The sequence below is a fragment of the Sturnira hondurensis genome, unplaced genomic scaffold, assembly GCF_014824575.4.
Source record: "Sturnira hondurensis isolate 20B ecotype Veracruz unplaced genomic scaffold, ASM1482457v3 Scaffold0011880, whole genome shotgun sequence".
Taxonomy (NCBI): domain Eukaryota; kingdom Metazoa; phylum Chordata; class Mammalia; order Chiroptera; family Phyllostomidae; genus Sturnira; species Sturnira hondurensis.
Window position 1 is genome coordinate 1,961,020 of NW_028084511.1, and position 67,155 is coordinate 2,028,174.

At 49.4% G+C, this 67,155-nt stretch overlaps 1 protein-coding gene, 1 long non-coding RNA gene and 1 pseudogene across 4 annotated transcripts; 2 read left to right on the plus strand and 1 right to left on the minus strand.

The window, feature by feature from the left end:
- Positions 1 to 24,372: 24,372 nt before the first annotated feature.
- INCENP (inner centromere protein) lies at positions 24,373 to 48,934 on the plus strand. Of its 3 annotated transcripts, XM_037060588.1 has the most exons (20): positions 24,373 to 24,521; positions 24,928 to 24,931; positions 27,474 to 27,624; positions 28,048 to 28,161; positions 29,276 to 30,072; positions 32,659 to 32,710; positions 33,479 to 33,533; positions 33,637 to 33,754; positions 34,868 to 34,919; positions 35,335 to 35,455; positions 35,527 to 35,661; positions 36,156 to 36,167; positions 39,507 to 39,616; positions 39,691 to 39,811; positions 40,170 to 40,292; positions 41,026 to 41,189; positions 42,720 to 42,798; positions 42,957 to 43,049; positions 44,214 to 44,364; positions 45,849 to 48,934. In XM_037060588.1, the coding sequence occupies exons 3-20, from the start codon at positions 27,485 to 27,487 to the stop codon at positions 46,061 to 46,063; spliced, it is 2,652 nt and encodes an 883-aa protein (XP_036916483.1). In that variant the 5' UTR covers positions 24,373 to 24,521; positions 24,928 to 24,931; positions 27,474 to 27,484; the 3' UTR covers positions 46,064 to 48,934. The 3 variants fall into 3 exon arrangements, with proteins under 3 accessions (XP_036916483.1, XP_036916482.1, XP_036916484.1); XM_037060587.1 differs by lacking the exon at positions 24,928 to 24,931 and having other exon boundaries at positions 24,373 to 24,534; XM_037060589.1 differs by lacking the exons at positions 24,928 to 24,931; positions 36,156 to 36,167 and having other exon boundaries at positions 24,374 to 24,534.
- An 8,213-nt stretch (positions 48,935 to 57,147) lies between these two features.
- LOC118996864 (uncharacterized) lies at positions 57,148 to 60,441 on the plus strand. The gene is made up of 3 exons (XR_005068568.1): positions 57,148 to 57,202; positions 57,597 to 57,734; positions 59,793 to 60,441. It is a non-coding gene; the product is annotated as an uncharacterized LOC118996864 (long non-coding RNA).
- A 1,137-nt stretch (positions 60,442 to 61,578) lies between these two features.
- LOC118996941 (catenin alpha-1-like) lies at positions 61,579 to 63,978 on the minus strand (annotated as a pseudogene).
- Positions 63,979 to 67,155: the final 3,177 nt, after the last annotated feature.

The following is a 67,155-nucleotide window of genomic DNA, read 5'->3' on the forward strand; positions in this document are numbered from 1 at the left end:
CTACCCCAGTGGGTGCATGGTGAGGGCCAGGAGCTGCAGCCAGAGTTCCAGCAGAATCCGGGAACCTCTTTTCCTCCTACTCTCCCTTCTAGGCTGTTCTGTAGTTCTTTGGGGTGCAACAGAGATAGGGTTGCATTTCAAGGGGAAACGGTAACTTAGCATAACTGAGAAGGCAGGAGAGGAAGCCAAATTTGAGTTCTACCTGCCAGAGTTACGGGGCTGACAGTAATTGTCGAATCCTTTGGGGCTCTCCTCTCCAGAGAAAACTTCTTGATAGCTGAGACTAAAGGTAACAGTAAGCACTTCTTTTTTTTAAGTTGTGGTAAAAAATGTATAACATAAAATTTACAATTTTCAACATTTTCCCTGTACAACGAAATGGCATTAAGTACCTTCCCATTGTCCTGCTACCCCCACCCCCATCCACCTCCAGAACTTTTCCCATCTTCCAAAATGCAAACTCTGAAAAATAAAATAAAATAAAGTAAAATAGAAATGCGGTCCCCATTGCACAATGAGTCCCCAGCCCTAGCAGACAGCCACCGTTCTACTTCCCGTCTCTATGATGTGACTTCTCTAGGACCCTCAGGTAAGTGGTAATCACGCAGTCTTCGTTTTTTCATGTCTGGCTCGTCTCACTGAGCACCCTGAAGTCTGTCTGAAGTGTCTGAAGTCCGTCCATGTTGTAGCACGCATCAGAATTCCTTGCTTTTTGAAGGCTGGGCTGTGTTCCTTTGTATGTACAGACTATATTTTGTTGATTCAGTCACCCAGGGCAGACAGCTGGGTCCTTTCTACCATTTGGCTCGGACAGAACTGAGCCTTTCTGAGCACCCTGTGTGTGCCGGATGTTCGGAGCACTTCACCTGCCCTTACTCATTTAGTCTTTCCAGCAGTCCATGGGGTAGGTTCAGTTATGACCGCTGTTTTTCAGAGGGGGAAACCGAGGCACAGAGAGGTGAAGTAGCTCGCCCGGTTACTCAGCCAGCGTGGAGTCAGGACTCCAACCCTGCACCTGGTGTCCAGGGCTACCGGTCTGGGGCTGTCACAGCAGGAGTGGACTCAGCCACCACGTGTCCAAGTCGTTTTACAGATAGGAAACTGAGGACTTACCGTATTAGATGACTTGCCCCATAGCTATGGAGACCATATTATCTGAACCTCCCAATCAAGATGTGTAGTTTGATATTTTGAATATTTCTTGGTAAAAACAACGACAAAAACTCAAGCTGAGAGGAGCAATTTAAAAGGACCCCCCAAAGGCCAGTGAAACTGGCTCATCTTGAGGGTTTGGAATGGGGTCCCCAGACAGAGCATTCTGGGTGAGCACTGTTTTCCCCGAGAACCTACGTCTATCCCTCGAGCTGGCATGCAAGTCTCATTTAGAGATCACCAACCTTGGCCAAGTGAGCCTCTCAGAGTGACGACTCCTGGCAAAAGTGGGTCACAGCAGGAAGACAGGCAGATTTCTGCTTCTTCATGACCTGGGGCACAGCTTCCAGCCCCCAGGTCACAGCTCTGGACCCAGACTAGTCACATTGTTATCTTCTACCTTTGCACACAAGGAGACTGGGGAGGCCAGGAGAGGTAAAATTAGCCCAGCCCATTCCCCTCCAGAGAAAGGAGAGCACTTTCCCCTTCCCGGTGAGGACAAGGACATGCTCATTTGGAGGACTCCCTAGCCAAACCTCCCACCTGCAGGTTTTACTGTGTTTCACAGTTTGCAAAGAGCTTCCATTCCCATAGCAACCACCCCCTGATAATTCCTCCTTGGGTTCCTGACAGCTAGTTCATTTTGCACCGTGTTGCCAGATATCTTCTAAAATGGAGTTTGGTCGTGCCACCCTCATCCTCAAACGCCTACGGTGGCTCCCCACTGCCTGCAGAGTCGAAGCACAGACACCCCCAGCATTACGTGTCCCCCGTTACGGAGCCCCACATTGCCTCTCAGCCCCAATGGCCACCTTCTCCCTACACACTGAGTAAGTCACTCCATGCACTGCCGGCCCCCATTCGATGCCTCCCCTCTTGGCTCTCCAGCTAAGTTAAACCCACTCCCTTGAGGCCTCTTCCTTGGTACCCCTGCCCTTCCCTGCATCTTCTGCTCAGAGTTAGCCGCTCCTTCCTCAGTGTCATCACTGCAAATGGCTGCTGAGTTGGCTCAGCCCTGACGATGCCCTGCCTTGCTTTCCCGGCAGGTCTCTGCAGCCACTGGGTAGGTTCCTCAGGGGCACTGGCCGTGAATTCACCTTTGTGAATGGCAGAAACCCAAACTCTTCTATTTATGGGCAACACAATATCCTCCCTGGGTATAGCATCCTTTCCTAGCCACCTCCTCTCTGTCCTTTTAAAAAAATATATATCAATGTCTGTTAAAAGGAGATGGGAGGAAGCTGATGTCAGCTGAAAGTCACCCCAGGGTGAACACTGCAGCTGCTCTCAGGGTGAGGCACTAACCTGGCGGAGAATGGCGAAGCGAGGAAAATGGCCGAGAACCACCACTGGGCAGCCACACTGGTAGAAAGAACGGGCCTGTTTTGTCTCAGCCCATAATATGGGCATGTAAGACATCCTGCACTAGGGATTAAGTAAGGCGGCTTGGGGACTTCAAAGGCTCATTGCAGAATGACAAGAGCAGGTGTTTAGTAAATAGAGATGGTCAGAGAGGCCATCTCTCATTATAGGAAAGGCATAATATGGGCTCAGCCCATTGCAGATGGGATGTGGGCCCTACAGAGTTGCCAAATGCCTTTCTCTGAGGTGACCCCCCACCCCCCAAAGCAAAACCCAGCACAGTTTTCACACTCAACACTGCTGGCAGCATTGGCCTTGTTGGGTTTCAAAGTCTCTCCTTCCTTGCCCTCTCCTCCATCCCCCCTGCTGGTCCCTGTCTAAATCCCCTGTACTCGATTATCTTTTTTAGTCCAAATCACATTAATGATATTCCAGATCCAGCTGGGGACGCTGTCCCTAGATAACTCACTGTGGGGCATCAGTTGCTACCTAAATGCAGAAGCGCCAAGCTCTGGTCTGTGTCTGCGATCTTTTTGGGCTCTGGATTAGAATTTCTCGCTCCTAGCAGGACACCCCTGCGATGGAGGGAGAAACATTCCTCTACCCTGAAGCTTCTGTCAGCTGGTCTAATAATTAGAAACGAGACAGGTTAGCAAGAGAAAAGAAACATATGTATAGGGACCCCATACATGAGAGAGACCGACCTTCACATGCACGAGAGGTTCAGAGACAGGAGGACGTGTGTATAGAAGACATTCTGAGCTGGGGTTAAGTAAGGTGGCTCGGGTTTCAAAGGGTCACTGCAGAATGATGAGAGGGGTTGTTAGTAACTAGATAGGTCGAAAGAGGCCATCTTCTGTTATGGGCAGCACCCCTAATTCAAGTTCTTCTAGGTGGTTGAGGGAGGGGCATACGTTTCTCTTGAGTTCACAGCTGAAGTTGCCTTTAGCTCAAAACTATCCGCATACCACAAAGGCACATCTTAGGGTAATGCATTCTGAACCCTGACACCCCAAAGTCACCTCAATTTTCTTCCTAACTAACACTGTAAAAAATTCTCACCTAAGGACGTTTTTTTTTCATTGCTTTTAGAGAAAGAGGAAGGGAGAAACATCAATGTGAGAGAGAAGCATCGGTCAGCTGCCTCCCACAGGTGCTGGGACCAGGGGTCGTACGTGTCCCAACTGGGGGCTGAACCTGCAACCCAGGTATGTGCCCTGACCGGGAATTGAACCCACAGTCCTTCAGTTACGGGAGGACACTCCGACCAACTAAGGCACGCCAGCCAGGGCCTAACTGATACTTTTATTGGGAGAAATAGGCTTGCATTATTGGCTCCACTGTCTTCACCCCTCCTCCTCACTGTGGCAGAGTATACACCCCCTCCCCTGATGTGGGTTTGGCCATGTGACTTTCTTGGGCCCATGAGGGAGAAGTGATAGTGTGCCCAGGTTGAGCCTCTGGTGTTGCCATGGGAGCAGCTTCCCCTAGGTGGCTGCAGCCTCCTGAGTCTGGGTGGAAACGAACACCCAAACACCCTAGCCAACGTGCAGCCCAAGGTAAGAACCACAGCGGTGGAGCAGAGCCACGGGCCCTGCTGACCCCGTGAACTGTGAGAACACAGGCTTGTGGTTTTATGTCACTGAATGTTGGGGTGGTTGGTTACACAGCATTGTTGCAGCTATAGCTAACCCAAATAGTCTTACACGGAGATGACATGTATAAAATATAGATGTACAGGTTACGATGAGTTATTCTGGGAAAACCAACATGAGCATCACCAAGGTCAGGAAGTAAACACTGCTGGACACCTCAGAGACCTCCACGCATCTCTCCCTGGTCACCGCCGCTGCCCGCAGCCCTGCAGGTGATCACAGCTTTCATGGTTAGAACATTTTTCTACTTCTCTTCGTAGCTTACCATCCACATATGCCTCCCCAAAGTAGATGTGTGTTTGTTTTTGATCTTGATGGGACTGGAATCTTCCTATTTGCATTTTGCGTTTGTGTGTGTGCGTGCTGCGTTATCTGCTCAGCATGGTACATGAGAATCATCCAAATTAGTACATGCAGCTACAGTTCGTTCACTTCCATTGCTGTGTAATACTCATGATATGAACACACTATTAATGGATAGTTCACGTTTCCAGCTTTCTGGTAAACAATCCTGTGTAATCAATCATTCCTACCCAGCCGGGGCCGACAGACTTTTTCCACAAACAAGCAGATAGTTAAAATTGTAGGCTTTGTGGCCATCTATGGTCTCTGTTGCAGTCTTCTTTATTTACAAATAAATTTCTAAATGCCTTTAAAAATGGAAAAGCCATTAAAAAATGGAAAACTAGTTCCGAGCTCCAAGGCCTTACAAAGAGGGATTGCGGGCGGGACTTGGCAGGTGGGCTGTGGTTGGCTGAGGGCTGCTGCCTGAGCTCCCTGGCGCATGCGCACAAGTGCTTCTGCGGAAGCATCCTGGCTGGGCGTGGGGTTTGCTCATCTTGAGCCTCCTTAGGCGACCATGGGCAATCTTAAAGGAAGCACGTAGAAAAGGGAAATTTCATCTTCTCAGACAAATGAGTCTGTGGGCTCAGGCTTCACAGACAGCGTGACCTTCCTGTGGTCCCCGTGGGACCGGAGCGCTCTGCCACTCCAACCTTTCCCCCCTCTCATTCCAGAAGGGGTGGTGAATGGTGCCATTGTCAGGGTGGGAGCCCACCGGGGTGAGCCAGGGAGGTGGGGCCGGGCAACCCAGAGCAGGGAGTCACACTGGGCCTTGAGTTTGGATTTCATTCTTACTGGAATCAAATACCAGTGGAGGCAGGGTGTGAAGCGGGGTGCTGACAGGCCTGAGCTCTGTTTTAAAAGGATGCTTTGGCTGCTGAGAGTGGATTTTTAGGGAACAGGAGAGGAGGTGGGGAGACCGGAAGGTGGAGAAGGCCACTGCAGGAGTCGCATGCGAGTGGTGGGGGCCGTGGCCAAGCCGCCTAAGCCAGGCCTTGGCCTCTGCCGGCTTCGGCCACCTGGAACTTCCACGCTCATCCCCTTGCGCATCCTGTACCCCATTCCTGCCCCAGGAATTCTCGCAATTATGGGTGTTGCCCACAATTATGGGTGTTGCCCATAATTGCGAGAATTCCTCTCCCCTAACCTAGTGAGCACGGTTCAGACAGCCTGCCCACTGTCAGTCCTTCCCTGGCCAGTGTCACCCCCACGCTCCCCCAACAGGCACCTGAGTGGCCCCACTTCATACGAGTTCATAACCAATGTGATGCACACCCTAAGTCTGCTTCCTCAGTGAATTTCAGGCGGCTCTCACCTGTGGGTTTTATCTCTGTGGTAGTCCCATCACAGGCCATTGAGTGGTCATTGGGGGAAGAAGGAGGAGGTGCACGCATGGCCAGGCACCTCCGGAGGGAGAGCAGCAGGGTGGATTCCTTCCTCACTGTGGTGACAAGGCAACCCAGGGCCCCGCCAACGAGCCCACAGGCAGGACACTGAGAAAGAGACAGTTAATCAAGTGGCTGAGCCGGACCGGATGGGGTGGAGAGTAACTGGCACCCAGGCTGTGCCAAAGGGAGCGAAGCAAGAGGCTCCCAGGCTTGGGCCCTCCCTAGAATGGAAGCCCAGGACACACCTTACTGTTGCTTAACAGAGAATAAGCCTCTGGTATCTCTCCTCCTGCCACATTAGTGGTTGTTACAGCCACCTGTGCCCCAAGATAGGGCTGGAGGCACGGCTCCTGCTCCACGTGAGTTCTTGGCACGTCTCCTCCCTGTTCTCTAGATAAGTTGCAACACCCAGAGATAATTAACTGATAAAAAAAGGTCGAACCGTCCAATCAGTTGGCTATTGAGATTCTGGAGAAGGAAAAAGGGAGGCTAGAAAGGCTGAGCTGGGTTAGAAGGCTGGTAGAAGTTTAACCAAGTTGTTTGTGTTGCTTTTTGGCTAGAAGGTAAGGGAAAGTATGCAACAGCGTAGGACTGGCCGGAGTGACTGAGGGCTTTTTAGGTAATGAATGCAGCTTCAGTGATTCGGCCCTAAATCGCAGAGTTTTTTTATCCTCCTAAGGCTTATAAAATCAGAGACTCCGAGAGCACCCTTGGTGTTGCCCATAATTTCCAGAATTGCAATAAGGAAGTCACTTTAGAATCATCAGGATTAGCCGACCAGGGTGATAACATCGCTGGTTACAACCAGAGGAGAAGCAGGAACTCTGCGTACTCAAGGAGAACAGTTAATGCCACCCTGACATAAAAAGAGACAGACATTCCCTGTCTGGGAATGAGGAGGAGCCTGCTCCCCAGCCCCATCTACAGCTCAGCCTGACCTTCAGGGCACATTCCTGGTGTATTCGCAGCAGAGGAAGAATGTGGGCAGCTGCAAGGTACAGCTGGGTTCCGAGCTCCCAGAAGAGACCCTGGGTGGCTCAGTGGGTTGGGCGTCGTCCTGCGAAGGTCGCCAGTTTGATTCCTGGTCAGGGCACGTGCCTGCGTTGTTGGCTCTGTGCTCCGCCCCCATCAGAGCTCCTGCAGAAGGCAGAAGGCAACCAATTGATGTTTCTCCCTCACATTATTGTTTCTCTCCCTTTCTTTCTCCCTCCCTTCTCCTCTCTCTAAAATAAAATTTAAATTTAAAAAATTATTTAAAAAAGAAGAGACCCCTAGGATCGAACCTGGGCAGCTACCTGCAAGGTGGAACTGAGCCTTGTTGTATCATCTGATTTCTTTCTAGAACACTCTCTTGCTTCCTTCCTTCTTTTTCTGGGAAAAAGTCTAAGTGGTTATTTTTCATTTTCAGAAACCCTCAAGGAGCAAAACGAGCATGTAAGGCCTAGTGGGGAAACAAACCAGATGCTCCACTGGCTCCCTCAGGCTGGACTGGTCCTGCAGGAGGCTCAGAGAGCACTTGCGTGCTCTGCTTCTTCGTTTAGTAGATGTCAGCGAGGTATCAGCACAGCCTGACGCTCCAGTGAGCCTCTGCTCACCCAGCTCATCATCCTCCTCCAGGCTGGCCTGACTTCCTACATTCTCTACTCCACCCAGCCCGGAGGCCCAGGGTCGTTCTGGATTCCGTCCTCCTCTTTCGCTGTCCTCCCCTCATCACCATCCTAGCTCCCCTACCACCTGATCAGTCACCAAGGCCTCTCAGTCTCATCTTCCACAGCCTCCGGGGTAGGAGGTCGGTAACGGGTGGCGACCGGGTGTCATCATACGATCCTCTCTACTTTTGTGCCAGTCTGAGTGTTTCGAAAGCAGAACGTGAAACTTCACAAAAGAGAAATCAAGTTGCTCGAGGTGGTCCCTCTGCCAGGATGGCTCCTTTGCCATCGCTGTGCCTCCTGGCGGTGCCCTGCTGAGCTCTGAGTCTCCACCTGCTCCATCTCCCCCAGCCACCCTCGGCTCCACAGACGTTCTTCCCTCACTGCTGAATGGAGGTGGCGGCAGGGTTTCCTCTCGCCAGACAATAGTTTCAATGGCTTTTAATGAAAGGAGTTACCAGACATGAGACATGGATGGGCAGTCTTCCGGGCATGCTCTTCACCCCAGCACTGGGGGATCATGCCCGGGTTCTAGGCCTAGCACAGCTCCCAGCCAGGCAGGAGGACAGGTCCGGTGAGGAAGAAATGCAGGAAACAGCCCCAGCCCTGGGCCAGTGCTTCCACTTTCAAAGAGATTTGAAGAGGTTATCATCTCCTTTGGATCTCAAAACAGACCCATGGGGAAGGGAGGGTACCCTTTAAAGTTACTTCAGCCAGTGCTTGGCGAGATCCCAAATGAGCACCTTCCCCCACCCGCTCCCCTGAGGAAGACTGACACAGGTCTGGCTCCAGCAATTTCCCGGCCCCGCCTCAGCTGACTCACTGGTCTGAAACGTGGTCAAGTGCCGAAGCCAACGGAGAAGAGGAGAAGCTTTGTAGGAAGAACAGCAGACACATATGTCAACTTATTAAGATGTATTTTTAAAGGCATGTGTTTTTAACCATGCCACAGGAAAGGGCTGATTCTTTGGAAAGACCAACCTGACATGCACAGAGGCGAACTGATGTGCCCAAAGTGATTCCTAGTAATAGCAGGGAGAGTGAATGGTCATAATAGCAGCAGAGAATGCTTATTCTCAACAGGAGCAGCAAAAGGGGCTTTCCTCGTGGAACCCCTACAATAACCCTGTGACAGGAGTGTGTCCTGTGTAAATGACCGAGTCCTTTATATAGAGGAGGAAACAGGAATGGGTCGCTGCTCCAATGGACTCCATGGCCCCTGGCCCTGTGACCACTGCATTGGACATCCCCCAGCTGAGCCAGATCCTTTCCCAGTGACAGCTGGAGCTGGGAAAACACTCAGATTCCTGCACAGGAATCTTTTCCATTATGCATTCCCACCTTCCTCTCAAATGGTTGCAGGGGCCTTTCCCAGTCCTGGGAGAGTGTGACCAGCAAATCCAGCCTGTGGGAGACTCTGCAGGTATGCCGTAGAGAAACTGGAGGGAAGGGAAAGCTCCAGGGGAAGTCCAGACAGGAAGGAGGCCTGAAAGACGCACCCAGTTAAACACGAACAAGACTAAATAAACCGGAGTGTCTGGTGAACTGTAAAAGGCTCAAGTGTGTAACTCCTGTAGAAGTCAGGGGTCACTACTATTTGGGGAGGGAGGGGCTTGAATGGGGTGGGAGGGGTGAACCCAGAAGGGACTTCGGGGAAGGGTTCTACTCTTCGATCTGGGAAGTGGCTACAGAGGTGCTCACCCTACAGGAATTTATGAAAGCCATACATGTGTTTTGCATGATGTTCTCTAACTGTGCTGTATTTTATTTTTACATTCATTTTATTTGGGAGGTGGGTACTTGTGTTTTATTTGACAACACAATGATTTTAAGAAGCCCTGGCTGGTGTAGCTCAGTGGATTGAGCTGTGGGCCTGCAAACCAACAGATTGGGGTTCGATTCCCAGTCAGGGCACATGCCTGGGTTGCAGGCCAGTTCCCAGCAGGGGACGCATGAGAGGCAACTATACATTGATATTCCTCTCCCTCTCTCCTTCCCTTTCCCTCTAAAGATGAGTGAATAAAATCTTTAAAAAATGATTTTAAGAATTTCCCCAAGGCCAGTCCAGTTCCACCACATAAAGGCCGTCCCTTCCAGTGTCCCTTGCCCATCCTGTCTTCGACCCCATCAGGATCCACTCAGAACCCTCCCGAGATAAGCCAAGGCCCAGGTAGAGTCATTCCAAGGCAAAGCATGTGCACAGGCAGGCCTGTGTGTGTGTGCAGGTGCGAGACCCAGTCACGCGTGTACCCTCTCCCTCGATTCTTAGATTATAATTTACGAAATATGACTCTCCTTTCAAGTTCAAGTCCATTGCTCTCGGTGGCCACTTTCAATCTTCAGCGCCTGCAGTTGAGGAAATCCACCCTTAGTCTTAACTGTTCAGAAGGTGCTCACACCCCTAATTTGCTTACTGATTGATCTTCCTTACATGCCTTGGAGAGAACTTCTCTCTCTATTGCTCGTGTAGACTTTGTTACCTGATCCTTTTGTAAGCCTGGTGTTTTTACCATAGGTGTGCCCCCTTCCTATCTCTTTTGGCTCTTTGCCTTTCTTTATCCTTACTTCTTGCTTCACATACATTTTCGCTCCTTCACATAAATGTGCACCTTTGGCATTTGGAAAGAAAGTAGGGAAAAATCGTTAAAAGACAGCAGAGAAAAATGGCAACAGAGAGACCTCCCACCCTCTCTGTCCTGGGCACATGGGCCCCCCACTGGCCCAGTTCAGGAAGGCCAACGGTCCCTGCCCTCTGCCACCAACAGGCACAGGTGGGAGCAGAGGCAGTATCCTGTTGCCTTCTCTGGTCTCGTGTACCTTGTGGAGCATTTGCAGAGTCCCTTCCCTTCAACAGGTGAGAAGAGCCTTGTTGAGAAGGAGCACAGAGCTTCTCAGTGAAGTCTGGGCAGGAAAAATAAAGTGGAAAAACCCGCAGTCGAAAAAGGAAAGAAAAGCAGAGGGGTGGCCTTAGAAAAAGGCAAAGAAGTGCCTGTTATCCCCTAACACAGCCACTGGCTCCACCTACGTGCTAAGGGGTTCTCTCTTCCACTGGTGCCCCAAAAGGACAGCACAATCTTCTTTGTCCAGAATCAGTTTTTACAGACTAAGCAACCGTGAGGTCATTGCTTTCCCCGTGAGCCTGATGTTTCTCTTGCTTTCTCGTGGGCTGTTTTCCCCCCTTGACTTTTCTCTTTCACCCTCCCTCCCTCCTCTGTGTGGGAAGGCCCCGGTGAACACCACCGGACTGGGTGTGCACCGACAGGTGGAGCACAGGAGGAAGTGAGAGCAGAGCCTGTTGGTTCCGCCATCTTGGCAGTCCCCCTCCGAGCACTTGGTCATTTTGACAATGGTACAAGGACCAGTCAGAGCACAAGGCTTGCAGACCCTTTCCACAGTTGTCAAGCTCAGGGGGGACTGAGGTGATAGGAGCTCCAGACTGGGATCGATGGACTGAGGATAGGTGTGGACAGGGCCACGATTATGTCCCAGGCTGTATCACCTCAGGGCTTTCACAGGCGGCAAAGTCCCCTGGATCCCCTCAAATGCCCCTGTTGCTGCTTTGTGACCTCTGTCTGAGCAGTAAGCCTATCATTGTTCCCCACTGTTCAGTGTGTGTGGGGGGAGGAAACTTCTGTTTTCAAGGTTCTGCTGGCTGGTCTAATAATCAAATAGACAGGAGAGAGGATGGCCTGAGAAAACAAACAAATTGAACATGAACACATGTATGGGAACCCTGCCTACGTGAGAGTTACAGACTCTACCTACCCAAGAGGTGCAGAGATAGAAATGGGAATTGAGACATGTAAGACATCCTCAGCCAGGGATGAGGTAATGCATTTTGGGGGCTTCAAAGGGTCATTGCAGGATGATGAGAAGAACAGAGGTGAGTTTGTCTTGCCCTGTAAATAGGTCAAAAGAAATGATCTGATAATCTCTCACTATGGGCAAGGTCCTTAATTCAAGTTGTTTGAGGTAGTTAAAGGGAGGGGTAGAAGTTTCTCTTGAGCCTAAAAGCTAAAATACCTTTAGGTCAAAGTAATCTGCATACCACACACAGAATACGTCTTGGGATGACTTATTCTGAGGCCCCTCAAATGCCTATTTGCTGAGTGCCTGACTTCAACACTACAAACTGCTGTGGGTGATGCCAAGAAGTACAACAATGCATTCCTTCCCCTAGCTCTCAGGTGGTGAAATATGACAAACACGTGGGAGGTAAGCACATCCTGGTTTATGTGGCTAATTTAGTACCGAAGAAAGCACACGATTAATGCATGCCAGCAAAGTTCAAAAGGATCTGGGGGGGTGTATTATTGTCCCAGGGCTGTTGTAGCAAATACCAAAAACTGGGTTGCTTCCAACAACAGGAATGTGTCGTCTCACAGTTCTGGAGGCCATAAATCTGAAATCAAGGTGCTGGCAGAGCCCGGCTGCTAAGGCTCCACGTGGGAGGATCCTTCTTTGCTTCTCCCAGATTCTGGTGGCTCCAGGCATTCCTTGGTTTGTGGCAGCACACTCCAGCTTCTGCCTCTGCCTTCACACGTGCCCGTGTGTTCTCCCTTTCTGTGTTCTTATTCGGGATGATATCGTCTCAAAATCCTTAACTTAATTCTATCTGTAAAGACTGTTTTTCCAAATAAGGTCACAATCCCAGGTTCTGGGCCCCGACATCTCCTTTGAGGAGGGCAACTTTCAACTCACTGCCAGTGAGGTTCCTGAGGTTTCAGAAATGCACTTTAATTTTTCATTCATTCACTCAAGTCATTCTTGTTCTTCACCTACTATGTGTCAGGCATCATTCCAGGTGCTGGGATTGCACAGCAGTGCAATCTCTGCTCTTCGTGGAGTTTCCATTCTAGGGGTGATAGGGTGACTAAAGAGTTAAAGATTTTACCTCCAGTTAGAGTGGATAGGCTTCAGTGATCGATGCATGTGGAAAGCTGTTTTTCCAGGAAGAGGAATACATGACTTGAGTGACTCAAGAGGTCAACAAGCAACTCAACCTTTGTGTCCCAGAGGGTCTGAGCCATTGTGTTTCAGGGAGGGAATGTCCAGTGATGAAGATAAAGAATTGTTGAGCCCTGACTGGTGTGGCTCAGTGTGTGAAGCATCATCCCATGAACTGAAGGTCACCGGTTCACTTCCTGGTGTGGGCACATACCTGGGTTGCAGACCAGGTCCCTGGTTGCAGGCGTGCAAGAGGCAACCAATAGATGTTTCCCTTGCACATTGATGTTTCTCTTTCTCTCCTTCTCCCTCCCTTCTTCTCTCTCTAAAAATAAATAAAATCTTTTTAAAAATTGCTGGTCAGGAGATAAAGAAATAATAGGAAAAATCACTGTTGGACTGCAACTCTTATCTGATTAACCTTTTCCCCAAACTCCTTACCCACTGTTTCCTTCTTCTTATGGAAAGGTTGGCTTGAGATGAGATGTTCAGATGACTTTTAGGCTACATAACCCACTGTCTTCTCAGATTGCTGGTATCTGAATAAAGTACCCATTAAGATTCATCCAATCCTTGTCCCTACTTATTGGTTCTGGTAGTGACAGGCAGCATGAACGCTGACTTTCCCGATTTTAGGGGGAGGAGATAGATAATACTCTATTAGACAAATAAACAAGAAAATATTAAAGAATGATAAGGGCTATACGGAAAGTGCAAGGGGGCCTGTGATGGAGTGACACCTTTCTGCAGGGGTGAAATGAGGCTGTGGTCTGAACGGCAGGAAGGAGCCAGCATGCAGGGGCCTCGCAGAGGAAACAGCAAGAGCAAAGGCTGTGAGGTGGGAACAAGCTTAGCATGTTCAAGGAGCAGAAAGGTGGTCAGACTGGCTGGATCATGGACAGCAAGTAAGAAAGTAGCAGGAGATGAGGCTGAAAAAGCAGACTGAAGTGGACCTAGGGTCCAGGTAGGAAGCTTGGCTTGTATCCCAAGAGTCAGAAGAAGCCACTAGGTGTCAAACAATGCTTTCGACGTGAGCTAACCATCATCTGTCTTCTGAGAGGGAAATGCAGAAAGAGGAGGGCCTGTCAAAGAGATGAGTCAGGAGTGAGGAGGTGAGGTCATCAAAGGGGACCCTGGTGGCCTGGAACAGGGTGTGGCTTTGGAGATGGTTCCAGAAGTCCTCTGCAGGAGGAGATGATGAGACTTCCTGACAGATTGCTCTAGTAAGGTAAGTAAAGGAGAGACTCAAGAATGGATCTTAGGTTTTAGAAGCAAGCCAACTGAGTTTCTTCCTTTAAAAAAATTGTGATGAAATTCACATAAAACTTAGCATTGAAAACATTGTTTGGTGTACAATTTGGCGGCATTAAGTACACCCACAATATCGTGCGACCGTCACCACTACCCACTTCCGGAACGTTCCTGGGTTTGTGTTTTGTGCGTCATGCTGTGGGACTAGCCCTCAGATTCCGTGGAAAGCAGAAAGCACAGGGGCTGTCTTGGCAGTCTGCCCCGCGGCACAGAAAGCCCACCTCTGATGGGGGGACTCCAATACCTCCGATTCTTTCCCGTGGGCTTCCCGGCATGGGGAATGTGACAGCATATTGCCTTTTTCTTTTGATTTTGCCTCAGCAAAGCCTAGGAAAAGTCCTGGGCACAGTGCTAATGAAGAACTTCCCTTTGACCTTGATTAGGACACAGGCCCTGATACCTTATACTTCCTGACTCCTCTGGGCACAGGTACAGGAGGGTTCTGAGTGGAGCAGGGATTACAGTCCTTTTGACATTAACCTGAAGCTTTGCTCCCACTGGTCCACAGGGAGAAATCAGTTACAGAAAGGTCAACTGAAGGACTGCAGGCCAGAGTGTTCTGATATCTCCAACGGAAACCCTAGAGGGGGTGGGAAGGGACTTCGGAGCCCAGCAGACCAGGAGGGAAGAGCGGGGAGCTGAGGGGCGGAGGTGGTCTGGTTTGCAAAGGGACCTTGGCCTTTAACCGCTGGCTTTAGAGACGTCGCTAATGACTTGAAACAACAACAGGGAGCAGCAAAGGCCACCTAAGAGGAGCTCAGGATGTGTAATGTTAAACATGTATTAAACTATGATGGTAGAACTAGAAACTCAAAAGAAGCGTTGGGATAAAAACTGGGGTTGACTCTCAGAAAGTAGAGACAAAGATAAAAGAGCCTTGGAGCTTTGGAAAAAAAGAAATCTGATCCTTCTCCCAAAACTGAACTCTTAATCTTTGGGGGGTGGAGCTGAGACATCTGGATTAAAAAGACCCAGTCCTCCAGGTGGCTCTAACAGGCAGCCAGGGCTGAGGAAGTCTCTGCTAAGGTTAAACCAAGCTGAGGTTACACCAGGAGTAGGACATCATCAGCTACACTGGCTGTTGGCAGTGTTCTGTAAAGTGAAGGTGACAAGTTAGGGAGTTCCTGCTTCTCATCTTTGAAAACACAGGGCATCATTACACCAATTCAGTGATGAGGAAACCCCTCAGGTTGGATGACCAGGAGATGTGCCTACAGCTCAAACAGTGGGGTTCCTCCCCACCGTCTCTGACCTCCTGCCTCCCCCTTTACATACGTTACTTCTGTCGAATGTGCTTCACTCCCTAGCATCACTGGACAAGGACCCTGGCAATGTTTACGGGCCTGGACACCCCATCTGGCTCCTATCTGGACCCTAAGCTCACCCTCAGCTTAAAGAGAGAGATTCACCATTCACTTGACTTCTCCTAAAACTCCAGGATCCACCACACTCATAAGCCCAGGCTTTCAAAGTATACCCCAAATGAAGCGGGGGGGGGGTGTGGGGAGTTGAATATTGACCAATGAGTTAGTCCTCAAACATCGATTGACCACCAGGAATTTGTCAAGTTTATAAAGATGTATGTGTTCTTACCTCTGCGCCAAAGAGCAGCTAAGATGTTCTAAGAGTTTCAGAAGTATAAGGCAGGGTTCCTGCTCATTGGAGATACTGAGTTAATGTCAATGAGGCAAGGCTTGTGCAACTCAGTTGTCAGTTATCATTAGAGATTATTAAAAGGCAATTTTAAAGAAGTGATTCATTTGGGTTAGCCCCTCAGCTAGAGGTGGGGCATTTTTAACAGTAGTAGAAAAGCTTCTGAGATTACACTTTGGAATCTTGGAATGTGTGAATTTTTATTTCAAGGGGCCCTCAATGAATAACCTCACATGGAGCAGCTTTCTCGCCCTCGCTGACCACAGGAGGAAGCGGACAAAGAACTAACCAGCTGAAGGTCACACAGAAGTGCTGAACCAGGTTAAAACTGCACTGCGGATGGATGGGGGCGGGGGAAGAGTCCTAGTCTTCCCTTTTAAAACAACATTGAATCCCTCTCTAATTGCATTTCAAATGGTGCGTTTGATAATCACAGTCAGGTCCTGCGGCCTCTCCCTCGCCTTCTCTGTGGAACGGTCCCCTTGAACTGCCGGTCTCTAAATGGTCATCGACGGGAAGTGTCACTGCAGTTGGTTCTGCCTAAAAGACTTAACCAGGATGTCCCCAAAGTACAAGGTACAAACAAAAGAATATAGAAGAGTGTTCAGCTTCGCTGGGGATCAAAGAAATGTATACTAGACACAAGCTACTCTTCGGATCTGCTCAACTAATAAAGACCTTGAAGCATGACGCTGGCCACATAGGCACTGTAACAGCGAATTCGCAGTGTCACAGATTCCCAGTGGGTAACAGCAACGACGACAAAACCCTTCCCGTCCTCACACCCTGGGGTGTACTGAACTGCAGGGGCCCCCCGCCAGAAGGAAGTTCGTGGCCAGGGGAAGTGAGACTCGTGGAGTGGTGACGTGCGCACACACAAGCGTGACCAGAGAACGCAAGGCTGTGGGGACGCCATGCGGGCACCTGCCTCCGGACAATGGCACAGGAGGGGTCAGTCACGGGAAGACACAGGTGGCAGTGCAGTCAGGGGCCGAGGGCCTGGTGATCAACTTCTACCTCTGTTGGCCCCCACGTTCTGTAACGGGGAAGTCCTACTTTAGTATGTTCTCTGACTTTCTATTTTATGTTAAAAAGTGTTTGAATTACGTAAAAGTCTGGCGGTCAAACATCTCATCTCTTGCTTAAGGTCACGAGAGTCTGAGTTGCAGGGACAGTAGAACTGTCCACGATGGACTCCCGGAGGGTTCTAGAACATCCCAAATTGCCTCACAGCCTACCCTCGTGAACAGGGCTAAACTTACCCTTGGGGAAAACTGGACTAAGCTACCAGAGCTTTAATAGCAAAAAGAGCTAAAAAGTTGTTTAGGATTAGATTTTATAATCCTAAATGACTTTTCTTCTTATTTCAACGTCTTCCTCCTTGGGGGCATAATTTCAAGTCTGGGAGAGAGGTTGTGGCAAGAACCTCTCTCCATTGCCAGCAGCCGTGGTTTCCTGTTTCTCTGTAGGTTAGGAGCACACAGTGCTGGAGCTGGGGGATGCCCTGAATGCCCCTACTATCCAGGAAGCGTGCTAGATTGATTTTACCTGACTGGTAGAAGAGAGAGTATTATAAGAGACAGCAAAATGCAACAGTATCAATCAAACAGAACACAGGAACAGCCTTATGACCAAAAATATCATAGGACTCATACCCTACGTTGTATCAACCCAGTAAATCCCACCAAGGGCTAAGGTGGGGTGTTGGCCTTTTTTTTTTTAAGTATCTTTTCTCAGACAATATGATGTAAGACACAGATAAAGTGAAGTGCGCCAATTGCTATGACAGTTTTAAAGAACTGGTGGTTCTTTAAAACTGGAATGCTGTTTAAAAAGAAGTCACAGCATTGTCTGAGTGGATAACGCCAAGAACCGTATGGTGTCCTGTTAAAACTACAGAGGGGAGTAGGCTGTTTGCCAAAAAGCCACTGAGTAAATGAAAGCAGGGACTCTGGTTTCTCAGCTTCTCTTTGGGGGGTTTTCCCCTCTCCCTTCAGCATTTGCTCCCGGGCCCACATGGCTGCAGGCTCCGACCATCTGCCTCTGACTTCACTTCCTCTTCCCCGGCTGAGCGGGTTTTCGTCCACAGAGGGCAACAGTCTCTACACCTTCCCCACCCCTTTCTATTGCCAGTGCATTTTAGGCCTGAAGAGTGCTTTACTGTACAGGGACAGGAGTCACACATCTTCTCCTAGGAAGTGCCTTGGAGGTTCGGCTTGAAAAGACGTTCCTTTCCTTCTCTCGCTGTTTTCCTACCCAGCTTGGAAATCTTCAGCCTCCACCATTTCTTGAAGGGAGCCCTTCACGAGCAGAAGAGGTCTTTGGTGAAGGACCTTGTGTTGCTTTGGCTAGTTCCTCATAGCAGTGGTTCCCAGGATGATCTGTGGGCTGGATTCCGTGGGCGGCAAAGATTTTACTGATTTGTACAAAGTGAGAGACCTAAGAACAATGTAAGAGTTTTTCAAAAAGGAATTTTTTGAAATTATCTCACTGTGACATATTCTGAGATTGTGCGCTCTCTACTTTTGAATTGTAATGTCTCTTCTTTTAAAATAGTAGCATCATAAAAAGTGATCGGTTTAAAATAAAAGTGTACAAAAAATTTAAGAAAACCCACTAACATTAACCTAATACAGATGCCCAAACATTTATGTTAATTTTCCTGTTTTGTGAAATCCCAAAGTCCAGAAAACCACCATTACAGAGGATTTAGCCAGAGATTTAATTTGAGATAATTGATTTAATGATGTAGGGTTCAGAATGACTCACCCCAAGATGTACCACTTTCGCCTGTGAAATACCTCAAACTGAAGACAACCAAGACTCTGCAGGCTCATGAGAAAAATGTCTCTCCCATAAAGAATTTAAATTAGGGGGCCTTGCCCACAATAAGAGCTATCGCCAGACATAACTTTCATGACCAGTCTACAGGGCAGGGCAAACGTCTAATTATTGAAATGGACTCTTCTTATTGTCCTTTAGTGACCTTCCTCCCCTCTGAAGCCCCAGGGCAGCCTCTTTCTTCTGTAGCCCATGGGGTCACATGTCCCTCCTTTTCCCTTTCTGTCTTTGACTCTCTCCTGTTTGGAGACTCTGGCCGTCTCCTGCCTGTGGCGTTCCCATACAGATTGGTGCGCATATGTAACTGAATTCAGTCCTTTTCTTGGGCTAATCTGCCTCGTATCTATTTGACTGTTAGACTGGCCAGAAGAACCTTGAAGGTAGAGGAAAGTTTCTTCCTCTTTTACAAGGAGATTTAATTGCATCTCTCTCTGAGGAGGAAGGTTTTTAATAACGTATCTCTGCACGTTTGGAAAGTCAACCCCCTTGGAAGCAGCCAAGCCGTCCTTCAGTAGGTGAATGGATATATAAACTGTGGTCCATCCAGACTGGGGAATATTACTCAACACTAAAAAGAAAGGAGCTATCAAGCTGCGAAAGACATGAAGGGAACTTAAATGCATCTACAAGGTGAAAGAAGCTGATCTGAAGAGTCTATATACTATATGAATCCAACTATATGACATTCTGGAATAGGTAAAACTTCAGAGACAGTAAAAAGATCACTAGTTGTCAGATGCTGGGGGGTGGGAGGGGTGAATAGGTAGAGCACAGAGGATTCTTAGGGCAGTGAAACTCGTCCTCTGTGTGATGCTATTGTGGTAGATACATATCATTGTACATTTATCTAAATTATAGAGTGTACCATGCCACGAGTGAACCCTACTGCGAGCTGTGGACTCTGGGTGATAACGAGGTGTCAGCATGAGTCCATCAGTTGTAACAAATGTACCACTCTGGTGATCGATGTTGATAACAGGGAAGGCTATGCATGCATGGGGGTGTGGGGTATATGGGAAATCTCTGTACCTTCCATTTAATTTTGCTGTGTACCTAAAAATGCTCTAAACCATGGAGTCTACTTAAAAAAAGAAAGCTGACCCACTAAGCATGATGTTGGTCTCTGGCCTGAGAGAATTGAGACCAGAACAGCAGACCTATAGGAACTTCAGAGACCGCCTCTCATTCCTGCACGGAGAAACTGACTTTGGTTATTTCTGGTCCTCGTGCGGCCTTGCACTTGAGCTGGCCACTCACCACTCCGGTCTGTTTCCTCAACTGCAAAGAGCCCTTCTAGGTCTGAAATTCTGTGACTTAAGTCAGTGATCTCCAAGTTCAATATAGTAGGAAAAAGTGATGGTTTTTCATGGGAAAAAAGGGTCAAGTCTGGGGAAATTCAGACTGGTGCAGAAAGCAGCAACACACTCGTCTTTTGCTTATCGCCAAAATGGACTTAACTTACAAGTTATTAGTCCAGAATAGCTTGCTTGGTATTTAGGGGAAACCTAAGAAGAGATTCCCTATCTCACCCCTACACCATTTAAAAAACACCCTGACATTAGTCAAGGTGAGGCATCTTTTCTTAGGGCAGTGGATCCAAATGCAGACAGTTACTGCCTCCTAGTGGACACAGCATGGGACTCATCTCCAAATTCAGAGATTGAAACAGCATTTCCCAGCTGTGGCAAGAACTCACGTTTAGAGCTGGAGGGGCCGTAATAAGCCAACTTTTTCACTTCCTTTACATTGCAGATGGGGATCTTGAAGCTCAAAATCATTCCCTGGGGCCCAGGGCCATTCGTCCCCAGTCCGAGCCCATCCGGCTACATCGCACGGCAGCCCCCTAGACAGCCCGACTCCCCCTATTTCTGCAGACTCCCCGAGTGCGGGGAGCTGCTTCACCTGCAGCAGGGGAAAAAGACACCACCACCCTGTGTCGGGAACTTTGGCCGTGGGAGGACACCTCAGACACAGCACTGTGGCCTAATGAGGTGAGCACACAGGGAGAACGCCACGGCACCCACGGGGTGTGAAGGAGGGGACGGGACGTGGCCGAGTTGCCAGCAAACCACCAGAAGCCAGGATGGAGGCCTGGAACAGGTTCTCCCTCACAGCTGCTTCGAAGGGACCAGTCCAGCCAACACCCGGATCTCCGGCTCCTCTTCTCCAGAACCGCGAGACAACACTTCTGTCATTTAGGCCCCTCTGTTTGTGGCACTTTGCAACAGCAGCCCCAGCAAACTAACAGAGGCTCTGTGCCGCTTTCTCTGTCGAACACCTTCCAGCTGTCAACCACGCTTTGATTTTGCAGAACCAAATGAAGTTGCCATTTTTTTCAAGGCTGCCAACGACTGTGAACTTTCAGAATGTGAAAAGGACCAGGTAGGCTTAGAACTTCAGAGTTACGAGGTGGAAGGAAGGCAGTCCAAGTACTCATTCTGTGTAGGAGTTCCTTATTCAATGTCTCCTTCAGCCAGGGGCAGAAAAAACTGCTGTACCACAGGGTGTGAAGAAACCAGACAAGACTCTGAAATAGAATAGAGACTTAGAATGCTGTGGACCATTAACGTGCTCCACCACCTCCAATACTTGGAGCTGCAGAGAGGCACTCCTTACAAACCTTGAAATGAGAAAAATGGGATTGTCACCTGGGAGCTTAACCCCAAGATCACTTATAAGGGATCAGAGTGGAGGTGTGCAAAGTCACCAAGCAAGGCAAAAGGGAAGTCAGAGCAGCAAATGCCTCTCATCCGAGGGCTGTAGAGGGAAGAATGCAGTGCACCTCAGCACTGTTCCAGACTGAGCCTATGACCGGAGTATGCCCGATGCTCCACAGTGATCAGAAAAAATAGAAAATGTAAAACATTATATCTCACCACAGCAGACTGTCTTTACAAAAAAGAAACACGGAGATTTGCCTGCAGCCCAAGTGAGTTTCCTAATGGCTTGTTTGTTAGCCAAGCCAGGAAAACCAGTGCGGGTGAGTTAACTGCATCGTGTTTGATTGCAGCAAAGTAATGTGTCCAGAGAAAAGAAACTCGTTTAAAAGTACTAGCCTTTTAGCGAGAACAGTTGCTCAAGAAGTTGAGGGCATTGGGAGCGACATCAGTAGTTCTGCGCCAGGCCAAAATGCCCAGTCCATCTACATATACGCCCCCGGAACCTCTGAATGGGATCTTATTTGGGAAAAGGGTCTTTCTTTACAGATATACTTTAGTTAAGGATCCTGAGACAACATCGTCCGGGCTTACCTGAGTGAGTCCTGACTCCAACGACATGCATCCTTATGAGGCACACAGAGGAGAGACGTACGGGAACAAGAGAAGATGATGAGAAGGTGGAGGCAGAGATTGGCGCGGTATGACCGCAAGCCAAGGGAGTCAGTGACCACCAGAAGCTGGACAAGCACGGACTCTCCCTGAGGGCCTCCAGTGGCAGGGTGGCCTGCTGACACCTTGATTTCGGGTTTCTGGCCTCCAGAAACAGGAGAGAATTCATTTTCACTTATTGAAGCCACCAAGGATGTTATAATTTGTTACAGCAGCCCCAGGAAACTAATATAGTAGTTGATTGAAACTACTATATTACTACAGTAATATAGAAACTACTACTACTATTGAAACTATATTGAAACTACTATTGAAACAAGTCAAATGATTTTCAGCGGCTTTTCTTGGCTCTAGGTGAATGAACCACAGACGGCGCGAGCACTGCCAGCTGTTTATTTGCAGAGTTCCCACAGAACTCTGTGACATCAGCCCACAGCCAATGTCAAAATCAACAGGGAAAAACGGAAAGCTTTCCATCCAAGATGCGGAACAAGGCAAAGATGTGCTATTGCCACTACTTTTCAACATAGTAATGGAAGTCCTATCCAGAGCAATTCGACAACACAAAGCAATAAAAAGCATTCAAGTAATTTTATCTCCTCAGATGACATGATAATACATGTAGAAATTCCTAGAGACTCAACAACAACAACAACAAAAGTCCTCGTTAGAACTAGTAAAACAATTCAGTAAAATTCAGGATACAAAGCCAACATACAAAAATCAGTTCCATTTCTATACACAAGCAATGAACAATCTGAAAAGGAAATTAAGAAAACAATATCATTCACAACAGCAACAAAAAGAATAAAATACTTAGGAATAAACTTAACCAAAGAGGTGAAAGACTTAAACCCTGAAACTTCATAAACATTAATGATGAGAACTAAAGAAGACAAAATGAGTGGAAAGACATCCTGTGCTCTTGGATTGGAAAACAATATTGATAACGTGCCCTTACTGCCCTAAGTCATCTGCAGATTTAACGCAGTCCCCACCTAAATCCTCATGGCATTCTCTACAGAACTAGAGAAAGAACCCTAAAACTAGTATGGAACCTCAAAAGACCCCAAAATAGTCAAAGCAATCTTACCCAGGAAGAACAAAGTTGGAAACGTCACACTTTCTGATTCCAAATATATTACAAGGCTACAGTAATTCAAAAGCATGGCACTGTCATAAAAACAGACATACAGACCAGTGGAACAGAATAGAGAGCCCAGAATTAAATCCATGTATATACAGTCAACTCATATTTGATGGGGGTTCCAACAATAAACAATGGGGAAAGGACAGTCTTTTCAATCAGTGGTGTTGGGAAAACTGGGTATCTGTCTTCTTACACCACTCAAAAAAATTAACTCAAAATGGATTCAAGACTTACATATAAAACCTGAAATTAAAACTCCTAAAAGAAAACATAGGGGAAAAGCTGCTCGATGTAGGTCATGGCGATGATTTCTTGGCTATGGCACTGAAAGTACAGGTAACAAAATAAAAATAAGCAAATAGGACTACACAACCAACTTCAAAACTTCTGCACAGCAAAGAACCAACACAGTGAAAAACACAACCTACAGAATGGGAGAAAATAGTTGCAAGCCTAATTGATAAGGGGTAATATCCAAAATATATACAGGGTGGGCCAAAAGTAGGTTTACAGTTGTGAGTATTCAAAACAAAATTTATTCTTGTATTATTAATTATTATTGTATTATTTTCATAGGAACCTCGTATAAAGGAACCCTACACCTCAGTGACGACAACGAAAGGCAAACAGTTTGATTAAAAAATGACTTTTTCTGCCCTGGCTGGTGTAGCTCAGTGGATTGAGCGCGGGCCTGGGAACCAAAAAAATGACTTTTTCTTTCCTCGTTTATCTATTGATGGACATTTGCTTCCACCTCTTGGCTATCACAAATAATGCTGCAATAAATATAGGTGTCCAAATGACTTTTCCAGATTTAACTGCTTTGACAGGTGGTAGCAATCCTAACTCATCAAGTTACTGCCTGAAGCAGTTTCTCAGCAGCAGCGATACTGGCATTTTAAGCCCGGTAATTCTTTGCCTTGCGGGCTGCGCTATGCATAGAGGAGTGTTCAGCAGCTTGGCTGGCCTCACCCACTAAATGCCAGTAGCCACTCCCCCCCGCCCGCCCCAACAGGACCTAATTTATGCATTGCCAAATATGGGGTGGGGGTGGCGCGGGCATAAAATCGCTCCGACAGAACCACTGCTTCAAAGAGACACTCGGGACCATTATAGGTCGGATTCAGGTTGCTGCTGCCCCAGAGGTGACGAAGGACTTTACACAAACTCTGGCGCGACTTAGAAAGCCTTTTCTTTGTACTTCTTAAACGTGAGAGATGTCGGAAGTATGTCATCCAGCAGAGAAGACAACTGTAGATCTTGAAACGGCAAAGTAAAACCCAGGACCAGCTTGACCTCCCACGCCCCGCGGGGCCTTTCGCAGTGCATTCTGGGGCTTGTAGTTCCGGCGTGAGAGGTCTTGCGCGCGCATGCCCCGCCGAGGGGCGACTTCCTCTTTAGGCCGCGGATCGCGGCTCCCGGAAGTTGAGCAAGTTAAAGTTTCAACGCTTCCTTTCCCCGCCTATTAGTCCTGCAGACTGCTAATCTATGTAGCCAATAGGTAGCCTGACTGGCACTTTCTTTTATCTGATTGGCTTAGAGTTTTGCAGCCGCCCAGAGAAACTTGTAGGGGATTGGTCTAGCCTTCAGTTTTGAAAATCGTAGGTTTGGCCCGCGCTACCTGGTCCCATAGCTTTTCTCGTAGCCGTGAGCGTCCGAGTTCGGGAGCTGAGGGTCTGGGCAGGCGGGGGGACTCTTCTAGGGAGGCCGCCGGACTTGGATCGGAGCAGCGCTTAGTAGACACGGTGCAACCGAGTGAGTGCGCGTGGGTGGCCGGCGGGGTGTGGGGTGGTTAGCGATTTGTAACCCCTCCGGCCAACTTCGGGCCGGGGGCGTGACCCTCTGTCCCCTGTTGGCCTGGGAATGGATGGGTCACCTCTTTAACATGGCGAGGTGACCTTCCTTGGTCCTGGGGCCTGAGATAATCCCCCATCTTCCACGTAGGTCACCAGGTTCCGAGAAAATAACCTCGTGCCCTCCCGGTGCCTACCACCCTTGTTGTGTGCCCGCGAGGCCGTTTGTTGACTTGGATGCAGAGCAAGCGCACGCCGACCGGGTTGTGTGATGGATGGCATTTCTGTACAGTTAACCTTCGCTCAACACCTCTGCCTCCAGCTGAGCAACATTTTAAACTAACCATTTCCGGATGCCAGTGCCGCCCCTTGTCACACCCAGGCACGTTCGCTGTCAGCGATTCAGTCCCGTCCAGCCACCGTGGCCTTCTTTGGGGGTGCCCAGAGCCCATACCTGACGCCTGCCTTTCAGAGGTGGAAGTCGAGTAGGCGGCACAGCTGGTTTAAGACTTTAAATCCAGCACACTTTAAATCCGGCACACTCTAAATCCAGGCCCCAGGGTGGCTATGTTAACTACTCTTAGCCTCAGTTTCCTCACCCACACATGGGTATCCTTGAGGTTGAGGTGAGAATTCAGTGACGTGGTGCCTAACCTGGGCCTGGAGTAGGACTCCTGTAAATGGAGCCGCTATTATGATCATTCTTCAATGAAGTGTGGTAGAGGGTGAGGTCCCCAACTTCCCACACTCTCAAAAGAAAGCATTGCGAAAGAGGGTAGAGGGGCCTCTAGTCTTGTGTACAAAGTATTGGGAGGGAAAGATGACCTCTGTTCTCTCCCAGTGGGATGTCGGGTGCTATGGGTTTGTGCACAGGTTTTGACACGGGCTGAAGATGTTTCTGCTGTTCTTCCCAAGAGCCTTATTCTTGGTACACTGATTCCTTCTTTCTTGGGGTCGCCTTGGTTCTAACTTATGGTGACCCTTTTTAAAGCTGAGGTCTGCTAAAAACAAACTTCCATGGGGAAGAACCGCAAACTTTTTTGCACTCCGTGAAGGCAGCTGCCACCTACTTTACCACTTTGAACGAATACTTAAGAAAAAATAAAAGGGAATTGTTGCTTTTCTGCAAACCTTTGTTTTGGTTTTGGCTTCCTTAAATGATTTTCTCTTCCCTGGCCTGGAGCTGGGATTTTGCACTTAGCTGGGGCTGAGCTCTGGAGCAGAGGGGCTGGAGAGAGCCAGAGGGATGGCGGTGGAGAGGCCATGCCCGTGACTGGCTGGCTGCAGAGCTGTCTCTGCAAAGCTTCTGCAGTCCTGCCCGTTTGGCCCTCCCCTGATTAGTGCTGCTATCAGCATTTAGGAGCAGAAGCTTCAGATGAGTATGGCATGCCCTAACCCATGTAGAATGGACTTACTTGGTGTCCCTGTGTGGGGTGGGGTGGGTGGGAAGAAAACCTGTAGGATGTTTATTTTAAGGTGTAGAGTTCATAGGTGGATTAATGCATTCATTAATTCATTCAAGTGTTTATTTCATGCCAGGTACTGTGCTGGGCTCTGGGCTTTCGGTGATTAGCGAGAAAGACATGGGCTTGCCCCCTAATGTTTAGTGGGCAGAGACAGGCACTAAGCAAACAGATATGCAGTCACCCAAGTGCCATGCAGAGAGCTGAAATTGATGGGTGGTGGCTGGTGGTCAGGTCTTCCCTGAGGTGCTGAGATTCAAGTAATGAGGAGAGAGCTGTACAAAATAGGAGACAGAAGGTTCCAGATAGAGGGCAGAGCTTGTCTAAGAAACAAAGGCTGTGTGCCCTGGAAATCAGATACCATGAGGCTGCAGCCTGACCTGGTGTTACACTCTGTCGGGTGTTCAGGGGTGACTTGCCTAGCCCCTCCTTCTAGGCGGGAGGCTGAGCTTTGCTTGCTTCTTGGTTTTGAAGGTACAGGTTGGGGTGCTGGCTCACATGTCATGAGACATGCAGTATGTTATCTATGACCGTCACCCCTTCACTTGTTCTTTGTCATTCACGCAGTCAGAATATTTACTGAGCCTCTGCTCCGTATGACTGCATGGAACACTGCCTCCGTGCCTGGGACTTCAGTGGTGACAATATAATTGAGTCTTAAGGAAGATAGCTTAAGACTAGTTTTCAAGAAATCAGTAGAAAACTGATTTTATATTTCCCCCATCCAATATTTCTACACAATTTTTTAAAAAAATAAGACATTGCTTATCGGCTCCCTTGATGCTTCCTTATCCATTTCTAGGACAATTTCAGCCCCAGGGTCATGGGCCTTTTGGAGAGGAGAAGTCTCTACCCCCTACTTTCTTACTGACTCCTTTGGAATGCAGAACCTCTTCCGTTCACTGGCTTCTTGGAGAGGCAGTTGGATTGGATGTTCTTTGGCCTGAGGCCTGGGGTCAGCTCACGTGTAGCTCAGGCTGGCTGTGTCTAAGTCCTCGCTCACCCACTGGGAAGAAGAGCAGGGCTGTGTCTGGGCAGGTAGACAGGGGTCCTTTGGTGGTCCTGGTGTCTCCCTGACCTAGGAAGGCAGTTGGCCATGCCTTGTCATTTTAAACCCTCCCCCACCAAGGACATTGGTAAGGAGGACTGTTGATAGCAGGATCGCCTTGGAAGTGTGGGGACACCGTGCTATGGTTGGGTAGAGGCAAGGCCTTTGAAGAGCGTGAGTGGGATGGCCCTTCTTTTTGCAAAAATGAGACTAGTGGATTGGCGTTTGGAATTCTGTGTCCCTGGGGAATGGCTATGAGTGGGGAGGGGCCCTGATCCAGGCACTTGGTGTCTTGTGGTGGGTGGAGGCTATGGCCTAGCAGGCTCTTCCCCTTGAGGGTCCAGTCCCCAACGCTGAGCCCCAGTGCCTCTTGCCTTTGTTTTTCATCAGAGAGAGCCACCATGGGGACAACAGCCCTGGGGCACATTCACCTGCTGGAGCTTTGTGACCAGAAGCTCTTGGAGTTTGTCTGCAACGTGGACAATAAGGACATGGTGTGGCTTGAGGAGATCGAGGAGGAGGCCAAGCGCATGTTCACCAGGTGAGGGCAGGGGCATGCCGCAGGAGGTGCCAGGGGCTGCCTAGGGGCTGCCTGGCCGCTGCCACCTTGGGGACATAGCAGCCACTTCATCACTGGACAGACAAGACAGACAGGCTGCTGGGGTTTCTCCTGAGTGCCCAGTGTGCTAGGGGCCCAGCATGGTATGACAGGAAGTGGAAGAAGAGGTGTTGGGCTGGGACTTAGAGGAGGGGGCCGCACACGCTTGCCTGGCAAACTTGCTCCCTGCCCCGACCCATGAAGGCATTGCAGGGGACTTGCACATGGCCTTGGAGCACTCTCTTGATGCTACTCACCCCAGCTTGACCTGTCACTGCCGGGAAATGGGCAGGGGCTGGGCTGGGTGGAGGAGGGGACTAGTGGTTCCCAGGCAGCCACAAATATCACCCTTCTTTTACCGAACAGAGAATTCAGCAAAGAGCCTGAGCTAATGCCCAAAACACCCTCTCAGAAGAACCGACGGAAGAAGAAGCAAATTTCTTATGTTCAGGATGAAAACAGAGACCCCATCCGGAAAAGGTGGGAGAGCCGGGGGACTGCAGGCAGGGTCTGGAGGCTTGGTGTCTACCGGGGAGTGTGATTCCAGAGTGAACTGGGAGAGAGGCCTGCAGGAGTGGTGATGGTGCCTTGGGGGCCACGGTGAGGGGTGAAATATTGCAGGAAACAAAGTGTGACCCAAGACTGTGGAATCCAGAGCGTGTGTGCATGTGTGTGTCGATACAGGTGTTTGATCTGGGCCTTGAGGATGGGAAGGGTTTCCAGTGGTGGGAAAAGAAAGAATCCAACCTTGTGCTTGGGTGAGAACCCCCAGAGTTGTGGACTAGGGGTCCATTGCTCGGCCCCTGTGCTCTGCTTGTTAAGATGCTCATGGAAATGACTGTGGGCTGCAGACCACGAGCAAAGGAGGCTGGGTCTTGGAGTCAGGAGGTCCTGCGTACAGACCCCAGCGCTGCCCCGTAGTAGCTGTACGTCCTTTTGTTAATTTTCTACCTCTCTGAGCCTCAGTTTCTTTAAAGCTGAATTGAGAATGATCCTGGCCCTGACTGGTGTGGCTCAGTGGCTTGGGTGTTGTCCCACAAGCTGAAGGGTTGCTGGTTTGATTCCCAGTTGGGGCACGAGCTTGAGTTGCAGGCCAGGTCCCTGGTCAGGGCGCGGGTGAGAGGCAACCGACTGATATTTCTGTTTCTCTCTTCTCCCCACCTTCCCTTCTCTCTAAAAATTAACAAATAAAATCTTTTTAAAAATACAATGAATAAAGTGAGAACAGTCCCTGCCTCTCAGGGCCACCTTGTGGGTTAAGTGATAACATGACCAAAGCCTGTCCACACTGCTTGGCACAGCGTGAGCTCAGCCAGCGAGAGGTTTCTGTGAGTTATTCTTCCCTGCAGTTCGGTGAGGACTGGCATTACCCCCAGTGTGCAGGTGGCAAGAAAAAGGCTCAGAGAGGAGCAGCCGGGGTCTCGTGGCAGGGGAGGCAGAACCTGAACTAGAGCCATGGTCTTTTGCCGCCAAGCCCTCCACTTTATTACACCTGAGTTGGTGGCTGCTGGGGAGACTGGTACCCCTGCTCAAATTTTGGGGTGCCTCCCGCCCTGCTGAGTCCGCTCAGCTTCTGCTCTGCTGTCTTTGGCAGGTTGTCCCGCAGAAAGACTCGGAGTAGCCAGCTGAGCTCCCGGCGCCTGCGCAGCAAGGACAAGGTGGAACAGTTGGCTGTTGTGGCAGGGGAGAATGGCTCTGTGCCGCGGCGGGTGACCCGTGCTGCGGCTGCGGCAGCGGCAGCGGCAGCCACCATGGCTGCTGCTTCACCCACCCTAGAGTCTCCCACAGTGCTGACAAGGAAGCCCAAGAGTAGTGTCACCCAGGGCCAGCTGGTGCCCGTGGTAGAGATAGGTGCCGGCGAGCGCTGCACTGCTGATGAGCGCCTCAGCCAGCTCAGTTCTGCCCGGGCTCCGTCCCCAACCTCAGCTGTAGCCGCTGCTCCGGCCTCTCAGGTCACTGTGATGTCAGACGAGGAATCAACACCCAAGAAGTCAGAGGCTGGGAGACTGGAGTCTGTCGCTGTGAGCTCTCTGATGGCTACACCTCAGGACCCCAAGGGCCAAGGGCTCAAAGCAGGCCGGTCTGCCTCTAAGCTTAGGATTGCACGGACCTCCCCAGGCCCCCCAGACTCCCCCGGCTCTCCAGCCTCCCCGTGGCAGCAGCGGGTGCTGGCTCCCATCCTGCCGGATAACTTCTCCACATCTGTGGGCTCCCGTGTGGACCGGCAGTCAGTGCGGCGCAGCCTGCTCGCCCCAGCCTCCCTGGATCCGCAGAATGCTCTGGCCCAAACACACTCCCTGGTTGTAAAACCAGAGAGCGCCATTCGCAGGTCAAGCAGAAGAATTGCCAAGAAGGCCACCAAAGAGCCGGCTGCCTCTGCCCGCATCATCTGTGAGTCTGGGGGCTCAGTGGTGGCAGGTGGGATGCTGTGGGGGCCCTGGGTGCCCAGCTTGGCTGGAGGGACTCTGGGTCACCATCTAATACTCTACAAGGAGCTGTCCATGGAGCTTTCAGTGATGACGTAAATGTCCCACATCTGCTAGCCACAAAATGCAGCTGGTGTGATTGAGGAACTGATTTTTTTCTTTGATTACATTTTGCTTAATTTAGATTTGAGTAGCCACACTTAGCGAGTGTTAACTATAGTGGTCAGTGCAGATCTCGGCCAGCCCTGTTGTTTTTTAGGTGAGAAAACTGAAGCCCCTGTGGTAAAAGCCTTTCCGAGACTTGAACCTGGGCCTTCTCCCCAGGGCAGTGTGTCCGCCTTCCCTCCTGTAGCGGTTCCCTCAGGTTCACCACCCTCGCGGGCCGCTCCTGCAGGGGGAGCTGCTTAGTGTGGAGCACCGAGGAGCGGGGATGGGGATGGTCGTCACAGCCAACTCCTCCTGGAAGGGACAGATGACAGATGGGTTTGAGTGCCAGCTCAGCCAGCTACCCTCCCACCGGCAACCTTGGGCAGGTTACAGGAACTTCCTTCATGGGCCTCAGTTCCTCATCTGTCAACTGGAGTGACAATAACATCATTTTAAAAGGTTGTTTTCTCTTTAGTTAACCCACATTGGGCGTTTAGAATGGTGTTTGCCATGGACAAAGGGCTCTGTAATGTTACCTGTTTCTGTCACCATCAGACTCCAATTGAGAAGAACGTTGTCCCAGTGGGAACAGCAGAGGAGGATAGGCAGCTGTAAGAGTCAGGGCTGGCTACCTGGAGGAAATGTGGGGGAAGGTATCCCTGGTGGGGGGGAACAGCTGCTGCGAAGACCCTGAGGCATGAAATGGCAAGTGCTGGGGTGTCTGGGGCTCATGGGCCATATAGGGGCTTGGGCCCGATCCCTTTAATGTGGGGTTGTGGCCCTTGATGGCTGTTGGGAGCTTCCTGGCACTGTACAAAAACTGACAAAGACGGAGGGAGAGAAGGAGGCAGGGAGACCAGGTAGGAGTCCGCTACAAGGGTCCAGCCAGAGGACAGAGAGGGGGTGGGACAGATGGAGAAGATGGCCAGGTTGTACATGAATGTGCGTTAAAATTATGGTCGATACCTGCCCAGCACTTGAAGACTTATACAACTCAAGGTTGGTCCCTGCAGCATCTTTTAGCCTGTTAGGGTTTCCCCACTTCACAGAGGGAGAGACTGAGGCGTAGTGCGGTTGCTGAGTCTGAACTGAGAGGCTGGGGATTGAGCCCACGTGTTTAGTCTCTTCCAGTCCTGCAGCCACTCGCTGAGGACACCTGGTGGCGAGCCCCAGGGTGAGGCTCAGGCAGGCAGGTGAGGGCACCTCACCTTGCTGGGTTTCTTCCCAATTTGCTGGGTTTCTTCCCTTCCCCACATTGGGGGGCCTGGGGGCTTGCTCTGGGCCGTGGGGCTCAGGATTCTAAATCTGGGGCAGATGCACGTGTGTGCTCTGACCCACTATCTGATTTTGGATCTTCAGGAGGACCCAGGTGGTTCTGACCTGCCTTGGAGATTTCCTCAGGCCTGCCTCTGGCCCTAGGAAGAGGCCCCAGGGGCAGGCGAGCCCGGCGCTCCATGGCAGTGGAGCCATTTCGGTGGCTTCTCCCCTTCGGCCCTCTCATTCGACTGGCAGGCCTGACTCAGGCCTGTCGGACTTCTCTCCACCTTGAGGTGGGGGGGGGGAAGAGGGTAAGGAGGGAGGCAGTTCTGGTCTCATCAGAAAAATCTTTAGGGATTAGGAAGCTATGAAGTTCATGGTGATGGGTACCTGTGTTCCAAAATTCTATTTTTGGCATCCCCCCCCAATTATTTATTTTTAATGTTTTCACTTTAGAGAGAGGAGAGGGGAGGGGGAAAGAGAGGAAGAGAAACATTGATGTGAGAAACATTGATTGGCTGCCTTGGAAGCACCCTGACTGGGGGCGGAGCACAGAGCCTGCAAACCAGGCTCATGCTCCCACTGGGAATCGAACTGGTGACCTTTCAGTTTGTGGGACAATGGCCAACCAACTGAGCCACACTGGCCAGGCCTCCATTTTTTATTGTTGGCCACAAATACTGTTGCTTTTTCCAAGTGACTGTGTCACCGTGTTCATTTTTATGAAAATGTCTGGCAAATACCCAAGCTTGAATAACCACGGCTTGTCGGTTGTTCCTTCAGTTAAAAGGTGTTCAGTGAGGATTCAGCTGGGAACTCCCACGGGAGTGCTTTTCACAGAGACTTGGGCATCCACCTGCTTCCTGTCTCATCACACAGCCTTAGAAAGACACACACTTCAGCTTAAATTTAAGAAAGTGACTAGTCTCTACTTGCTTCACAGACATTCTTAAGTGCAACTGGACATTTCTGTTCCAGGAGAGGGTCTGTCCAGTGGAGGGAGGGTCTCTGAGAGGGTCTGCCTTCAGACCAGGAGCGGCCAAGCCCCCACCAGCCTGGTTCCCTGGGTCCCTTAGAGTGGCCCCTGGTCAGTTTTCCAGCTTATCTTTTGTTCCCCTTCCTTTGTTCCCCCCGCCCCCGCCACCAGGTCACAGTTACCTGGAGAGGCTCCTGAATGTTGAGGTGCCCCAGAAAGTCAGGTGAGTTCAGTTCCAGGGCTTGGGGACCTTCCCAGGGCTGGGCAGGACACATTGGGGCCGAATGGTCAAGGTGTGCCCCCCATAATGGAAGCATTTCCTAGGTCTGACCCTTCCCTCCTGCTGGGACCACCCACTGAGGCAGCCCTGCCCCCGCCCCAGTCTAACCAGGCAGCAAGTGGCACAGTGTCCAGTCTCCCTACATCCCTTGTCAGTGTCACTTGTCCACCTCAGCCTATCCTGGGATATGGGGTCTGTACGCTGTCAGATCAAAGTCCTGGGGACGAGCCAAGGAGCCACATTCAAATTGGGTGGGTAGAACGGGGACGGCATAGGGCTTCGGCTGCTCCCTGCTCTGGGACCACACCCCAGCACTGCTCTGGGCCAGTGCTCTCTGGCCCACGGGCCAGACCCTTGCTTTGCAAGAGAATCAGTGCTTGGGATGGGCAGAGCTGCTGGCTTTGCTGGCCCCATGGTGAGTGGGAGCAGGCCTCAAAAGAGCCGTGGCTTGTCTAGGCCAAGGGGTTGAGGGGGAGCTGGGAAAGGGCTCATATTCCGAATTGAGGCCTTAATGGGGGTGAGATGAAGCCAAATTCAGAAGAGGACATCCCTCACTGACCCAGGGAGCAGACGCTCCAGGGAGTCACTGGCTCTGGCGGTTGGCTTGCCTGGGGCTGTGGGTTCATAACCCAGGCCAGGGTTGGGGGTGGAGCTCCTATGAGGATGATTTGGGTTGGGTGGGTCCCATGGCATCTTCTGCTCCGCTTTCAGCCCTAAGGAGGTCCCCAGCAAGGAGGCTGAGCCTGTGGAGGAGGCCGAGCCGGAGGTAAGGTGGGCAGGCCAGGGAGGGCAGGGCTGGAGGGCCTTGGGGCTTGTGCTCACTGCTGGGTCCCAGGTCCAAAGCCCTAAAGTCTTGGTTCTTTGCCCAGGTCCCCCCAAATGAAGGAAGTACATTGTCGCCTCGCAGTGCCAACAAGGTTGCTATTAGCACACCTCACTTACAGCCTGTGGTGGGTGGCCAGGAAACGCCCTCTGTCGGGCAGCAAGGTGAGTCTTCCTGACCTGTCATATGCGGATTCCCAGGGCCACATGGGGCTTGGTGGTCTGACCTGACTTTCTCTGGGGAGAGGGAATCGCATTTTCTGGGCTGACAGGATGAAGGTAAATGAGACCCATGGTGTGTAGGTCTCCTTTGAGTCTGCAGGTTTCATCTCCTGCCTTTGGCTGGAGCTGCTGCCAAGTGCCTATGTGAGTGGCCATGGCTGGCTGGTGCAGGGAACAAGGAGAGGTGGGGGGAAGGGCTTGAACTGGTACATGGCCTTGAGCTCCACTTGAGGGGGCAGCAGGGGGAGCTGTGTGTTGGGGTCTTGCTTTGTCCTTGGTCACTGGCTCTTTCTTACCTTTGCGGGTCTCCTGTCTGCAGAGAGTGGGAGAGCTGCCGGTTCTGGGCTCCAGCACCCCAGTCTGCCAGGTGTGCCCTGGGGTTCAGCTCACGTGCCCCTAGTGGGAAGAGCACTGTAGTTGTGAAGTCTCGAACACAGCTTCCCCTCTGGACCCGGGTCAGGGACTGTGGCCCTGTCAGCCCTGTGGCCCCTTGGAATGAGGACCCTTTGTAATAAAGAGTGTCCGAGGGCAGGGGAGAGATTAGTGCTTTCTCCTGACAGTGAAACCAAATGTACTGACCCTCTACCCCCATGTGGACCCTGCCGAGGAGCCCCCGTAACGCTACCCTGTCCCCCTGCCTGTCCCATGGCTCTAGCTAAAAGGGTCAGGAGGGCTGGGATTTCAAAGCTGGTCAAGGGGTCTGTTCCATAGGCTTCCACTCCTAAAAGATATCCCCCCCCACACTCCCCTGCCTTTCTCTTAGTGGTGGCTAGGTCATGGTTAGGGTCCCCTTGGGACTGTCCTGCAGTTTTTGTCACAGAGGCGTGGGGGTGAGTGGTCTGTGTCCTGGGGGTGCATGTTGGACTCGGCATGGCCACAGATCTGCCAAGGCCAGTTGGTGCTAAGGCTGATGTTTCTGCCACTGGCCACTGGGGTCTGCCCAGAGGAGACCCTTGTTCTGCCACACTTGCCTCTGCCACAGCTGCCACCAGGGGGCACCATCCCCAGTTGCCTCTCTGCTGCCCCGTGCCCTCACTGAAATGACTGTCTTCACAGAGGCCAGGACTGGTCCAGCGGATGGCCCCAAGGAGCCACCCCAGAGTGTCAGGTTTGTGTTTGGGAAGGGGTGTGTAAGCCACTATGCCAAAGGGTCCAGAGGGACATGAAGCTCGAGTCCTCTCTTGGGGGGGTGGTCAGGGGCCCCCGTTTCCTCCCAACAGGAGTGGGGCCTGGTGCTCTGGCTTAATGAAGGAAGCAGCAGGATGAACCTGGCCTGGATGAACCTGGCCTGGGAGTGAGTGACCAGATCCTGGACCCTCTCCTTCTGTGCCCTCCTGGTCACGTGACCTCAGGCTGGTCCCTTCCCTTCCTCAGTCAGGGAGACCCCGCCTCTCTAGCAGTGAGGCCTGTGCTCTGGTCCCAGTTTTCCTCATAGGGGTGCCCTTTCATGAGGTGTGGCTCAGGCTCTAGAGGGGGCTCCCTGCGGCAGCCCCTCGATGCTACTGCCCCCTGTGCTCCTGCAGGAGGAAGCGCAGCTACAAGCAGGCTGTGAGTGAGCTGGAAGATGGAGAGCAGCCCCTGGAGGACGAGGAGCTGCAGCCCCCCCGGAACAAGACCCCTTCCCCGCCCTGTCCAGCCAGCAAGGTGAGCAGGCGCCTGACCTCCCACGGCGCCTCCGCCCTGCCTGTGGCCCTGACCCTGTTCCCCGCCTGCAGGTGGTACGGCCCCTGCGGACATTCCTGCACACCGTGCAGAGGAACCAGATGCTCATGACCCCAACCTCGGCCTCCCGCAGCAGTGTCATGAAGTCCTTCATTAAGCGCAACACTCCCCTGCGCATGGACCCCAAGGTGAGGGAGCCCATGCCCAGACTGAGCTTGGCTAGGGTGGGCGGCATGGCTGGAGGCTCCCAGAGGTCCCCAAGGCTGCTGAGAGCAGCGTGCGTCTGGGCCCAGGCAGGTGTGACCTGGTACTGGTCAAAGGCTAGCTCAGGCCTCTCCGGCCACAGGCTGCCTCGACATCTGGGACCTGTCCTAACCTCTTGGGCTCTGTTATGGCCTAGAGGCTTGGACAACTCAGCATGACCCCTGGGTCTTGGCCACAGGTCCATACAGTTGGAGAGGTGGCCTAGCTGGCTCTGACCCCGTCTGCCTATCCCACACCCCCAGCACCTTGAGGGTTGAGGTGAGGGACACACCTGTGACGCTTTCTCTCATTAGGGATGAGGGCTGGGTGAGATGAGGGAGCAGACTTGCTGGCATAGTGGGAGCCTGGGCAGCTTTCTGGGACATCCCCTGGCCTTGCATTAACTCTTGGCTTCTTCCTTGTCTCCTCTCCTCCACAGTGCAGCTTTGTTGTAAGTAAAACCTTTTCCTGTCCTTGTAACCTCGCTCCACCTGGCACTTAGCTGCCGTAGCCGTCCTTGCAGAACTGACAGCACCTGTAGTGGCACTAACATACTGAGCGGGAGCCGTGAGGGAGGTGGGAAGTGGACCAGAGGCGCTGGGTGGTAGCTGGAGGCGTTGGTTGTGCTAGGCCAGGCCTCCTCTCTGCTCCTCTGCCTTTGCTTCTGCTACCAGCAGCAGGAGTCTCGGAGCCTCCCTGAGCTAGAAGGAAGCAAAGGGTGTGTGACCTGTAGCTTTTGCCCAGGGTCTGAAGCTGAGATTTATTGGGTCACACACCTGAGCTACCGCCTTAAGGGGAGGGCAGAGCAATGGGTGATTGGAGGTCAGGCAGGTGACTGAGGGTGGACTGTCAGCAGTGGCCTCTAGAAAGGAGGCCACAGAAGCTGTCCTCTTCTCAGACACCTCAGAGCTAAGCTGGACCGCCAGCCATGAGCAAGGAGCCACAGAGAGCCAGCATCTGTTGGGCCTGCAGTCCTGGCTCTCTGGGGGCTCCCGAGTTGCAAGGCTGCCTCTGCTTCATTCCTCAAGTTCTCCCTGGTTCTCTGAAGGGCCTACAGAAGGGTTTCTGCCTCCAACGGGAGCCCGAAGGCCTCGGCAGCACTGCCCCGGGGCCTGGCAGATCAAGGGCTTCCCAGCAACGGACAGGTGGGACCTGAATTTGCCTCTCTGCAAGGAGGCTGGTCCCCTCTGGGTGGCCATGGCAACAGCTTACCTTCCAACATGCCAGTCAGTAGGCTGGGAAGCCTTATGTGCCTGTTTTTCTGCTAGGCATCTGGGCCCACAGCTGTGAATCATACTCAGATTAGTTCACCCTACAGGGAACTCCTGTGCCCCATCGAGACAGGTCGGAGCTGGGCGGGGCTTACAGGGATGGACTGACAGGTCCATCCTTTTCCTGCTGCCTTAGGGAGCCCAGGTCCCTGCCCAGGGCATTTTTGAGGGGTGGGTAAGACAGTCCTCAGGGAGCCTCAGTAGGTCATACGGGCCTTGGGGCCTTGGACTAGTTTCCTAACCCTTGGGCATGTGTTTCCTGGGCCCCTCATAGAGGTGGGGTGAAGGAGAGTAAGGGTGTCAAGCATCCAGCATGGGGTTTGGTGCACAGGGAGACTGCTAGGGTGAAGCCCCTGGAGGCAGAAAGGGCTGCACAAGCTTTGGGTTCATCCCACCTTCTGCTTTGGCCTTGACCGTGGCCTCTGGGGTGCAGGGACAAGCCAGCCCGCCTTTACTGGTTGGGGCAAGGAGGAAGCATGTTCTGTGGCACAGGTAGCTCTTGTGTTCTATGAAATTCGCAGTGCATCGGGGTCAGTTCTCTGACCTGTGCTGGGGAAGTTCAGCCCTCAGGTTTGGGGGCAAAAACCTGTTTTGCCAACCCCTGTTGAAAGCAGGAGTGTGTTGGGGTCCTCGGGGCAGGAAGACATGGTGGTGAGTGCCCTCTGGGCCACCTGGCTTTCCCTTCCACGGTGCTTTTCTCACAGAAGAGCAGGTGGGTGTAGTGGGTGGAGGCCCGGCCTCCTGCTGGTCTCTGGGTCTGGGCCATTGGGGAGCAGGTGCCAGCCAGAGACCACCTACTCCCGCTGCGGGAGCTTCCCAAAGGCCAGTGTCCCCCAGGTCCTTCCTGCGCTCAGCTCTGCCCCTATGGCTCCTGGCCATCTCTCTTTTCTTCTATTTCTTTCTCTGTCTTTAAAAAACAACTCACTGTTATGTTAAAAGACTATACAGTAAAGTTTACGTTGAAAATTATGCAGTAAAATCTATACTTTGTAAATGTTCGGTTGAACATTTTAGTATTCCATTTTAATTTTTTCATTGTCATTTTGACTCTTGCATCTTGCAATTCTTCTTCGGGTTCCTTTAGGCATCACATGCTGAACTTGCACAACCACTGTAGAATGGGCATCGGTTCAGTCGAGACGTGGAAACCTCCCCACACTCCCTGCTCCCCACACGCTACTCCCGTCTCACACGCGGCATCCTCGTACTCTGGCTACCTCGTCAGACAGTGCCATAATTTTTGCTTTCCACTGTCGAACACAGGGACGAGCTCAAGAGAAGAGTCTGTTGATACTTACCCAGACATTTGTCATTTTTATTCTTTCATTTTTGATGTTTTGTTTGTCCCAGTACCCTTTCTTTTTGTCTGGAGAACTCCCTGTGGCAACTATTTGAGAAGGAGTCTGCTGGCAACACAGTCTCTCGTTTCTCTTCGTCCGAGAAAACCTCTTTACTTCATTCTGAGGGGAATTTTCCCTGAGTGCAGGTAGAGTTCTGGGTTGTCAGCGCTTCCCTCTCAGCACTTGACAAATGTTGTGCTGCTTCCTTCTGGCTCTGCAGTTTCTCATGAGGTTTTCGGTCCTTCAGGTCATCGTTCCACTCCCCCCACCCCCCTAGGTAACGTGTCTCTTTCTGTGGCTGCTTTTGAGGACTTTCCCCTTTGTATTAAGCTTTCAACAGTAGGATTATGATGTTGTTAGGCATGGGTTTCCTTAGGTTTCTACTGTTTGGGTTCTGATGACCTTGAACCTGTAAATTTATATCTTTTACCAAATTTGGAGTATTTCCGAGCCACTATTTTCCCACATTTTTTGCCCTGCATTGCACCCTTCCCACTGTGGGGTGACGATGGCACAGATGACAGGCCTTGGTGTCGTCTCACAGTTGTCTCGGGTGCTGTTAATTTTTCTTCAGTGTCTTTTCTCTGTGTTTAGACTGGGTACGTGTTACTAATTTATCTTCATGTGTTACCAACGTCTGTCTTCTCTACCATCTCTTGGACCTATCCCCAAAATTTATTTCAGTTATTGTATTTTTCATCCTAAAGTTTCCAGCTTGTTCTTTACATCCTTTACTTTGTGAGGTTTTCCATTTTTCCAGTTGTCTTAAGAATGTTTGTGACTGCTTGTTACTCTCACACACAGAGCAAGAGAGTCATGAAGCGTAACGGTAAATTCCCAGTCTTGCTCTTCATTCTCCTTTCAAACGTGCGTGTACTCAGTCATCATCAGAGCGTCTGTCCAGTTGGGAAGCTAGCGTTTGTCCTGCCCACGTTGGGCAGGGCTGATTTGAGGACATTGGTGACGCAGGCCCTTGGGTTCCTGCAGAGAACAAAGATGGAAGGCCTAGTCCTCAATCAGGGTGGGAATGGAGGGTCATTGGGGCGACTCTGCCCCCAGAAGCAGTCTGATGTTGCTGTCCATGTGGCTGGAGGCTGTGGGCCTGGTGAACGGTCTGCGGCCAGCCGTGTCCCCGGCGCAGCACTGGGCTGTCCCTGCTCACCCCCTGCTCCCACCCAGGAGAAGGAGCGGCAGCGCCTGGAGAACCTGCGGCGGAAGGAGGAGGCGGAGCAGCTGCGCAGGCAGAAGGTGGAGGAGGACAAGCGGCGGCGGCTGGAGGAGGTGAAGCTGTAAGTGGCCCGGCTTCCAGCCCTGGGTCACCCCAGGCTGCCGCAGGCTCCCCTTGATTGCCCTGTGCTCACAGGAAGCGCGAGGAGCGCCTCCGCAAGGTGATGCAGGCCCGGGAGCGGGTGGAGCAGATGAAGGAGGAGAAGAAGAAGCAGATCGAGCAGAAGTTTGCTCAGCTGGATGAGAAGAATGAGAAGGTGTGAGCTGGGGGCTGGTGGGCAGCCAGGTTTCAGGGGCTGTTCCCTGCTGGGGCCCCAGCCCCTGACACTTGGTGGCCCGAGGGTTAGGACTGTATCCCTCAGGAAGGGATGGGTTTGACACCCTGCGCCCCTCTCCTGTCCATTCAGGGGTCCTCACGTTGGTTCTGAGCCCAGCTGAGGGTGGACGGTCTCTTCTGTGGACCAAGCAGCAGCCCTCTGCCAGGGGGTGGGCTGATGCTCCTGGGCAGGGCTGGGTTCGCGGGGGCCTGGGGTACCTGTCCCAGCTCCGGAGCCCACCCGGTAGTGCCGAGGGAGGAGGGCGGCTCTCATGAGCACATGTGGCTGGGCTCTGCAGGCCAAGGAGGAGCGACTGGCAGAGGAGAAGGCCAAGAAAAAGGCAGCAGCCAAGAAGATGGAGGAGGTGGAGGTGCGCAGGAAGCAGGAGGAAGAGGCACGGAGGCTGAAGTGGCTGCAGCAGGTGTGGGCACGGGCGGGCGGGCTGCCTCAGCCACTGCGGAGCGTGCCCCGCTTTGTGGGGCTCATCCTGGTGGACCTTGTGGCTTCGGGCCCTGAGGAGTTCCAACAAGAGGAGGTGATGGGGCGATGACAGTGACCTGCTTTCCGTTTTGCTGGAGGGCTGAGCACATGGACTCGCTCTCAGCTCTGCTTGTTATTAGCTGTGTCACCTTGGACAGGTTCCTGGACCTCTCAGTGCTTTGGGTGCTCCAGGGGGCAGCAGAGTGCACCTGACAGGCTGTCATAGGATGAGTAGTTAGTTCCGCCTCCACGAGGGAGGGCCTGCCTCTCCCTTGGAGCGTTCACCTTCTGACTCAGGGAGCACACGTCCGCCTTGGGGCTTGTGCTGTTAATGGCTAGACTTTACTTACTGTGTGCCAGGCACGGCTCCAAGTACGTTAGGTGTTACTGTGGTCCCATTTGCTCCGTGAGGAAACCAAGGCCAGAGGGCTGAGTGACAGCGCAGTGTCAGGCTGCAAGTGCGTCTGGCTCCAGTCTGTACCCTAAGAAGTTGTCACAAGATGCCTTTTCAGGCAGGTGGTGGTGATCCTGTGGCACCTGGCGTAGGGTGACCCTGGCTCAGCCCCTGACAGTCTCTGATGCTCCCGGGGGCCTGGCTGCACGGGGGGAGTAGCCTCCTGCCATCCCCCCAGCCTAGGTCTGGTCTGAGGCCCTGACCTCACTCTGATTCACAGGAGGAAGAAGAGCGGCGACATCAGGAGCTGCTGCAAAAGAAAAAGGAGGAGGAGGAGCAGGAGCGGCTGGGAAAGGTGGCAGAGGCCAAGCGGCTGGCAGAGCGGCGGGAGCAGGAGCGGCAGCTGGCAGAGCGGCGGGAGCAGGAGCGGCTCCAGGCCGAGCGGTGAGGGAGCCCCGAGGGCTGGAGAGGTGGAGCCGTCCTCTAGAAGCAGCTCCTGCTTTCGCTGGTGTTTGCAAAGGAGGGACACACCTCCTCGGCTCCACGCCCAGAGGCCCACGCCCGAATGTGGCATGCTGGCCTGGGGAGGCCGCAGATGTAACGGGCAGGGTCACTTGGGACACTCTTAGTTCTGCCTCCATCCGGTGGGGTGCCCCCTTTGGTCCTTTGTGTCCTCTGCTGACGTGGCAGGGGTGGGGGCATGCTGCTGTAGGGCTAGCCGGTATTTCTCACCTGGGCCTCCATGGGCGTTTGTACAGGAGTTCTTCGGAGCGTTGCAGGATTGTCAGCGTCCCAGGCCCCTGCCCACTGAATGTGCCTCTTCTGTGGTGTGAGGATGCAGATCCTCACCCCCACCGCACGTCCCAGCGTTTCTGGTCTTGCAGTTCTCAGAGTCAGGGGTCTCTGTGCAGCAGGCAGGATCCCCGCGTTGGATTCCGTGAGCCTTTATCTGGGGCTCGCCCTCAGCTTGGTTGTGCGGGGTCCTGGCCATGCCAAGGTGGACAAGCCCCAGTCACTGTTGGGCAGGATAGGTGGGATCCATGCCTACGTGGGCCCACTTGTGTGCAGACGTGGAAAGCTGTGCCCAGGTGTGTGTAAGGACAGGTGAACACCCAAGCGCCCGCTTAGTGACCGCCTCTCTGTGGCCTCCACCTCCTGGGGAGCAGAAGGCAGCACTTCCCGTGTCCATCTTTGGGGGGCTGCTGGCCCAGTGGAAAGGGAGGAGTGGAAGCCAGAGGGCTGACTGCATCAGGGCCACCTCCCTGTGCTTCTTGGTGGGCACAAAGCTGTCCTTGTGTGGCAGAGTCGGAGATGGGTCTGGGAGGGGACAGAGGGTGGGTGGGTGACAGATGTGGTTTCAGAATCGTGTGTGTGCCAGGCAATGCCAGGGGATTGTAGGGGGTGACGGTGTGATGGTCCTAATGGTCGGAAGCTTTGGTGGGTCCTGAGCTACACGCCTCACATGTTGCCTCGGTGAATCCTCGCTGAAGGCCCCTGCGGCATAGGAACCGGCAGCCCGACTTCCCAGAGAGGAAATGGGCCGAGAGGTTGCGTGACTTGCTCAAGTCACAAGCTGGTTAATGGAGGTGGCCCCAAAGCCCACCCCAGGCTTGGAGCCCAGTGTCCACCCTGCAGGCCAGGGTGATTGGGGATAACTCAGCCTATTCCATCTAGTTGTCCTGGTGACTGGAGGAGAGCGGTTGTGGTTGCCACTGTACAACAGACAAGACTGGAGCTGAGACCTAAGTTGTGTGGAAGCGTGGGGGCCAAATTTGGCACGCTCCAAAGCTGAGTGCCCCTGCACCCTGGACGAGAACTTTTCAGCCCTTTTGGCATAGGTGCCGCTGTGGGCTCTTGGCTGCTGTGCCCATTCTACCATTCTGTCTCCTATGGCCAGTATGGATGGGCTGGCAGGGATGGAAACAGAGTCAGGGCTCAGCTTCCTGCCCTGACAGGCTCTTGCTTGGTCTCCAGGGAGCTGCAGGAGAGGGAGAAGGCCCTGCGGCTCCAGAAGGAGAAGCTGCAGAGGGAACTGGAGGAGAAGAAGAAAAAGGTACGGGGAGTTGGTGTGCGGGACTTCGGGATCGGGGAGCCCTAACCTAGTGGCTCCTGGGGCAGGAGCCGCCTTGCTGGCCTGGCCTGCGGGGTTGGCCTGGGGTTGGGGAGAGCACGTTCCCATGGTCTCTAACACCCGCGGGCTGCTGGTCCCAGGAAGAGCAGCAGCGCCTACAGGAAGAGCAGGAGAAGAAAGCCAAGGAGGCTGCGGCGGCCAACAGAGGCCTGAACACGACCATGGATGTGCAGGTGAGGCTCGGGCACCAGAGCAGAGAGGGGCCCCAGCGCTGCTTGTTCTCTTCCCGTAACTGGAGGCACACCTCATATCTGGGGACCATAAGGAAGAGGAAGGAGACAGTTGGCCCAGTAGTTTTTACTGATTTTCATAGGTATATTCTTTCTTATTCTCCAAATAGAATTTGTTATAAACAAACAAAAAAAGAAACTAAACTTTATAAAGGAGTATAAAGTGAAAGGTACCTCAGATGAACATTCTGGTGTATATATGTATATTGTTACACATGTGAACATTTTGCACACAGAGAGCATAGGTGGATGCAGCCTGCATGTACTGTCCTTGTCTGCTCGGGCTGTTTTAACAAAGTGCCATCCACTAGGTGGCGTAAACAAACTATCCAAGACTGGCAACTCCAAGGACAAGGTGCCGGCAGATTTGATGTCTTTTGGGAGCCCTCTCCCTGGTTCACAGACAGCTGTCCTCTCGCTGTGTCCTCACCCAGTGGAAGGGGAGATGGAGCTCTCTGGGGTCTCCTTTTTAAGGACACTGATCCCATTCAGGAGGGCTCTGCCCTCTGACCTGAGCACCTCCCAAAGGCCTGCCGCCTAACACCCTCGTGTTGAAGGGTGGGATGCAACACAGGAACTTGTGGGGACACGCCTTTACTCCACAATGTACATATCACTTGGCAGCTTGATTTTTTCCTCCTCCTTTCTTTCAGTGTATCGTAGACAGTTATCTATTTCAGCACTTGTAAACCTCTTAATTTTGGCAGTTGTGTGCCAGCTGGTTCCAGAATTTCTCTAGCCAGTGCCTGTGGACGTGCCTTTAGGTGACTTGCAGTTTACTGCCCTACAAAGGGAATGTGCCGTGCGGGAGGGTTTGCGGTGCAGTGTGGGTGGAGACGTGGGAAAGCTGGCAGTTAGCTGGATGTCCACGTCCAGCGATATTCACGTTGAGAATGATGGGGCTCGTGGTGGCGCTCCAGGTCGCTGTTCACAGCAGGCTGCTGACCTGGGCGTGTGTTTGCGACCGAGTCCAGCATGCGAAAGGAAAATACGGAGTTGTGTGACTTTTTTAAGGGACCCAAGCCTTCTGGTTTTTCCTGTGAAGTGAGGGGCGGTGGCGGACGCAGGAATGCGGGGAGGGGGAGCTGACGGCCTCACCCTCTCCAGTCTCCAGCCTGCACCTCGTACCAGATGACGCCACAAGGGCCCCGGGGCCCGCCCAAGATCAACCCAGACAACTACGGGATGGATCTGAACAGCGACGACTCCACTGATGATGAGGCCCATCCCCGGAAGCCCATTCCCGCCTGGGCCAGAGGTAAGCAGGGTCCAGGGCTCCCTGGACACCCGGGCCCTTGCTTGTGACTAGGGGTCCCTGGAGGAAGTGGCTTGGCGGACACAGGTGTTAGAAGGCTGTTGTGCTCATGGGCTAGACACTTGATATGTTGGCCTGACAAGCCTGCTCTGAGCCTGGGGACACGCTCAGGGAAGGGTGGCCTCTCTGTGGCCAGTGGGCTCATCTTTGGAACAGATGTTGAACACCTTTGTTCTAAAAAAATGTATTAAATTGCAGCTGGCTATGGGCACCCTGGTGCTGGGTGTTCCAGCTTTGACTCTTTAGGCCCCTCCTTGGAGTCCTGCCCAGGAGGCCATATGAGACTTGGATCTAGACGAGGAGCCTGGGGTGGGAACAGAGCTACGAGGGGTGCTGGGGTTAGCCGTGCACCGAGAGCTTGGGCTGGGAGCTCCAGCCAGTGAGGGGAGGCAGGAAAGCCCTACTGTGGCAGCAGGGTTTGACCCTGAAGTTTATAGGCTCCCAGCATGTAGCGGGGCGGAGGGAGCATGCCCTAGGCCTGGGTGTGACGCCTGCGGGCAGTGGAGTGGGGCCCTGCATACAGTGGGTGCTTCACAGAGTTCGAAGGGCCCGGGGGTCAGGATGGGCTGCAGTCTCGCTCCCCAGGGGCCAGTGCTCTGCCGAAGACAACTTACTCTTATGAGTGTTACCTTGTTTGAAGCCCGCAGCAACCAGATGCTGAATGAGTCTCCTTAACTACCAGCGTCAACTCACTGGGAGGTGTCAGCATGGCCAGGGAGCCAGGGGACTGGCAAAGCCACTTAACTGTAGTTGACCTTTGCCAGCTCAGTTTTCTTATCTGTGAAATGGGCATGATAATAGGACCCAGCTGAGAAGGGTCATTGAGGATGAAGTGAGTCCACGGAAGGCCTGGTGCAGAGCAAGCTGGCTGTGCGTTCCACCTGATTCTCTCTCCCTGTTGGCAGAGACATGCTACCCACAGCCTCAGCCCAGAGGCCCTCTTTGTTGCCATCCTGCCTGCCTCAGGGCAGGTGTGACTGGCTGATGAGATAAGGAGCCGATCACTGCAGTTGAGGGTGGCATATCATGGGAATAAGTTCTGGAGCTAGACTTGGCTTAAAACCCCGGCTCTGCCAGTTCCTAGCTACGTGCCTTTGTGCAAATCTCACCAATATAAAACAGGGAGAACAGAGGACCTGGCTGCGAGGTGGGTGCGGGAATAAGGAGAACAGGCTGTGTGGGCTCAGCTGAGTGCCTGGCCCTCTGAGCTCCTGAGGACCTGGGTTTGGACCGGGCTGCCAGGCGGGGCAGTAGGAATGTGCAGTGAGAGCATTATCAGGATTTGGTGGTGGGGCGGGAGGAACAGGGTTCAGAGGAGTGCATATGGCAGCAGGTGGGGGCCTGCCGGCAGGGAGAGGGTGACAGGGCTCTGGGTGGGGCTCATGGGGAGCCTTAAGACAGTGATGTGGCCCTCGGTTCTCCTGCAGGCACCCAGCTCAGCCAGGCCATCATCCACCAGTACTATCACCCCCCGAATGTGCTCGAACTCTTTGGAACCATCCTCCAGCTGGACCTGGAGGACATCTTCAAGAAGAGCAAGCCTCGCTACCACAAGCGCACCAGCTCTGCCGTCTGGCACTCACCGCCCCTGCAGGGCACCAGGGTCCCTGGCAGCCTGACCTACAGCCTGAAGAAGTACTGAGGCAGGCCCACTAGCCCCCTCAGCAGTCACAGCCTCCTGTCTGTGTCTGTCTGTCCGTCTCTGTCTCTGTTGGTCTGGTGTCCTCCTGCATGCTGGTCTGTCGCTGTGGTTTTGGTCACATGTACATAAGCATAAACGTTCTCTGTGTGCTACGGATGGGAAGTGGCCCCGGCCTGCTCAGTGGGTGTTTGGGGAAGTGCCAGGCCCAGCCCCACCTGGCCTGCAGGTGGCGCTCTGTAAATACTGATGGGATGTTTTAATTTTAGCTTCTAGTGTTTGAGAGCTGGGTTAATAAAATCTATTCCTTCAAGCCTGCTGTGGGTTTTGTGAAGACCAGGGGCCTTGGGAGACCCTAGACCCTGGCCCTGTGGCTGTGTATCTCGGGCCACAGGACCGGCTGGAGGAGCAAGGCACTATTGCTTTGACCTGGGGTGTGTGCTTCAAGGTCACCTGGGCCCCACCCACAGAGATGATGATGCCACCCCCCGGTGACCCCGAGAAACATTTCTGCTACTCTCATGATCGGCCTGGTGAAGATACTTGCTGTTTTTCTGGGGAGCTTCCTGTTTTTAAAGGGGCTGGGGCTTCAGTGGTCCCAAGAACTGGGCTCTTGGCGCAGCGCTGCCATTAGGGCAGGCCCTCAGCCCCTCGCTGCAGGTGGTGACAGGGGCTGAGCTGCTTAAGCAGGATTAGGAAAGGACAATTAGAAAGGAAATGTCTCTCCAAACTACCTTGGGGCAAATGCTTGCAAGCAGTTGAGATGTTTCTCCAATAAAACCAGGCAGCTGCTAACTAAATGCTCAATGCTAATGGGAGCTGGCCCTGGTCCTGCCCTGAAGCTGCCAGCCCCTTGGTCTCCGCTGCTCTGGCCCCTGCATTGTGTCAGTGGGCCCAGTCAAACTGCAGCCAGTTTCTGCATAGCTTTATTAAAACCCATCCAGCAGGATCAGATGCCCTTTGGCTGCTCTGCTGAGGGCAGAGTTAAGTAGTTGCAGCAGAGGCCATGAGGCCTGCAAAGCTGAAAGTATTTACTATGACCCTTTACAGGGAAAATTTTCTGACTTCTGTTTTAGGACAAAATACAGGCTAAATTCAAGAGTGCCTTAAAGAAATGAGGATATGGCGAACATATGGTAGGCTGAAATCTAGATTCCACCATGCCAAGAAAAACTTTTTACACGTCACTCAAAAATGGTACACAATTCAAATTTGTTCCATGAGTCCTGTCCCTGGAAACATGTGTTGACTCAGTTGATGAGCATCTTTACCGAAAGTCACAATGTCAAAATAGTACTTCTTGTAAGAACATTTATGTAGTGTGTCTGAGAAAAAGTCGTTATTGGCCGAGTTCTAGTCGTTCTGCGTCTTCATCAGCACTTGGAACTGTCAGTGTTTCTTATTTAGCCGTATTAATAGATGCGTAGCAAAATTGCACCCCGGTTTTCATTTATATTTCCCTAATGGGATGATGGTGAATATCTTTTAATGTGTTTATTTGCCATCTGTGTATCTTCTTTGATGCAGTGTCTGTTCAAATCTGCTCGTTTTAATTTTGGTTTTTTTTTGCCTCTTTTAAAAAATTTTTTTGTTCAATTTTAAATTGGGTAGTTCTCTTACTGTTGAGCTTAGAGTCTACGTAGTACAGATACAAGTCTGTTGACAGTGATGTGCTTTGCAATATTTTCTCCTAGTAGTCTGTGGCGTGTCTCTTCACTCACTTAACTGTTTTTCATAGAGTGACAATTTTTCTTTGAAGTCCAGTTTATCAATTTTTTAAATATGAATTGTGCCTTTTGGTGTCATTTCTAAGATATCTTTGTCTAGCCTCAATTCTTGAAGATTTTCTTCTAAATGTTTTATAGTTCAACATTAAATTTAGATTTATGATCTATTTTGAGTTTATTTTTCTAAGTGTGGGGTTTATGTTTTTGGTTTGGTTTTTGAGGCATGTGGTTGGATGTCTGGATGTTCCAGGACCACTTGTTGAAAAGATTATTCTTTTTCCACTGAATTTTTCTTGTATCTTTGTCAAGAATCAACTAGCCATTTTAGTATGGATTTATTTCTGGACTTTGAATTCTCTTCCATTGATCTGTGAGTCCTTTTACCAATACCACATGGTCAAGGTTTTCCGACCTTGTAGCTTTTCTGACCTTATTGTAGCTTTTTGTGTAAGTCTTAAAAATCTGGTAGTGTGATTTCGTACAATTTTGTTCTTTTAAATTATTTTGCCTTTTCTATCAATTTTGCCTTCCTATATAAATTTTAGAATCAGCTAATCTACACAAAGGCCCTGCTGGGATTTTCACTGGAATTGCATTAAATCTAAAGATAATTTTGGGGAAAATTCATGTATTTATGATGGTGAATCTTCTAAACTATGAACATGGCGTGACTCCATTTATTTCAGTTTTGGGTTTCTTTCATCAGTGTTGCATAGTTTCAGCATACAGACCCTGTACAAGTAGGATTTAGAGCTAAGTATTTTCTTGATACTGTTGCAAAAATGGACATGCAGTTGCTTTTTGTGTGTTAGCCTTGCGACTTGTGATGCAATGGAAGCAGTGCTTAGAGGGAAAGTTACAGCACTAGGTGATACGGTAAGAAAAACAGTTTCAAATGAGTGTCCCAGTTTTCACTTAAAAAGAGCAAATAAAAATATCAGCAGAAGAAGGGAGACAACAAAGGTAGAGCAGAAATCAATGATATTGGAAAGGAAAAAGCAATAGAAAAATGGTTAATTAGACTGAAAGTTGGTTCTTTGAGAAGCTCAAAAGCAATTCGTATGCCTCTATCTAGACTGATCAGGAGAAAAAGAAAAATGACCAATGCCAAGAATGACAGAAGTAACACCACTACAGGTTCTATAAATAGAAACAACTTACGGCAATAAATTTGAAAATTTGGGTAAAATGAACACAAATTCTTGGGAAGTACAAAATCTCTTAGTTCACTCAAGAAGAAATAGACAACCTAAATGGCCCTATTTATGGAAGAAATTGAATTTGTAGTTTAAAATCTCACAAAGAATAATACTCTAGGCCTAAATCCCTTTAGTGGTAAATGTTACTATCTGTCCAAGGAAGAAACAATGCCAATCCTTCACTACCCCTCCCAGGAAATTGGGGAGGAAAGAGTATTTTCCCACTCCATCGATGAGGCTGGCATAGTCATCTCCAGACCAGCCAAAGGCCTTGTGAGAAAGAAAAACTAGACAACTATTCCTCATGAAGTTAGGCAAACAACTTTAAAATAAGTTATTAGCAAATCAAATCCAACATATGATGCTATATGAAAAGGGATAATGCATCCTAACCAAATAGGTTTTATCAAAAAAGTGTACGTTTAGTGCTTGAAAGTGTAGGGATACAACTCACCATTATTGATACAGGAGGAAAGCCGTGAGATTAATGGATGCTGAAGGTGCGTTTGACAACTTACCACTAATTGATGATAAAGGGCTCTAAGCAAGTTAGAATTGAAAGGGAATTTACTTGGTTTGATAAAGCACATTTACAAAAAGGAAATCTCCAGCGAACATCACGGTGAATGTCTGAGTGCACTTGTCCTAACAGGTCCTGCACAAGAATGTCCACTGTCACTGCTTCCAAACAGTTCACAGGGGGTTCTGGCGCAGTGGGAGAGAAAGGAAAAGGAACCAGAAAGGAGGAATTCAAACTATATTCAGAGATGACTCATAGAAAACCCAATAGTGTCTACCAAAGCCTTGAGAAGTGCGTTCAGCACAGTCACAGGGTATAAGACCAATATGCAAAAATTAACTGTGTTTCTATATACTCATCTTGCACAATTAGAAGTTAAGAAACAATGCAGTTTATATTAATGCCCAAAATTATCAAACTCTTAGGGATAAACTTGATAAGAGATGTGGAAGACCTGTGCAGTAGAAACTCTAAAACTGCTGAGAAAAATTAATGAAGACCTAAATGGGCACATGTGCTGTGCATGGGTTGGAAGCAGTGTTCTTAAGATGTCAGTTTCCTCTAAATGGAATTATAGTTAACGCAATGCAATGTCAGTCAGAGTCCAAATAGGCTTTTGGGGGGGAGGGTAAGTTTATGAAAAATGCGGTTTCAAAATTTATATTTAACTGCAAAGAACCTACAGTAACCAAAACGATTTTGAGAAAAGACCAAATTGGGAGGGGCAATGGCATAACTTCGCTTCCAAGCTACAGCAGTCAGGGTAGTAGAGTATGGATATAAAGATGGACAAATAGGTCCAAGGAACTATAGAGTCCAGAAACAACTGTGTACACATGGTCACTTGGCTTCTCACCCAGGTGGAAAGGCAATCTAGTGTGGGAGGGGTACGTTTTCAACAAATTGTAACAATGGCTATAAAAAAGTCTCCGCTCCACCATATAAAGGGTCTGGCACAAAAACCTTCCCTTTTTATTACAAAATTATAAGCATGTAATTTTCTAACATAGCATCACACTCAAGCACACCATGTGACATTTTAGGTGGAATGTTCGAATTGCCGTCCGTCTCAGGCGAGACTTCCACACTCCTGTGGGCGTTACTTCTGCCAGACCTTGTATTCGATTTAATTCATGATGGATCATAGGACTAAATGTAAAAGCTTAAAAGAGAAAACTAGAAGAAAACAGGACAAAATTTTAGTGTTTTTATGTTTGGTACAGATTTCTTAAACATGTCGGAAAAGTATGAACCAGCCCTGGCTTTGTGGCTCGGTTGGAGTGTCACTCTGTACACAGAAAGGTCGTGTGTTTGATTCCTGGTCAGAACGCATACCTAGGTTTCGGGTTCAACCCCCAGGCAGTGCATACTAGAGGCAACTGACGGATGCTTCTCACAGCGATGTTTCTGTCTCCCTCCCCTCCCCTCCCCTCTCTCTAAAATCAATGAGCCATGCATGTCCTTGGGTGAGGATAAAAGTAAAAGAAAAAAAATCAAAGTTAAAAACTTTTTTGCTCTTTAAAAGTCACTGCTGGTCAGAATCTCCATGTCCCCCTCCCAACCCCCTCCCCCCTCCATTAGCAGGATGGTGCATGGAACTATCCTACCATATTCCAGGAATAGAATTGGTAATGGTCACCTCCTGGTCGGAGCGAAGCTGCACGAAAGAGTTCATCTGGACTCTCTTGCTTCTATGGGACCCATCCATGTGTGCCAGCCCCTCTCCTAACTGCAGCCCACCCCCTTGCCTATCTGACACTTCTTATTAGGCCCCAGCTAGTGACCTGCCCCATGAGGCTTTTCCAGTCTCCCTCAGGTAGGCTAACAGTATAGGAGACTGTTCTGTGTGGCATGGGAAATGTAGCCCAGCTTCCACTCGGAAAGGCCAGTGGAAAGGGAGGTCCAGCACACAGGACCCATGCCCATGGATAGGTTCTCCCATGGGGAATCGGGCCTGCATTGTACCTAGGCTGCTTTGAGACTTGCTTTTTGCTACAACTCCCTCACCCTGAATTGAGGCAGCAAATGTTTACTGCATGTCTTTAAAGTAACTTCCTAAAATCTGTGCTAAACCTGCCAAGGACGACTGTAACCAGTTCAACCACTTTTCCCTTTACATTTGCAAATATCCTTCTGTGATGTAATTAGCAGCATTCTCTCCTTTGTTTTCTGTAAGAGGTAACCATCTAAAGTGAACCTGTGCATAGTAAATGAGGACCATCCTTGAGGTGATGTGCCCAGAAAAGCAATAAAAGCCTGTCTAGGTGGGGGTCAGGGCCCTCTCTCACTCAGAGAGTGGCAATGCCGTCCCCTTTTTTCCACAAGATTTCTGTAGTCTGTGTGAATTTGTCTCCCCTCAACCATAACACCACGGACAGTGCAGGCCTCAGTACATCAGTACAGACTTTCTAGCTCCACCTGGGTTGTGAGCAGCTTAGTCGGCTGAGTGACAGTGAATGCCGGGTAACTCTGCTTTGGCACGAGCCATGAGGCTTAGCCTCTGCTCACTCCCTCTGGGCTTCCATAATGCAAATGTTCCTACAGAAGGTTTAGGAAGGAAGAGCAGAATTTCAGGTGAAGGGACCCTCCAGGATCTAGTCATACAGTTCTCTTCAGTTTTTGCATGAATATGTGTTGTTGAAAATTATTCCAGAGACCAACAGCCAACATAGGTGAGATCCTAAAAGGCTGTGATTCTCCACATCACCTGCAGGTCTGATAAGGACAGCTTGTTGGGCCCACCCCTGGACTTCTTCATCTGTAGATCTGAGTAGAGGTCCAAGAAGTTGCCTTTCAGACCAGTTCCCAGGTGGTGGGTGCTGGGGTTGCTGGTGTGGGGGGACCTACTTTGAGAAGAAGGCAACCTTCAGATTTCCCTAAGGTGTGCCCTGGGAGTCCCAGGGTTCAGCCCCGTGCCTGAGGCTGGGCCTTGGGGATGTGGATGGGCTAAAGAAACCACTTCTTTGTCACTGTATTTGAGGCTCAGTGGAGCACTGATGCATATTCTCCTCCCCTCCAAGTGTTTGCCTGGCTGAGAGGGAGAGCATGTCATGAAAGACCTGTCATCCTTCCCTTCCAAACCAACGGCTTCCTGTTCACTCAGACCACATTGATTTTACTAAAATGTATCTGATTTGCACAGGTTCACCTCTTTTCATTTGCTTTATCTCTTCTCCATCTGCATATTGTGAGAACAGCACGCCCCATATGTTTGCCCCTTCCCCCGTTGCTGTGTGCCAACACAGTGCACATGCTCACGTGGGGTGAGTGAACAGAATCAGAGTGTGGGCTCGTTGGCTTTTCTGGGAGAGATGGGGAAGTAGCACTTTCTACCTGGAATGGTTCACCTCTCTCTCTCAGTAAGTACTCTTTTTTTTCCTAGATGGTCAACAAAAAGTGGAGCTCTGATCCCTGCTGCTGTTTTCCAGGGAAGGGACAAGTAAGGGAATGGAATAAGGTATACCTAAAGACAGTTTGAAGACACTTCCAGGGAGGATTCCCACAGGTGGATTCAAGGAACCTAGGCCTCGGGCTGGAAGGAGCTGGTCCTGAGCCCCTACAAACAGTGTCAGTCAACGTGGCATCGCCTTCTCTGAAGCAGAGATCACTTCCAATGCCCTTGGCGTGCTCTATAAACAGGGGTGTCATCTAGATGAACTTGCACGAATGTCCCCACCTCCTTGGTCCTGCTGCAACAGGAGCGACCACCATGCAAACCTCTCTCCTGTGTTGTTTTCTCTAGGTATGTTCTAGCAAGATGCCAGACAACACTGTCACAGCACCATCAGGGTCTGGTCTTGAGGATGCCAGGGCCTCAGAACGTGCTCCTCCTACTGCTAACGCCCAAGCCCATGCTAGACTGAGTGAGAATTGTGGCCCTCATCCTCTGCTTCATGGCCAGAAGCTTGACACTGTTCTCAGGGGCCAAGAACCTTTCAAGAACTGGCCCAGCTGGCAGTGGCAATTGACTCTAGCATTGAAGCGAGACATGCCTGGGTCAGAATCCTGATCGTGCCACTGCCTTGCTCTATGATGCAGGACAGGTCATATGACCACCTTGACACACACTAACACTTCTTTGTTGTGAGAGTCAATGGAAAAAATAGATCAGAAAATTCGCAACACAGGAGACCAGGACATGACCAGGAGACTTGTTGGTTTCTTGGCTTTTCCTCTCCATGCTATTGATTCCCAGCTAGACAGCACGGAATGAAGAACATATTAGATAGTCGTTTTTCTTATGTAACAGCAACCCTTGATTGGTCCACCTTTGACCTAGCAAGTATCTCCAGATCACCAAGGCAAGCCCACTTCCAGACACAAGTAGATTCACCAAAAACTTCTTTGCAGTGACTTTATGATATCACCTACAAGGGAGGTGAGGCCTTTCAGCCTGAGACCTGACGCTCAGATGGTGCATGATCATTAACAATGAGACAACAAAAGCCATCTTGCCCTTTAGGAATGCACCTGTCTTCATTATCACAAGGATGGAGCTCCACTTGAACTTTCACACACTTATACCCAGACTTCCAGGTTTGTTCTTGCTGGTCCCTCTCCTTACTCTAAAGCCATGGCCATCCATGGGTCACAGTGGAGAGTTAGGGTCATCAAAAGCTCTCCTCCTTTAAGGAAATTAAAGTCAAACATCTGTCCACCAACACTATAGGAGGCCAAGGGACGTCTTAAGTTTTTCGCTCTCTAGTTGCTGATTTTTCTTCCTTTTTTGTTTCTTTCAAATTATGTCAGTTTTTATGTGGAGTAGAGAACGAGTTTTCAGTGCGCTTCAGAATGGACCTTTATGAAAGGAACATGGTGTAGGGGGTTACATACAAAACCAGCACACAGTTAAGAGCAGGACAGCATAACCTGGTGAAAATGTGGACACTTTAATGCACTAAACAGTTGACCTGTCACTGGGACATATTTACTGCGGGTGGTACAGAGTCTTCCATTGGAATCCAACCATTAAAGTTTTTTAAAATTACATTTACCATGTGGGCAGGCATTTATGGTGTCCATAAAGTCTCTGGAGATACTCATTATTTCTAATATTAGTTACAGTCAACATTTTTTTCTCTTTCTAACTACCATACGCACTTCCCGATGCTAACCTCTTGGTCATGTGACCACTCACTGGGTAGGTGGCTATTCACCTTGAGAAATGAGAAGAATGGAGGAGTAGCACATCGATAAACCATTTCCCCAAAAAGGCCAACCCAACTTTTTAAAAAGAGTTTTATTGATTGATTTTTGAGAGAGAGAGAAAGAGTGAAAGAGAGACATCAATTTGTTGTTCTACTTATCTGTGCATTCATTGGTTGATTCTTGTATGTGTCCTGACTGGGGATTGAACCCACAACCTTGGCATACAGAGACAACACTCTAACCAACTGAGCTACCCAACCAGGGTCCAAACTTACTTCTTAGTGAGAGTTGGTGACTAATAGGACATGGGGTTGAAAAAATGGAGTTGCACCTTGCTGCAGGCAAAGCAGTTTTCTTCTGACACATACATGGTCAAGATCACATCCAAAAAGGGCATAGAATCAACGCATCTTCAAGCAGAAGCCCACACGACTTTACTCATAAGGTGCCGGGGCGGGGGGGGGGGGTCGTCTCCCTACGCTTTTAAACTCATCGCACAGATGTGATTCTGTAAATCCATTCAGTGGAAATCACCAGCTGTTACCTTTGCCTTCACCGTGGCTTTCCTCACCTCATGGGCTTGGCTTCTCAACATCCTGCGCCGTGTCCTCCTGGACCCTGGAAGGTGATCCAGGGGAAGACGTGGAGCGGGGTGGTGCACCCACTTCTCTGTGGCTGCCCTCACTTCTCGAATCTTGACCCCTCGAGTCCATGCTGCCTGGTTGCTCGCCAACACTTTCAGCACTCTGACTTTTGTGTTTTGTCGAGATTTTGCCCCATCCTTGGAGGAGGCGTTGCTCTCACACAAGCCATGCAATCACAGGCAGAAGTGGTTTGTAGGACGTCTTCACCTGGTGCTGGATGTCTTCCATAATTTTGTAATTTTTGCATGGGTTACCGTGAGAAAATACTCAAAATATTTTGAAAATATTACCACTTCCAATATTTATTATCCCATTAATTTCACTGATTTCCTTTGTGGGTTCTCATTTTTCCTGCGTTGGACCTTTTAACTTGACGGTGAAGTGAGGAGCGGCACCGGCAGGTCGCCCGCAGGACTGGCACACAGAAGGAAATGTCCAGTGAGGTGTTCTTAGGCTGAGCACAACTGTGAGGCCTGACCTGCAGGGGGCACCATTTCCTGTAGAATCTGGCTTCTTCCTGAGCACTGGCAGCCTTCCACCAGTCACCAGGAGGAGGCTTTCCGCTGCGTTTCTGGATGCAACAGCCAACACTGACCCACCATGGGATTGCTCTCTGCCATCCCCCTGTGAATTCCCCCTCCCACCAAAACACCACAGTATGATATTAACACAATGAAAGAACAAAGTGGTAAACTCAATAGTGTGGTGGGAAAAGAAACCGACAACATTTGATTAGAAGAGTTGTTCATGCAGACAGAGAGCAGGTAGGATGAAGTCCACTGAGAAATAAATCTGGAGCAAGAGAAGCCCAAGCGTGTGCTGGAGAAAACTCCTTCAGACCGAGCAGGTTTTTGTGCAAAGGAGGAATGGAGAGTCAGGGTGGGACGTGAATGACTGTTAACACTGAAGGGAAAGGATGGGAAGGATGAGAGGAGAAGCACATGACCAGCACCGGGCAGCTGCCTCTCTCCCGTTCCCTGGGTTTGCTCAGGACGCAGCGTTTCACCACAGAAGACAGAAGTCAAAGGTTGTACAACTGACTTCCTGTAGGAGCAATAAGTTACAGGTCAGCTGATGACACCAAAATGACAAAACGACACTGCATCACAAAATGGTACATTGTGTCAATTATCAGATGAGCCACAGATTAGCACAGTTTCTGAAGTACTGGTAATGGTGCTGATCTCATGCTTTTGAAGATGTCAAGAGTATTGGTTCAGAGAATGTAAAACACTGGGGTTCTTCCGTGTGCGGTGCTTTAATTTTTCCCTCCAGCTGGCAGTCAGTGCAACCGACAGTCCTGTCCAGGATGGGGCTCCTCTCCAGTTTGTGGCTCTATAAGTTGTGCATTTCTGTGCGTACAATCGTGTTTGCCATAAGCAATCTTCCCTGGTGTTTATCAGCTTGTGTCCAATAAGGAAAATGGAAAACGCCGAAGGTCTATTGAACAGGGGGAAGCTCACCACGGAGTTGGTAATAAAGGTGTCTGCAGGGCTGGAGAAGCAAAGAAGAGACTACACGGGCTGTCTGTTGACTGCGGATGGCAGGAAGACGGTTTCTGGAAGTGCAAGAGAGAAAGACAAGTGGTGTTGCCCAGACGCCATGGCTACAGGGGAAGCTGAGGCTGCTGCTCTTGGGACTGGGCTGACTGAGCAAGAACCCAGGAGCCTGTTCGCGAAGCCACGGCAGCCACACGGCCTCCCTGGGCTGCTGTGGGTTCCACAGGCACCACTCCTGTGACCCCTGCAGGAGGCGATGTCAGAGCTGAGAACACTCGCATGTGCCTGCTCTCTCCCCAGCTTCAATCTCCCACCAGAGCCTTGCACACAGACACTAACAAGAAGGCACCTGGGGGCCGGCCTGGGCTGTGGAAGTCAGAGGCTGTTAGCTCCAGCAACAGAAAGGTGAGTAGGGCAGACAACTCTGGGATGGAGGCAGGAGAGACTCTCTCTGGCCCAGTGACAGTGACTCACAGAGTATCCTCCTTCTCTTTCTCCTTCTACTTCCACCTTCTCCTCCTCCTTCCTCTTCTTCTTCTTCTTCTTTTTTTTCCAGTTTTCTATGTAAGTTTGATTGAGTCAATCTTATGATGCATGCTGGCAGACAATATTGCAAAGCTTCCTCTATAGACTATTCTTATTTTCAGCCAGTTGGAAACCATTTATCTGATCATTACAAGAGTTATAGCTGGTAGTTTTTTTGCCCGGAATGTGATAAACAAATTTAATTAACTTAAAAAGAAATGGTCTTGAAGATGAGATGCTGCATTATTAGCTCATCAAGGTCCCTGTCCCACAGAAGTTTTCATCCCTCTGGTGTGTGTCTACCAGTTTGTGAAGATCTACACAACTCCTGGGATGTCACCCTGAGACCCGAGGGACATGTGTGCCTGTGCATCCTGCTGAGGAGAGAGTCCAAAGACCCTGTGTGTCTTGGGTAAGTAACACCCACCCCCACCTGCCACCTCCTCTACCCTGAGTTCCAATATCCCTTATTAGGGTTTTAACATCACAGGCACAGTGACTCAGAGGTCATCATGAAACAGTACAAGGAGTGATTGAAGAGTAATGATCTTATCTTAACTGTTAGAAATCTCAGTGGGGCCAGAGCCAAATTCAGAAGCACACTCTGCTAGCACTTAGGAGAAACAAATGTTCCTGTTGGCAAAGTCAGTTAGACTCAATCTGCTGTTTGACTTGGGAATGAGATGATTCATTCTGTGTGACTCAGTGTTTACACTCATTCCTCCCTGATGTAAGTGTAAGAGCTCACATTGACCCCCAGACACTGTGTGCAGCACGTTTCCTCTATTGATCCATTCATCCCAACACAAGTCCTCTGAGGTCAGACCTAAAATATCACCCTTACTTTATAGATTAGGAAAATGGAGCTAAGAGGGTCAGCACCAGCTGAAGCCCCAAGGGTAGAAATTTTCAGAGCTGAGCTTGAGTCCATTAGTCTGGGCCCAAAGTCAGGCTCTTCTCTACTAACGAAGAAATGCAAATGTTCTCATTCCGAGTCATGCAGACCGCACTTTGGAATTCAAAACAGAGCACACCTGTCCTGCTAGGGCTCTGGTGGGGGCAGCATTGAATCTGTAGAATTAGTTGAGAACAGTCGACACCTGTAAAACTGTACATGTTTCCTTGAAGAACAAGGTGTGTGGCTCTGTGAGTAAAGTTTCAGGATTCTTCCTGAACACACTGTGCAATTCTGCAGGTCCATTTCAGTGTTATGCTGCTGGTACTGTTCCTGTTGCCACAGTCCCTCTTTTCCCACGACATGGTGTGATGGGAATGGCTGAGCGACAGAAGAGGAATCGCTTGTTCTCTGCTGAGAATGTGTTCAGCTAATGTTAGGAATTCTTATCAATTCCAATAGTTTTTTTCAGTAGCTTATCTTAAATGTTTAATTCATTAATTCATTTTTAAGTTGTTCTTTATTGTACTTTTCTCCATTAATATTTAGTCTTCTTATACCCATCCCCCCCAGCAATCACCACACTGTTGCTCATGTCCATGAGTCCTCACCAATTCCTTTTTGAAAATTCCTCACTTGAGGACATGCTTATTGATTTTAGAGAGAGGGGGTGGCAGGGAAACACAATGAGAGAAAAACATTAATTGTTTGCCTCTCATATGCATTCCACTCAAGGACTGAACCTCCAACCTAGGCATGTGCCCTGACCAGGAATCAAACCTGTGACCTTTAGGTTTATGGGATGTTGCTCCAATCCTCTGAGTCACACTGAGTAGGGCTCAAATTGTTTTTATATTTTGTTTTAAATATTTTTCCTGTCTGAAGATAATTGTTTTATACTTTTCTTTTTTCTTTAACAGAAAAAAATTTTTAGAGTTGTTTAGGTTCACAGAGAAATTGAGCAGCAAGTGCAGACTTCCCACATGCATCCCACTAACAAACACGCACAACCTTCCTGCCCCACATCTACAGCCCCACCAGACAGAAATGTGTGTCACAACTGACAAACCACTACTGACACATCAGTATCACCTGTGGACCATTATCATTCGCACTTGTGTTGTACATTCCACGTCTTTGGTGAAGTGTACAATGATGCATACCCACTCTTCCAGTGCAGAGAGCTTTCCTGCCCTCCAGTCCCTGTGCTTTGCCTCTTTTCCCTCTCTCTCCCCAATGACTGGAGACCACTGAGGGATCTTTCAACGTCTCCATGGCTTTGACCTTTCCCAATGTCTGGCATTGTAATGTCTTCCCATTGTAAGCTCTAAGGGCCTGAGAGATGCTGCAGCCACTCAGTGGGAGAAGCCTGGGTCTCAACAAACCCTTGAGGTCAGGATGTGTCCTGGACAGTTGTGTGGGAGCTTCGGGCTCCAGGTCAAGGCAACAGTAGTTCAGAGGGTCCATCACAGAGGACTGTGTCATTGGTGATACTGTTGAGAACACTGGACCATGGTGATAATCAAAAGCGGTGGAATTATTTCCATTTTATTATAATTTCTGCCTTCTTCACAGTGTACCATTCATCACCTGCATTCCTGGGGGCACTACCACTGCCTCATCCCTGACCTCAGCACAACCTTCTGCATGTCCCCTCTGCTGGCCTCTGCCCTGCACCCAGATGTCACAATGAGAAGCCACTGTTTTTTAATCTACTGTAAGAAAAAAGGTCATGAGATGATAACAGCTGTGTGTTCTGGAGGAAAAAAAATTGGGGACTCAGAAGAATGCACATAACAAATTAAATGGATTGCCACCTTGCTTCTGTCTCTGAGCAGAGTGTTTTCCAAAATACACTGAATGACATACTTAAAATAGTCATTTTTGATTATATGTGCAGTGTGCAGCAGTGCCTGAATCCTGTTCTACTCTCTTCTCAAATTCTCGTAGTTCTTTGCTCTTTACTCAAATGTCTCTTCTCAGTGGGGAGAGTTGCAATGTTTAGATCTGCCCAAGTCTCTTAATGTCTGGCTCAGTGGAAGACAGGTGCATTCACGCATTTGCTTCACTCTTCACTCTGTTGCAATACCACATCTCAGGTAGTTTCTGGAAAATTCCACCAAACACTTTTGAGGAAATGGCAGTGACTTGGAAACATAAACCTTAATGTTGTTATTAAAGTAGTTTTGTCCCAGATGCCCTGAGTTAGAGAGTCTCATCAGCAGTGGCATGTAAGTGTGTGTGTGTGTGTGTGTGGTGACATTTGTGCTGTGTGCCAATTTGGCAAAGGCCAGAGAACAGACTTGCCTTAACAAGTTAAACATATGGAGTGGATTCCATGAGCAAGTGTCCACATCCACTTCTAAGGCTTCAATTGATGTTCTTACCTCAGTAAATGTACACAGTAAAATCTTGTGAACTTTCTTTTTTGCTTTCAAGGTGGACTGTATCAGGAAAACTTAGTGTAAAATACATTCAAATTCATAAAATTTAGAGAAGACAGTAAAAGCATACTTTGTAGCTCTAGTAATTGCTTTTTATCATAAATAAGGTAAAGTCTCAATTACTGCCTAAGCAAACACTCTTCTCTCTGGCTCTATTGCAAGCCCAGTCAGGAAACCCTGCAGGTATTGGAAGGGAGACCAATGTTATATCTGGGTTTGAGGCTAAGAAAAGGGTAAACGGCATGTTCTGACTATGGCATCACAATATAGCCACCAGAACAAAGGTAACTTGGCTGATATGTCCTGCAGTGGAGTGTATGTTAGTGATGTACCCATGCATTAAAATTCTAATTTCTGTCATAAAGAGAGTAATCAGTTTTCTTCATGATAGATTATGTTTTACTGACTTTTGTGTGGTTTCTCCCTCTCAGAGATGCTCCTAGGAACATTCCTCCTCTGGGGACAGCTTCCTGAGATACTCACTTTGCTTTCCCTGACTCAGTTTGGTCATTGACTAGCAGCCAAAATGCCAGGATGCAGGGCTGGTGAAATGCCCCTCCCTGAATTCAGGGTGAGTCTGCTCTCCTCATAGTTCAAATCTTGATTCCACACTAATTCAATGGGCATTACACTTGGCCAAGAGCAGTATTTACAAGTTAATGTGGGATTCTGTTTGATTATGACATTTTTATTTTTATTGAAGCTTATTAAAAATATAGCTAGAAATACATCCCTGAATTCTGAAAGTATTTGTGATTGACTTAAACACAAGTGTGCCCCTGCAAAATTCTTCACCAGGCCAGGTTTAAAAATCTGTGCAGTCTGACTTCAGTGCTCTATTCATCAAAAACATTCACATGAAGACTGTGAGTGATCCAAAGTGCCCTGAATGCTTGGGACAGCTGGCTAGTGCAGCCTTAGATGCTGTCCATGGTTCTGAATTCTCTGAGGGCCTGCACAGGGTTCACCTGCATCTTTGGAGATGCCCATTTAATCTTGGCCTGTGTCTTGTCCTATTTCTCTCTCTTCACCAAGACATTTTTTTCAGGTGCCTTCATCTTCCATGACACAGCCTGCAGGTTGGACAAAGCCACACTGTGAGACCTGGTATTTGGTGGAGCCCACATAGGATGCCTTCACTGTCTGCCTTGATGTTCATCAAGGTCTTGGCAGTCAAGATGAGGGACATGGCACTGTCTACCCGAGAGATGATGAGCTCCTCACCATGGTTCTGCACCTTGGCCATGACCTTGCTGCAGATGTTGAGCTGCTGACGGTAGAGGACAATATGCTGTAGGGAGGCCAGCAGGTCCTGCTTGCAGGCTGGGTATGGGCAATGGTCTGGGGTGATGCTGCCACCTTTGTCCATCTTCAAAATTGCCTGAGCAATTTTCTTGGCAGTGCTTCACAGCCAATGTGTTTTTGAGTGTCCCAGACCTCGGGCAAAGTCCCTCACCTTCACCACAATCACACTCATCTGCCTGGGCTCCACAACTGTGTTGTTACCACTGTTGTCCCTTTTGAATACTCAGCATCCAGGTGGTTCTTTTCTTCCTGGAAGCTATCACCCATCCCATAGTGTTTCCTTTTTGCTCGTGAGGAGGCTGAGCCATGATGGCCCAGGCACTTGGTCCAGCTACAGGCTGATTATCCACCTGGTAGGTAAAATGCAGCATGCAGTTTTGGAGAGAAGCATGATAGCTTTCAGCACTTTCTCTGTGTGGTTCCCTGGCTCGTAGTTGTCCATTGCTGAGGTGACTGCAGGAATGACCTGGGCTGCTTGGCCTCAGGTGGTGCCAACTCAGGTGGTCCAGCCCATCCACATCTTTCTCTTGGGGAACAACAACACATTTGTTCACATCTTCCAATATGTGATTTTCTGAGGCAGCCAGGAAGTCGTCAATGGAGATAACATCATCAGCAACATCTGTGAGAACATGGACTGTTTTTTTCCCCACTGTTCTTTCTAAATATCCACAACTCCTGGGACAGTCTACTCTGTGGCTTTACTGCTACAGCCAATGCAACATTGATAACCTGAGGACAGAGGGCTTCCAGCAGGCTTGCAGACATCTAAAAAAGTTTGATGTCTTCTTCATTGTTTGAAATGCAACAAGCCAAGTTGGTGACCTCAGACAATTTGTTGGCAGGTTTTCAGAAAACTTGGGCAATGTCTTTGACTTTATTCTCATTTCCATTCTTTGCAGCATCAGTCAGTATTAACAGGGAAACATTCGTTTCCAGCAATGAATCTGACAAGGGGTCTGTGAGAGCTTGCGAAGCTATCTATGCAGGTCTGTGTTCTTGTTCATCACTTTACCTATTGCAAAATTGAGTGCATACTTCCTTTTTCTAAAGATCTATCTATCTATTTATGTATGTATGTATGTATGCATGTATTCATTTATTTGTTCATTTATTTATTCATTTATTTATTTACTTATTAGAGAGAGGGGAAATAGAGAGAGAAAAGAGGGGGAGAAATAGTGATGTAAAAGACAAATATCGATCCGTATGTGCCCCCCACACATAGTAATGATGGCCCACATCTTTCAGTTCCCATTGCCTTATAGCACCGTGATGTCAGGTGTATCCACATGAGGTCCCTGGGCTTTATACTGTATTCCCAAGTATTGTTTTGCCCCATCATTCCTCAGTTTCAAGCTACCATCTTCCACACATTTCAGCTGAAGAAGTAATTTGTTGACACCTGCCATGTGAGCCACAACAAGCAGCCAGGTAACAGTGGAGAGCAAAGCTGAGCTGCCTGAACCATATTGCCCAGGTCACAGAAGAATAGGGGTTAGGGGTTATCTGCAAATTCCCACACAGCCCTCTGCATCCAATCATCTTGTTTTCCAATAATCTGTAGCAGCCAGACCTTCTCCTTGAGAAACTGACTCTCCTTTGGAATTTTATCCCATTCCCCCCAAATTCTCACTTGCTTGTTCCCCAGATGCAGCCAAAACCTGTACCTTCTTGGAATGGCCTCTCTTCTTATTAGAGGGCCCCTTCCTATTGGTGTTCACCGGTTGTAACCTGTGCAACAAGTGTCTCCAATAGTCTCTCCACTGCCAGAGTCCTTCAGGGTTCCCATCTGAAGTCTATGTTGTTTGTGTGAACATCAGGCATTTCTGTGGGGAAGGAAGTCAGCACAGGAATTTTTCCGAGGCTCAGAACCAACAGATGCCAATTGGTCTTCCTCCCATCTAGCTCCAATGAGGGGATCCTGGTGAACTTTCTTAGTACAAATTCTAAAGAAAGTAGCAATAGAAGAAAAATAAATTACAACAAATAAAATCAATTTTCAAAGTCAACAGCCCACATCACTGTAGAACACTGAATGCTATTATAACAGGGGGAAATATCTGATGAACCCAGTATTAGTCAACATGGGTCCATAAATTCTAAGTATCACACTAAAATAAGGACATAAAACAATTGTAAATATTTTTAAATATTTTTTATTTAATTCTTGTTCAAGTACAGCTTTCTGTCATATATTCCCAACCCTGCCCATCCCCCGCCCCATGCTCCCCACCTCCCTCCCATTTCCACCCCCCACCCTTAGTTATTGTCCATGTGTCCTTTATACTTGTTCATGTGAGTCCATCCCCTTTTCCCCTATGATTCTCTCCCCTCTCCCCTCTGGACCCTGTCAGCCTGTTCTGTATTTCAGTGTCACTGGTCATATTTTGCTTGCTTGTTTGGTTTGTTTAGATTCCTGTTAACAGTGAGATCATATGGTATTTGTCTTTCACCGCCTGGCTTATTTCGCTCAGCATAATGCTTTCCAGTTCCATCCATGATGTTGCAAAGGGTAGTAGTTCCTTCTTCCTTTCTGCAGCCTAGAATTCCATTGTGTAAATATACCATAGTTTTTTGATCCAGTCATTGACCGATGGGCATCTAGGTTGCGTCCAACTCTTGGCTATCATGAATTGTGCTGCTATGAACATTGGGGTGCATAGTTCCTTTGGATTGGTGTTTCAGGGTTCTTAGGATATACTCCTAATAGTGGAATTGCTGGGTCAAAAGGCACGTCCATTTTTAGTTTTCTTAGAAAATTCCATACTGTTTTCCATAGTGGTTGTACCAGTCTGCAATCCCACCAACAGTGAACTAGGGTCCCCTTTTCCCCACAACCTCTCCAGCACTTGTTGTTTGTTGCTTTTTTATGATAGCCATTCTGACTGGTGTTAAGTGGTATCTCATTGTGGTTTAAATTTGCATCTCTCTGATAGCTAGCAATATTGAGCATCTTTTCATGTGTCTCTGGATACTCTGTATGTCCTCCTTGGAGAAATGTCTGTTCAAGTCCTCTGCCCATTTTTTAATCGGGTTGCTTGTCTTCTTTGAGTGGAGGCGAGTGAGTTCTTTGTATGTTTTGGAGATTAAAACTTTGTCTGAGGTATCATTGGCAAATATGTTTTCCCAAACTGTTGCTTCTCCTCGTGTCTTGATCCTGTTTTCTTAGCCATGCAGAAGCTTTTAATTTTGATGAGATCCCATTTGTGTATTCTTTCCTTTATATCCTTTCCTCGAGGGGACGTATCAGTAAAAATATTGCTGCGTGGAATATCTGAGATTTTCTTGCCAATGCTCTCTTCTAGGGCTTTAATGGTTTCCCGGCTTATATTTAAGTCTTTTATCCATCTTGAATTTATTTTGGTGTATGGTGTAAGTTGGTGCTCAAGTTTCATTTTTTTGCATGTAGCTGTCCAGTTCTCTCAACACCATTTGTTGAAAAGGCTGTCTTTACTCCATTTTATGTTATTGGCCCCTTTGTCGAATATTAATTGGTGGTAGAGAGTTGGATTTATTTCTGGGCTCTCTGTTCTATTCCATTAGTCAATGTGCCTGTTTTTGTGCCAGTACCAGGCTGTTTTGATTACACTGGCCCTGTAATACAGTTTGATATCAGGTATTGTGATCCCTCCTACTTTGCTCTTCTTTCTCAACATTGCAGCTGCTATTCGGGGTCGTTTATGGTTCCATATAAATTTTTGAAGTGTTTGTTCTATGTCTGTGAAATATGCCATTGGTACTTTAATAGGTATTGCATTGAATCTGTAAATTGCTTTGGGTAGTATGGACATTTTGATGAAGTTAATTCTTCCAATCCATGAACATGGTATATGTTTCCATTTATTTGTTTCTTCCTTGATTTCTTTCTTCAGTGTTGTGTAGTTTTCTGCATACAGGTCTTTTACATCCTTGGTTAGGTTTATTCCCAGATATTTTATTTTTCTTTTTGCTATGTCGAATGGGATATTTTTCCTGAGTTGTGCTTCTGAGGCTTCATTGTTGGTATACAAAAATGCCTTTGATTTCTGGATATTGACTTTGTATCCCGCTGTTTTGCCAAATTCATTTATTAGTTCCAGCAGTTTTTTGGTAGAGGCTATAGGATTTTCCATGTACACTGTCATGTCATCTGCAAACAATGAAAGTTTTGTTTCCTCCTTTCTGATTTGGATGCTTTTTATTTCCTTTTCTTGTCTGATCGCTGTGGCTAGAACTTCCAATACTGTATTGAATAGAAGTGGTGAAAGTGGACAACCTTGTCTTGTTCCTGATCTTAGTGGAAAATATTTTATTTTTTTGCCCATTGAGTATGATGTTGGCTGTAGGTCTTTCATATATGGCCTTTATTATGTTGAGCAATGCTCCCTCTATTTCCATTTTTCTGAGTACCTTTACCATAAATGGGTGTTGAACCTTATCAAAAGCTTTTTCCGCATCTATTGATATGACCATGTGGTTTTTGTCTTTGCTTTTGTTTATGTGGTGTATTACATTTATTGATTTGCATATATTGAACCATCCTTGCATCCCTGGGATGAATCCCACTTGGTCGTGGTCTATGATCTTTTTGATGTATTGTTGGATGTGATTTGCCAATATTTTATTGAGGATTTTAGCATCTATGTTCATCAGTGATATTGGCCTGTAACTTTCTTTCTTTGTTGTGTCTCTATCTGGCTTTGGAATTAGGGTGATGCTGGCTTCATAAAAAAAGTTGGGGAGTTTTCCATCATTTTGGATTTTTTGGAATAGTCTGTGAAGAATAGGGGTTAGCTCTTCCTTAAAAGCTTTGTAGAATTCTCTTGTGAAACCATCTGGTCCAGGGCTTTTGTGTGATGGGAGATTTTTGATTACTGCGTCAATTTCATCTGCTGTCATTGATCTGTTCGGGTTTTCTGCTTCTTTTTCATTGAGTTTTGGAAGATTATATTTTTCTAGAAATTTGTCCATTTCACCTAGGTTTTCAAATTTCTTGGCATACAGTTCTTCATAGTAATTTCTTACAATCCCTTCTATTTCTGTGGTATCAGTTGTAATCTCTCCTCTTTCATTTCTGATTGTGTTTATTTGGGTCCTCTCTCTTCTTTTCTTGATGAGCCTACTTAAAGGTTTGTCTATTTTGTTTATCTTTTCAAAAAACCAACTCCTGGATTCATTGATCCTTAGAATTGTGCTTTTAGTCTCTA

Excerpts from the sequence above, each read along its gene's own strand:
- INCENP (XM_037060587.1), top strand. The coding sequence starts at position 27,485 with ATGGGGACAACAGCCCTGGGGCACATTCACCTGCTGGAGCTTTGTGAC. Across the intron at positions 32,711-33,478 it reads GAGGTGCCCCAGAAAGTCAG|CCCTAAGGAGGTCCCCAGCA; the intron begins GTGAGTTCAGTT and ends CTCCGCTTTCAG. Across the intron at positions 42,799-42,956 it reads TGGAGGAGAAGAAGAAAAAG|GAAGAGCAGCAGCGCCTACA; the intron begins GTACGGGGAGTT and ends TGCTGGTCCCAG.